The sequence below is a fragment of the Leucoraja erinacea genome, chromosome 10 (genome assembly GCF_028641065.1).
Source record: "Leucoraja erinacea ecotype New England chromosome 10, Leri_hhj_1, whole genome shotgun sequence".
NCBI classification, from domain to species: Eukaryota; Metazoa; Chordata; class Chondrichthyes; order Rajiformes; family Rajidae; genus Leucoraja; species Leucoraja erinaceus.
In genome coordinates, this window is record NC_073386.1 from 57,085,079 (window position 1) to 57,140,325 (window position 55,247).

The window sequence follows — 55,247 nt, forward strand, 5'->3', positions numbered from 1 at the left end:
CCATGACTATATGTTTTTGTTCTCTTAATATTTTCATGGCTACTTTTAGAATTTTGGTAAATAATCTGGGGGCTGAGGTTAGGCCATTGGGCAATGCTTTATACTGCCATAGTTGCCCCATCCAGATAAATTTCAGGTATCTATAATGATCCTTATGTATGGGTACTAAATAGTAAGCATCTTTGATATCAATGCTTGCCATGAAGTATCCTTTTGAGATCAGTTGTCTGGCAGTGACAAATGTCCCCATTTTAAAGTGGATATACTCAACAGATTTATTTAGTGATGTTAGATCAATGATGATGCGACATCCACCATCTTTTTTGGTTTTGGTAAATATGTTTGATACAAATTCCAATGGTTCATGTCTGGTCTTTTCAATGACTCCTTTTGACATGAGCCTTTCTAGTTCAGCTTGTCCTTCCCGTTTCTCTTTCTCAGAGGGGAGAAATACCCTTTGGGGTATATGCTGAACCGGCGGTATTATGCCTGTTTTAAATTCAATTTTGTATCCACTAACACTGTTGAGTATGTATTTGTTGTTTGTGACAGTACCCCAAGCTTTTTTGAACAAGTGTAGTCGCCCTCCTGTTAGTAGAGCACCCTTGTTCAGCGTATGTTGACAGGAACCAGACCCACCTACCTCCAAGTTCATTCTTATTTTTGGGGTTGTCTTCTTTTGTAGGCCCGGTTCTGTAGTACTGTTAACGGTGCTGTCGTAGGGCGGCGCATCTTCCCACGGCTCCGCTCTGGGCCCCTGTCTAAAAAAGACCTTTGGGGGTAATGTGAAGCGGTCGCCGGGCTTTCACCAGTCCTTGTTCGATATTTGCTGGTGGATGCCGAGGGGTGCTGCCAACTGGGTGTTTGAGTCCTGCTCGGTCCTAGGCCTGCCCTCATGAGGCCCACGGGTTTGGCTGCCTCTTCTAGTTCTTTTAGCCTTTTGGCTAGGTCGGCCCCAAACAGCAGTGCCTCGTTGTCTGGTGCAGGGGCTTTGCACAGCCCCGCATATTTGGGGTTGAGGGCAGGTCTGATGTTATCCCGCCTCAGGTTGCTTATCTCGTACTGAGTGTTGCACATAAGTGCTAGTACGTCCTGTTGGCAGGTGGTGAGGTCGGTGTTTTCTGTGGACCGAGCGAAGGCGGTGATAGCCGCTGTGTGGAGCTTTAAGATGCGCTGCATTTTCAGCTCTTGTCCACGGATATGTTGTCCCAGCTGGCTCCAAATTTGTCCGTTGACTGTTTTTACTCTCAGCGCCTCGCAGTTTTCAGGTGCTGTGTAGGTCTCTAGAGCCTCTAGGATTACCTTTTCCTGCAGGGCTTTGTTTGAGAGTTTGTTAATACTGGCTGCCATCCTCGGTTCCAGTATTCTGCCAGCTCGTGGAGGTGCCGCGTAGCGGCCAACAACACCCAGCAGCTCTTCGTGCTCCTGCTCCCCTGGCATGCTAGCGCAGTCGTCCGCCTGCCCATGGGTTAAGCCAGCCCAGCCCTGGCCTCCCTTGCTAACCTCGAATAAAGAGGGAGCAGAGGGGTGCGGTGACAGTTTAGAGGAGGCATAAGCCCGTCCTCCATAGGGATGCTTATCTTGCATCTCCTGATCGAGCATCTGCTCGAGGAGCTGTCTCATGCAGCTCAGGCGGCTGTCTCTCCGCTTCCTAGGGGGAGACTCATCCTGTTCCTCCGATGAGTCGGAGACCACCGGCCGGTCCGTTTTTCGAGTGGACTTCCTCCCTGTGCGCGGTATAGAAGTCGGCGGCACAGGGAGCGGCTCGGGTTCAGGTGTTGGGGAGCGCTTGAACAGCTGTCCCGCCGCCAGTGGCTGCCGCCCAGATATCGAACCCTCCTCGGGGGGAGTCGGGCAGGCAGTTCTTTTTGCTAGTCGTTTTCTGGAAGCCATACTCACGACTGCTTTCTCCTATTCAACGAAAAAACACTTACCTGAAGGTCTTGTTTTATCCTGCAGCTGGAGAGCCTGACTCCAGCTGCCGCCGCTGTTGCGCTGCTGGCGTAATGCCGCGCCTGCGCACTGGGTGGGTTCTTCACGTAGTCACTCACGTGACTCCGAAGTAAAATTGAATACCATGTCCGGCTTGAGAAGTCCTATTGGTGCTAAATCCAACTGCATTCCCAGGAAAAGCTGAAGCCTTCAGGGGAAGAGGAGGAGATTCCTTCCTCAGGGTGGTTAATTATCAGAGTGTTTCTGACTGAGACAGCGTGTGGTGGTGCAGTTGTGATTAGATTGTTGGAGGTGATGGATCTTTGCGAGTTTCACTTTTAACTGGCCATTTAAATCTGAAATTTGATACCTATACTGAAATGTTAAAAAGTGATGATGTAGTGTTGCATTATGTTTTGTTACAGAACTAAATCTATCTGATTAGTCAATGGACATGTTGGAGGAGTACTTTCACGTAAGGTCCTCCTCTGCCTTGTCCTGGCCTCTTCCCCTCCTCATCTGTGCTTTGAGCTTAGTTTCTCCCCTCTTCAGTTTCATGTGAAACCTGAAATGGAGAATTCAGTGACCCGGAGAACTGGTAATGATTACAAGGAGTTAGAGAAGCTTCTTCTCCTAAGTCTAGAAATGGAAATGGTTGGCTCAGTATCAAACTAATTGGTTCAAAAGCTTTGTTTACAGTGTTTTGCCTTGAATCCTTTAATGAAATGATAGATGTAAATTCTGTAGTGTGTTCTGTTCTCACCAACACAAAAGAACTACAGGTGCAAATGCATTCCACTCCCTTAACTTCCACTCCCTTTTAATTTGCGTAATTTCATTTTCTCTCTTGCTCGTTGCTGTTAATTAGGGCACCCTCTAATCAGTACTATTTATCACAGTGGTACTCATGTTTGGTAAAGCTGCTTTGCAGAATTGCTAAATGACTAATTAATGTCTGTTAATTAAGAAAATTGCTTGTGGTAACAAATGACATTGTTGCTGGCAGCAGCCTAGAGACTATAACACTTGTTGAAAGCACAAACATGGCAGGTCTGCAACAGCTGTGATACTTACTCTACAATTCCCCGAGCCTCCTGCAACTTGATGCACTGACGCTGTAACCCCCCTCCTCTGCTCTCTAACCTCTCGCAGGGACCCCCAGCTTCTCAACCCTCGCTACATACACAGCCGCCTCCTCACAATCCTAACAAAATGATGGGACCTCACAATCAGGTAAAGAGCGGATGCAGTCGCTTGGGTTCTTCAATTCAAAAAGGGGCAAGAATTTCTACATTTGACTAATTAATGATTTGACTTTGCTTGTTTTTCTTTTATGTACAAAACTCAAGTTGTCCCTGGCAGTGAAGCTTCCGTCTAGGCCTTTATTCAATTTTTAATAGATTTGGTTTTGGCTTCTGTTCAGTACACGATTACTTATTAAAATTATTTTTCTTTTCCTAGCGCTCTTCTGACCTCTCCCAAAGATGGGCTGTGGTCCGGCTGCCCTCTTGGGCCATGGCCATGGTGATCCTTGTCAGTGAATACAAGGAGACTTTCGGCACGCAAGCCATCACAGCCAAGCCCAGCCCAGTCTTGATCTGCCATTCACACAGACACATGTGCATTTGTCCATAGGAGTCGATGGATGGTGAACAGGAAGAGGAACCCAAGTTGATTGTTTCCTTGCCCCATTCCTTGAAACCACCGCCCATCCCACAGCATTTACCTTTCAAGTCCAGATCCACTGAAGTCAATAGCACCTTGGGCTTTGCCCTGACTTGGGACAATTTGGCATTGAACCGAAGCTGAACCTTGTACCTCCTGGTTCACATGGTTCAATTCCAACCCATATAGAGCATGCATCCACTTGGTGAGGTGAAAAACCCTTGTCTGAAACTCAATGTCATAAATTAATTTAATTGACATTCTATCATTTTTGGAATATGTGCAGCTTCAGATGGCAGGACTAATTAGTTTTTATTTGGAAACTTAGTAAGGTAGTTTGGTGGCTTGATATTCAAACGTACATGACCCATGGGGATTAAGACGGTTCACTCAAGGGATAACCAGATTAGCCTTTTCATAATATGTCTTTCCTTGATTGTAAATACTTCTAAACCTACTTGGCTTAGTGCATAGTTCAATGCCCTGATACTGGGTCTGTGAGCATTTTCATTTATTTCAGTGTGTGGTTCAAAATTGGACGTGCTGGTTATGTTTTTGGTAATTTTGTTTTGTCTGTACTGTATTTGTCTGTGTCACTCCATGTATTAAATGTACAGTACCCTGTTTGCATGATTATTATACCACGTTATCTGCAGTGTTGAGTCCCATTGAATGTTGCCATTGAGTTCTCAATCACTGAGATTCTTGGCAGTAACAAGATCACTGTCTACAAATGTTGCATTTTACTCGTGTTTTGAATTGTTTAAACACAAGTCAGATGAGAAACTATTTAAAAAACGATGATACCTCCAGCAACATGTATGTGATTCCAGTTTGTTTTGTTAAGGTTCCTATTTAATGTCTTATAAAGTGTACATACAATTTTATTCTAAAATAACAGCTTTACATATTAATAAATTTCCTCTCAACCCACATTGCATTGGGTTCGTGCTGCTCCATAAGGCATTCAGTGATACCCAAACAAAAGCAGAAGAATTATTTTAGATTGTCCTTCCCTTTCCACTTGTGCATTTAAAGAAAAAAAAAAAAAAAATTGGCAAATATTGTAAATCGTGATCCCACATAACCTTTACCTGTTATGTGGATGCCTCAAATGTTTCAATGAGTGCATGGAAGATGCTGTCATTATTTTTCAATTTCCAGCATCCACTGCATTTTTGCTTTAGTGTCATTTTTTTATGGCTTTGTTTGTTGGGAGGAAATCATTTGAGGAAATTTGTAAGATTGTTTAGTATTGACCAGTTTGTTTACAAAGTGAAAGGCGTTCTTGAAACTACGCAGAAATTGAGTTGCATTCCGTCAGTTTTTCTTTGCAACTTTTAGAGTCTCTTTCTTTCTTTACCTTAAAGTGCAGCTCCCACTGTGAAGAAACTTTAACTGTCAAAGTGCAGCACCACTGTGAAGAGAAACTTGGCAAGATCCAGAGGTTTTTTGTGAAGGCTTCAAATCTGGGATGCATGAAAATTGTACAAGTATTTCTCACTACACACTGTAAAGTGGAATATGTTGCTTAATTACTCCAGACAGGTTGTTTTGTGATGGGTTTCAACAAGGAAGTGACAGAGATAGGTTGAAAATTTCCGGTTCCATTTTAAATTTGTTCGGCATGGACTTATTCCGTGCTGTAATGTTTTGTTATATGGTTATATGGTTAAAATTATTCCATTTTAAAGCGATAAAGGCTGCTCAAGGAAGTTGAGTTGTCAAGGAAGTTGAGTTACAATAGATGGTGTTCAATTTTTGTTTAATTATATTTTTATATGCTGGTGTTCATTGGGATATTTGAAAATAAATTACCTTTTTTAAAAAGTGAGTTATGATTTTCATTGTCACCTCAAAGTCCTCCTTATTTTGACCCAGATCCAGTAATCAAGACATGGCCATGGCAAGTGATTTATTGCCATGCGTGAAAATACTTGGAATCTACCATTTTCAATTCCTCCTGGACCTTGCATGTAAAATAGCATGGATTATGAATTGTACTGTGCTCACTGGGTGCAGAAATTCTTCATAATTGTTAAGTTACTGCATTGCACATCACCAAATCACTTGCCTTGGCTACGGTAATTATTTTTTTTTAATGGCATGGAGTTACAGGTTTTCCACATGTATAAAAATGTTTTAATTGTGTGAAATAAAATTGTTATTTTAGCAGATTGTAGATTTAACTAATTCTATGCGATTGCAGCCTTTTATGTCACCGCGATACGCAGGAGGTCCAAGACCCCCAATCAGAATGGGAAGCCAGGTACTGTACCCATTGTGCTTCTATCACACTGCCACAATTAGCAGTCCCATCCTCCACCAATATGGCTGAGACTGAGATCATTTTAATTACGCCAGAATCACAGGAACAGATTATGATGTCCAGCCCCTCGACCTTGTTTTGATGATTGGTGGGGTTGTGGCTGACCTGAATTCCATCCCTCTCCACTCACTTGCTTCATATCTCCTTTATGACCTTGACTGGCTAAACATAATCTTTCTTGTATTCAAAGTTATTAATTGAGCTAGCCTCTTGGGAGACATTTTGTGTGAGACATTTCTGTTTCTGTCACACTCTGCAGACGTCTTTTGCAGGAAGGAATTTCGCTTGAATGGCCTGGCACATATTTTAAAATCTGTCTTTGTCTTAAACTTTCCCACTGGCATAAAAAAAAAGTGGTATATCTAACATACCTTCCCTTTGTATGATCCTAGGGACGTTCAAACAGCTCATCCCTTAACCCATCTTCAAGGGAAGACCAGCCTCATTTATGCTATCCCTCTTCTAACTCTAATCTTCAGTGTGCAAATAACATTCCTGTAAATCTTTCAACATTTTGTGAATTTAAAATATACCCACCTACATTTTGTTGTGAACAAAACTGACTGTCCTTATGGTTTATCACGTCCAATGTTAAGCCATCTTGTGAGTGATGTTGCACCACCTGTGGATTTTTAATCTCTTGTGTAAATATGCTCAGTTGGTTTGAATGTCAGGTCCGCGATGGTATTTGTATCCACTCATGCATGAGGTTTTCACCAGTAAACATAGAAACATAGAAAATAGGTGCAGGAGTAGGCCATTCGGCCCTTTGAGCCTGCACCGCCATTCAATATGATCATGGCTGATCATCCAACTCAGTATCCTGTACCTGCCTTCTCTCCATACCCCCTGATCCCTTTAACCACAAGGGCCACATCTAACTCCCTCTTAAATATAGCCAATGAACTGGCCTCAACTACCTTCTGCGGGAGAGAATTCCAGAGATTCACCACTCTCTGTGTGAAAAAAGTTTTCCTCATCTCAGTCCTAAAAGATTTCCCCTTTATCCTTAAACTGTGACCCCTTGTTCTGGACTTCCCCAACATCGGGAACAATCTTCCTGCATCTAGCCTGTCCAACCCCTTAAGAATTTTGTAAGTTTCTATAAGATCCCCCCTCAATCTTCTAAATTCTAGCGAGTACAAACCGAGTCTATCCAGTCTTTCTTCATATGAAAGTCCTGACATCCCAGGAATCAGTCTGGTGAACCTTCTCTGTACTCCCTCTATGGTAAGAATGTCTTTCCTCAGATTAGGAGACCAAAACTGTACGCAATACTCCAGGTGTGGTCTCACCAAGACCCTGTACAACTGCAGTAGAACCTCCCTGCTCCTATACTCAAATCCTTGTGCTATGAAGTTTAATGGCTTGACTGAGAAACTTAATGGCTATTACTGCTATTCATTGAAATGTCTGCAACACCTTGGCACGTGGGATGGTTTCAATGATGGTTCTTTGTTTTGGTCGTATAATGTATCCATCCTGTTGGGACATGGGACAGCTATTAGAACATACTTGCCTCAACAATTTATCTTGAAAGCACTATTTCATGGTAACCATCAAAATGATCATGGTCCTGAAACTGGACATGAAGCATCATTTTGGATTGCAAGTACACCTTCGATTGAAATGTGTGTGTTTGTTTCTTCTAGTTTTCAGTTTGTTGAATCTTTCCATTGTTTCCATTCCCTTCCAACTTCACATCCTTCCAATTCCAATGCATTAACCATCCTCTATCGTTCATGAGATGAACTGAGCTCAGGAGGTATGACTAGAACTGCCTCTAATCCTACTCTCTATTCCCACACTTTGAATGTGGCTGCATCAGTAGCAGGAAATTTCACTGCCCTCTTCCTCTCTCGCTCACCTACTCTTTATAGATGGTGGCATATTAAGAGCAGTTTTAATACTCATGTCACCACCAGTTCAACATTTGCCATCAGGACTTTAGCATGCCAGTCTGTTACAATTTGAACTGATTAATTTCCTCTTCCTGATCTCTCTTCCCCCTCCTGGCACCATTAGCAAATACTAATAAATAAATTCATTTCTTAGTAGGTACATTTTGCACCACATAAATTAGGTTAATCTTGACGCATTTGTTTTAATTGCTAGACTGAATCATTATCTTCTTAAAGAAAGATATACACAGTAATAGTGGGTTTTTTTCAACAAACGGAAGGATTTTTGTGTAAATATGAAGCTGCAGCTTATGCAGAGCTTCGGTACAGTCTTTACAAAGTATTCATGTTCCTAACACCCAATTGCATCATGATAAATGCTTCCATTCCCTTTTATGGGGCGCTGAACTTGCATGTTATTGTTAGAGTCGGCTCCAGACTCCAGTGCGGAGACGCCACATTCGAGGATGGATTAAATAACTTTTAGAACACACCCTTCCTTCCTAAAATGTATCTGATGTCATCGGAATTCCTGAACAGTACCCAAAGGCTACCAGGAAACTGAAGAGATTTCTGTCCATTCAGACTGAAACGGCAATCTTAAATCTCCAGCATTAATATCCTCATCAATATTTCTCCTGAGGATCGTTCTGAATTGTTGTAACTTGCAGTGTTATAGATTGGTGGAGTACAAGATAGAAATTCTGTGTTGTAATGATGAACCAAGATAGTAATTCAGTTAGACTGGAGTGGAGTTATTGTTCAGGTTCAGTTTAAAAGAAAACATTTCTCCTTTTGGAGAAGCTGCATCAATCCATGCAATTTTCTTTTGCTGGAATGCACGAAAATGGCTTTAATTTTCCATTGACTACTGTCCATAACCAGTCAGGCCATGAATAGGTGAGAAGATACTTTACAGACACAAGAAAGAAGATGAGGTGAGCCTTCAGTAAGCCCAGGCTGCTGAACCCATTCAGAGTCTTTGTGACTCTCTATTTTATTGAACTGGACTGACCCCAAGGCCAGTGTAATGTGGATCTTGTGCAATGAGCTAATTGGGTGGATCATTTTCATGAGATATAAAATGATAATGAGAAAGTCCCCCCCCCCCCCTTAAATTTAGGGGGAATCCTAATTGTAAGATTTCTGTCTTTTTGGTGGAGTACACTGGACCCGAATTATTGCTGTTTTTAAACCTTTGGTAAAGCGTTATTTGTGGCCAAAAATTGTTTAATTACATTTTTTAAATATTTGCTTCAGCTGTTTTGTTAAATTCTATTCACAAATTAGTTATTTTATTGAGCGTTCTCACACATTTCCTTTTTACAGCACAGATTAAAATGCGTCCTTTAACCCACTGTCTATGTAAACTTTTATGCCTCTCTATGTGAATACCATGCCTGTTCATTTTATATCCCTCTATAACGTACTTATTCATGTACCTGTTAAAAAGGGTCTTGAATGTTGTTGTTCCTGTCTCCAGCACCATCTTTGGCAGCTCATTCGAAATGTCATCTACCTCTCGTGAAAAATATACATCTATCTCTCTCTCTTTCATCCTCCAGTTTTAGACACAAACACTGGCTATCTACCCTATATATGCCTCTCATAATTTTATATACCGGTATTGTGTAACTCTCAGCCACCTCCACACCATGGGAAAGAAGACCTAGCCTTTACAAACTCTCCAGATAACTCCAGCCTCAATACTGGCAATATCCTTGTGAATCATAATCACCTCCCTCTGATAGTGTGAAACCAGGACTACACCCAATACCCTGAATGTGGCCTGACCAATCTTTTGTACAGCTTTAACATGATGTCCCAACTCTTATACTCAATGCGTTATCCAGGAGGTGCAGGATCATTTCATTCCAAAGGGGAAGAAAGATTCTAAGGGGGGTAAGAAGCAACCGTGGCTGACAAGGGACATTAGGAACGGTATAAAACTAAAAGAAAAGGTGTATAACATGGCAAAGAGTGGTGGGAAGCCAGAGGATTGGGAAACCTTCAAAGGACATACAAAGGTAACAAAAAGGCCAATACGGGGTGAAAAAATGAAGTTCAAAGGTAAGGTAGACAAAAATGCTGGATAAACTCAGCGGGTGAGGCAGCATCTAGGTAGCGAAGGAAATAGACAACGTTTCGGGTTGGAACCCTTCTTCAGACTGATGTGGGGGGGGGGGGGGGGGGAGAGCTGGGGAGGGGAAAGGAGAAAGCAGGGACTACCTGATATTGGAGAAGTCAATGTTCACACCACTGGGGTGCAAACTGCCCAAGCAAAATATGAGGTGCTGCTCCTCCAATTTACGTTGATCCTCACTCTGGCCATGGAGGAGGACCAGGACAGGAAGGTCGATTGGGAATGGGGGGGGGGAGTTGAAGTGCTGAGCCACCGGGAGATCAGGTTGGTTAATGCGAACCGAGCGGAGGTGTTGGGCGAAGCGATCGCCAAGCCTGCGCTTGGTCTCATCGATGTAAAGCAGCTGACACCTAGAGCAGCGGATGCAATAGATGAGGTTGGATGAGGTGCAGGTGAAACTCTGCCGCTCCTGGAAAGACTGGTTGGGTCCTTGAATGGAGACTTGGGGGGAGGTAAAGTGACAAGTGTAACATTTACAAAGTACAAGTACATAGGTAAGCTGGCCAAGAATATAAAGAAGGATAGCAAAAGCTTGTTTAGGTATGTTAAGAGATAAAGATTAGTAAAGCCAAACGTGGGTCCCTTGAAGGCAGAAGCAGGTGAAATTATAATGGGAACAAGGCAGAAGAGTTGAACGTACTTTGGTTTGTCTTCAGGAAGACACAAACAATCTTCCAGATGTATTAGAGGACAGAGGATCTAGGGAGACAGAGGAACTGAAATAAATTTGCGTTAGGCGAGAAATATTATTGGGTAGACTGATGGGACTGAAGGCTGATAAATCCCCAGGGCCTGATGGTCTGCATCCCAGGGTACTCAAGGAGGTGGCTGTAGAAATCATAGACGCATTAGTGATCATTTTCCAATGTTCTATAGTTTCATGATCAGTTTCTGTGGACTGGAGGATAGCTAATGTTATCCTACTTTTCAAGAAAGGAGCGAGAGAGAAAACAGGGAATTATAGACCAGTTAGCCTGACATCGGTGGTGGGGAAGATGCTGGAGTCAATTATTAAAGAGGTACTAACGGCACATTTGGATAGCAGTAAAAGGATTGGCCCAAGTCAGCATGGATTTATGAAGGGGAAAGTGCAATGGGACCCGGGTGTCTTTGTACACCAGTCACTGAAAGTAAACATGCAGGTACAGCAGGCAGTGAGGAAAGCTAATGGCATGTTGGCCTTCATAACAAGAGGATTTGAGTATAGGAGCAAAGAGGTCCTTCTGCAGTTGTACAGGGCCCTGGTGAGACCACACCTGGAGTATTGTGTGCAGTTTTGGTCTCCTAATTTGAGGATTGACAGCCTTGCAGTTGAGGGAGGCAGCATAGGTTCACGAGGTTAATGCCCGTGGTGGGGAGACTCACATAAGAGTAAAGATCGGAAAGTCTGGGCTTGTATTCACTGGAATTTAGAAGGATGAGAGGGCATCTTATTGAAACATATAAAATTATAAAAGGACTGGACAAGCTAGATGCAGGAAATAAATTGCCAAATGTTGGGGGAGTCCAGAACCAGGGGGCACCGTCTAAGAATAAACGGAAGGCCATTTAAAACTGAGATGAGAAAAAACTCGCATAAAGTTGTGAATTTGTGGAATTTCTATGCCACAGGAGGCAGTGGAGGCCAATTCACTGGATGAATTTAAAAGATACTCTTGTGGCTAGTGGAATCAAGGGGTATGGGGAGAAGGCAGGCACGGGGTACTGATTGTGGATGATCAGCCATGATCACAATGAATGGCGGTGCTGGCTCGAAGGGCCGAATGGCCTCCTCCTGCTATTTGTTTCCATTTGGCATGCATATATGCCTGAACCACTTCCCTGTCCACCTGTGTTTTAGTATTGAGGGAACTATTTGCTTGTACCTCTGGGTCTCTCTGTGCTACAGCACGTCTCAGGGTTATGCCTTTCATTGTGTGTGCCTGCCTGTTTCAACTTCCAAAAATGTATCACTTTGCATTTATCAGAGTTAAATTCCTTTTTTTTTTTTTTTTTTTTTTTATTTTTTTTTTTTTTATTATTGGAGATAGGTACATAATCTATTACATCATTAATGTCTTACATTTTTAAAATGATAATATTGTCAGTTATAATTACATTGTCTCCAATACTTTTTGCATTTTTCTTCGTTTTTTTTTTATAACTAGATAGAGCTAAAGGGATAGATGAAATAGAGAGAGGGAAGAAGGAAAAAGAAAGCTAAAATAAAAAAAAAAAAAAAAGAAAGAGGAGTGAAAGAGGTAATTAAAGAAGAATGGAAAAATTTGTTAGAGTTTAAAAACATCATTCGAGATATGTTCGTACATTTCGAAGTATAGCATTTCATCCAATCTTTAGTCCAGGTGCTAGTCAGGTTCCTGTGCTGAACTATTCTGACCCTTTAAGTAATCGATAAAAGGAGACCATGTTCCAACGAATAATTCCTGTTTGTCCAACAGGGAAAGTCTAATTCTTTCCACGTTTAAGGTCTCCGTCATTTCTATAATCCACATTTTGATTGTGGGGGCCGTAGGGCCTTTCCAAAATTTTAGGATTAATTTTTTTCCTGTTATTAAACTGTAATCGATAAAGTTTCTTTGTGTTATTCTAAGTGTTTGATTTAATTCTAATATTCCGAGTATTATTAATTTTGAGTTTGGTTCCAGTTGTGTTTTGGTTACTTTGGATATTATACTAAAAATATTTACCCAAAAATTTTTAATTTTTGTACAGTTCGTAAACATGTGCGATAACGTAGCTTCTAAATGTTGACATTTATCACATATAGATGAGATATGTTGAAAAATTTTATGTAATTTTGTTTTGGCGTAATGTAACCTGTGTATTACTTTAAATTGTATTAGAGAATGTCTTGCGTTTAGTGAACACTGATGTATGTGTTGTAAACTTTCTTCCCAAGTGTCTTTCGTTATTACCTGATTTAATTATTTTTCCCATGCTTGTCTGTGTAAGTCCGTCAAAGGAATGTCACTGTCTAATAAGATATTATATATATAAGATATTAATTTTTCTGTATTAGGATGCTTATTCCAACATTCATCAAGAATCTCTGGGTTTCTATTTCGAAAATTTTTAGAATTCGATTTAACATAATCTCTAAGTTGAAGATATCTGAAATAATCATTTCCTCGAAGTCCATAAATCTGTTGCAACTCCTGAAATGTCAAAAAAGAGCCTTCCTTGTAAAGGTGTCCCATATTTTTAATTCCATAATTCTTCCATTGTGTAAAACCCCCGTCTAAACATGAAGGCTTAAACAATGAATTATTCACAATTGGAAGAAAAAGAGATAAGTTATCTAGTTTTAATGTCTTTTTTAATTGTTTCCAAATTTTTATAGCACTAAATATTATAGGGTTTTCCCTGTAAATTTTCTTGTTTAATTTAGACGTAGCAAATAATATCGAACCAATATCATAAGGCATACAATCTTCCTTTTCCATTTTTAACCAGTCTGGTTGCTGGTCTATTTCTCCCAACCAGAAGTTCATATTTTTAATATTAACTGCCCAGAAATAAAACAAAAAGTTAGGTAAAACCAAGCCTCCATTATTTTTTGATTTACACAGGTGTCTTTTGCTTATCCTATGATTCTTATAATCCCAGATAAAATCATTAACAATAGAGTCCAATTTTTTAAAGAAGTTTTTTGCCAGGTATATCGGAATCGTCTGAAAAAGGTATAATATTTGCGGTAAAAAAATCATTTTTATGGCATTAATTTTGCCAACCATTGAAATAGGTAATGTTTTCCAGTATTGGATATTCTTATGTAATTTATTCAATAATGGAGGGAAATTTGCTTTAAATAATGAAGTATATATCTTAGTTACATAGATACCTAGATATTTAAATTTTTCATTTACTACTTTAAATGGGAATTGTTGTATTATCTGTTTGTTATGTTCCCTTATTGGCATAATTTCACTTTTCTTCCAATTTATTTTGTATCCTGAAAGTGCACCGAATTGGTTTATTAGTTTTAATAGGTTTGGGATACTAATTTCTGGTTTAGTGATGTAAATTAATACGTCATCTGCGTATAGAGAAATTTTATTCACTGTGTCTTTAGTGTTGTACCCATATATTTCCGGATGCCCCCTAATTCTTTCTGCAAGTGGCTCAATTGCAAGTGCAAATAGTAATGGAGATAACGGGCATCCTTGTCTACAACCTCTAGATAGACTGAATTTAGATGACAGTCTTTGGTTGGTAAGTATTCTAGCCGTAGGATTTGTGTATAGCAGTTTTATCCATGTGCAAAATTTCTCCCCTAGCTGCATCTTTTCCATCACCGAAAATAAATAAGGCCATTCGACCTGATCAAATGCTTTTTCAGCGTCAAGTGAGATTATTGCTAAATCTTCATTAATAATTCTCTTGGTATATATAATATTAAATAATCTTCTTAGATTATAATATGAATACCGTTTCTGAATAAAGCCTGTTTGGTCAGGGTGTATTAATTTATTCATCACTGTACTTAATCTACGTGCTAGTATTTTAGTTAGTATTTTCTGGTCTGTATTCAGAAGTGCAATTGCTCTGTATGATCCCGGATCTTCCGGATCTTTATCAGCTTTAGGAATAAGCGTTATTATAGATTCATTTAAGGTGTCTGGGAGTTTCTGTTGAGTGTAGATATAATCATATAGTCTTTGCAAGCGTGGGCACAGCAAATCATGACATTTTTTGTAAAATTCTGAACCTAGACCATCTGGCCCTACTGCCTTACCATTTTTTAGAGAGCCAATAGACTCCTCAATATCCTTTATCGTAATTTCCCTTTCTAATAATTCTCTATCATTTGAATCTAAACCTTTTAAATTACATTTTATTAAAAAATCTGCTATTCCTTCTGATTGTGCTACAGTTTTAGTTGAATAAAGGTTATGATAGTATTGTAGAAATCTATCATTTATATCCTTGGGCATTTTTAATAATTCTCCTGTCTCTGTTCTAATTTTATGAATTATTTTTTCCCCTTCCATTTTTCGCAACTGGCGTGCTAATAGTTTTTGTGGTTTGTCTCCAAATTCAAACTGTAATTGTTTAGTTTTTTGATAAAGTTTTATTACTTGTTCTGAGTACATTTTATTTAATTTATATTTCAGTACAGCAATTTTATTATGTTTTAACGTAGATGGCGTTCTCGCATTTTCTGTATCTAGTTGCTTAATTTCACTTTCCAGTGCTTGTTGTTTAATCCTGTTTTCTTTATTATAAAATGCTTGGGCAGAGATTAATGTACCTCGAACATACGCTTTAAACGTCTCCCACATAAGAGAAGCAGGTGTGTCAGGGTTGTCATTTACCTCAAAAAATATTTGGATTTGTTTAATAATATATTCCTGGCATGATCTTTCGTTCAAGATTTGTGGGTTAAGTCTCCAATATGTTTGTTTCTCGGACATTCCATTTAATTTAATCATGAATGTTACCGGTGCGTGATCTGAGATTATGATGTTATGATATTTTGAATTATAAGTAAATGGAATAAATGTAGAGTCAACTAAAAAGTAATCTATTCTTGAGTATGTTTTGTGTACTGGTGAATAAAATGAATATTACCGTCCGGTTGGGTTTTCTATTCTCCAGATATCCTTAATATTAGTGGTATTAATAAATGAATTTAAAAATACACTTGAATTGGATGTTGCTTTTTTTTGCCTTGATGATCTATCTAAGTATGGGTCTAAAGTACAATTGAAGTCTCCTCCAATTATTAATTTGTATTGTGCAAATTCAGGAATTTTATTAAATGTTTTGTTAAAAAAAGTGGGGTTATCGAAGTTAGGCCCATAAACATTTAGAAGGATCACTTTTTCTCCATTTAACTCTCCAACCACTATAATATATCTGCCATCCATATCCACTATTATTGAAGAGGTCGCAAAAGGTATTCCTTTACGAATTACTATTGCTACTCCTCTTGACTTGTGGGAAAAAGAGGAATGATATGATTCAGCGATCCACTTAGCTTTAAGTCTGTGTTGAGATTCCTTTTTAAGATGTGTCTCTTGAAGAAATATTATATCTGTTTTAATTAGATTTAGGTGTGCCAAAACTTTACTTCTCTTAATTGGTTCATTGATTCCCTTGACATTCCAACTACAAAATGTTATTCCCTGACCCCTTCTTGTCATGTTAGCATCTTGCATATTGCATCTGAGGTGGTCTATAACCGGGCAGAAGGAACAACACATAAAATCTGACCCTGCTCCCAAACCTCAGATAGATGAATTTAAATTCGAATACATCATTCTTTCGATCATATCTCCTTGCCTTGGTCTTGTTTTTCCATTCAAACCTTGAGTTAGAGAAATATTTGAAGAAAGAAAAGTGATAGGGTTGGTTAGTGTAGGGTGAGGAAAAAAGAACTACATCTACGATTAGTGTAGTTAGTGATAGCCACACTAACGTGGCTAGAATTCTAAGGACTTCCGTAGCCTTTGTAAAACGAAAAAATTCCCAGCTCCGTGCCCGAGGAAGAGGAAAAAAAAAAAAAAAAAGGAAATTATATTTAACATACAATAAACTTCTTTGGGAGTATCAAACTTATTTACCTAGTCATACTTATACCCACACAATATATTTGCCCCTACCTACGTACACGCATATATATATATATGTATACATACCCACATGCATACTAGTATCAACACGTAACCCTGCAGAAAGGTTCAAGCCAGCAAAATGATTTTAAATTGAAAGATAGAGCGAAAAAAAGAAAAGGAAACCCGTCTATCTTAGTTATGATATAGGTTAATTTACCTCTTACATATCTTTCTATATACTATATTATGTAATTCCTTTCTTCATTTATCAAAGACTATTAAGTATTGATCATTGTTATCCATCTTATACCGTATTAACTTTTTATAAGAATTTATAATGTTAATAATTTTAGTGGAAATAAGGATATTTAATAAGTATTAGTTGTTACCTATATAGTTAGATATGAATTTACATATAATAGTAATGATTAGTAACCGAAAAAGAGCCAAAACAAAAAAGAGAAAAAAGAGGGAAAAACCCTCGAAAAATCACAGTTTTTATCCAATGTCCTCCATCATTTTCGGGTTCCAAGTGTCTTTAAAGTTCTTGAACGAATTTTAAAGGTCCTTTTCGATCTGACGGTCATCGTAGTCCATGGCTCCTAAGGAGTGATGTAGATTCTTCAGTCTGTGGGCACGTTACCGACTTCCTTGGCGTATTCGAGTGCTTTTTCATGGTCTGTAAAAAATAACTCATTGGAATTGTAGGTGACTCTTAGTCTTGCGGGATAGAGCAGGCTGTATTTCAAATCCGGTACACTCTTCAATATTCTTTTGGTCTCATTGAACAGCATTCTTTTCTTGAAGACCTCTGTCGAGTAATCTCGGTAAATGCTAAATCTCACGCCTTCAAAAATAAGTTGACCGCTCCGAACACTTTTCTTCATTATCTCATCAAATTCATGATCCTGTAGGACTTTTACGATAATTTGTCTTGGATGGGCAACATCTTGTGTACGACGTCGCTGCGCTCTATGGGCTCGGCCGAGTAGAGGTTTGTGATCCAATTTTAAGACTTTATATAGAAGGTCTGCCACGAAATCCCGAGTGCCCATTTCCCTCTCGCTTCCTTCTTTCACCCCTACAATTCTTAGATTCTTACGTCTTTGACGCCCCTCCAGATCAATACATTTATCATTTAATTTGCTCACCATGTTTGTGAGGCGTTGGTTTTCAGTAAGGAGCTGACTGACTGTTTCCGCACTTGTCGCCGCCCATTTCTCAAGCTCGGTTATCGCTATTCTGTGTTGGTCAAGTTCGTGGCGAATGGGGTCCACCTCTGCTTGAACCTTTGTTTCCACCGAAACGAATCTAGCTTCCATCACTTCCATCTGGTCTTTGACCTCTTCCTCCCTCGTCGTCTTCCAGCTTTCAAACATTTGTTGGACTGTGGCGAGCATTTCTGCTCTAAAATCTACCTTGAAGGTGTCTAATGCCTTTTGAAATTTCTCTCCAAAAATCTTCATTTCAGCAGCCAGAAAGATTTTAAGATCTTCCATTTCCGATTTTCTCCCTTTAGTTTTCTTTGGAAGTTCTTCCTGGGCCATCGCTGTAACTGAGGCCGAGGCTTCTGTAGGGCCTTCTTCTTCCATCTGGGGTCTTCCTTTACCCGATTTTTTTCCACGGGGGGGGGGGGGGGTGTGTTGTAGCGACATACCTTAAGTCGCAGGCCTGATGACGTCACGCAGGCTGCCGTTTCAGATTACGATCGCTGCAGGTAGGTCCCGTTTTCTCCCGTTTTTTACTTTCCTCGGTACGGAGCTGGTTGGCGCTGGACTTAGGTCTCCATAGCGCCACCGGAAGTCTCCATCAGTCAAGTTAAATTCCATCAGCCACTTCCTTACCCACTTTACCATTTGATCTATATAGAAACATAGAAACATAGAAATTAGGTGCAGGAGTAGGCCATTCGGCCCTTCGAGCCTGCACCGCCATTCAATATGATCATGGCTGATCATCCAACTCGGTATCCCGTACCTGCCTTCTCTCCATACCCCCTGATCCCCTTAGCCACAAGGGCCACGTCTAACTCCCTCTTAAATATAGCCAATGAAGTGGCCTCAACTACCCTCTGTACCAGAGAGTTGCAGAGATTCACACCCCTCTAAGTTCTTCTCATCTCGGTTTTAAAGGATTTCAGATTCAGATTCAGATTCAGATTCAATTTTAATTGTCATTGTCAGTGTACAGTACAGAGACAACGAAATGCATTTAGCATCTCCCTTGAAGAGCGACATAGCAAACGATTTGAATAAAAAAAAAAATAATAAGTGTCCGGGGGGGGGGGGGGGTGATTGGCAGTCACCGAGGTACGTTGTTTAGTAGAGTGACAGCCGCCGGAAAGAAGCTGTTCCTCGACCTGCTGGTTTGGCAACGGAGAGACCTGTAGCGCCTCCCGGATGGTAGGAGGGTAAACAGTCCATGGTTGGGGTGAGAGCAGTCCTTGGCGATGCTGAGCGCCCTCCGCAGACAGCGCTTGCTTTGGACAGACTCAATGGAGGGGAGCGTGGAACCGGTGATGCGTTGGGCAATTTTCACCACCCTCTGCAGTGCCTTCCGGTCGGAGACAGAGCAGTTGCCATACCATACTGTGATGCAGTTGGTAAGGATGCTCTCGATGGTGCAGCGGTAGAAGTTCACCAGGATCTGAGGAGACAGATGGACCTTCTTCAGTCTCCTCAGGAAGAAGAGACGCTGATGAGCCTTCTTGATCAGAGTCGAGGTATTGTGGGTCCAAGAGAGGTCATCGGAGATGTTGACTCCCAGGAACCTGAAGCTAGAAACACGTTCCACCTCCGTCCCGTTAATGTGGATGGGGGTGTGCGTGCCACCTCTGGACTTCCTGAAGTCTACAATGAGCTCCTTGGTCTTCTTGGAGTTGAGGGCCAGGTTGTTGTCAGCGCACCATGCTGCTAAGTGCTGGACCTCCTCCCTGTAGGCCAGCTCATCGTTGTTGCTGATGAGGCCAATCACCGTTGTATCATCTGCATACTTGATGATGGTGTTAGTACCATGTACAGGTGTGCAGTCATAGGTGAAGAGGGAGTAGAGGAGGGGGCTCAGCACACAGCCCTGAGGAACGCCGGTGTTCAGGGTGAGGGTTGAAGAGGTGTGCTTGTCTAACCTCACAGACTGGGGTCTGTTGGTTAGAAAGTCCAGTATCCAGTTGCAGAGGGAGGGGTCGATGCCCAGGTTACCGAGTTTGGTGATCAGTTTTGATGGAATAATGGTGTTGAATGCTGAGCTGTAATCGATGAACAGCATTCTTACATAAGTGTCTCTGTTGTCAAGGTGGGAGAGGGCGGAGTGAAGTGCCGTTGAGATGGCATCGTCCGTACTCCTGTTCTTGCGGTAGGCAAACTGATAGGGATCCAGTGTGGGGGGGTAGGCAGCTTTTGAGGTGTGCCAGGACCAGCCTCTCGAAGCACTTGGTGATGATGGGGGTAAGTGCAACTGGGCGGAAGTCGTTGAGGCTTGCCGCAGTGGAGTGTTTTGGCACTGGCACGAAGGAGGTGGCTTTAAGGCAAGTGGGGACAACTGCTTGGGCAAGTGACAGGGTGAAGATGTCAGTCCAGACGGCTGTCAGCTGCGCAGCACAGGCACTGAGCACGCGCCCGGGGATGCCGTCAGGGCCAGCAGCCTTACGTGCATTAGTCCTACACAGTGCCACGTACACGTCGTAGGGGGTGAGTGTGAGGGGTTGGTGATCGGCAGGTAGCACAGCCTTGATGGCTGTCTCTAGATTGTCCCTGTCGAAGCGGCCATAGAAGTGGTTAAGCTCCTCAAGGAAGGAGGCGTCGCTGGATGTGGGGGTGATGTTGGAGGGTCTGTAGTCCGTGATGGCCTGGATGCCTTGCCACATGCGTCGGGGGTCGGAGTTGTTGTTGAAGTGCTCCTCAATCCTGAGCTTATGGCAGTGCTTGGCCTTCCTGATGCCCCTCTTCAGGTTAGCCCTGGATGAACTGTAGGCTCGAGCATCGCCTGACCTGAAAGCGGTGTCCCGTGCTTTCAGCAGTAGCCTGACCTCGCTGTTCATCCATGGCTTCTGATTCGGGTATATGGTCACCTGTTTGAGGGAGGTGACACTATTGATGGTGGAGTTTATAAAGTCCAGAACAGAGGATGTATAGGAATCAATGTCCGTGTGAGAGTCAAGGGTGGCCTGGGCTGCAAACGCCTTCCAGTCAGTGTTTCCAAAACACTGCTGAAGTGTGAAGTCCGCTTCCTCTGACCAGACTTTAACTGTCCTTACAGTTGGTTTAACCCGTCTGATGAGTGGGGAGTACTTAGGGAGCAGGAACAATGAGACGTGATCAGACTGACCAAGGTGGGGGAGGGGGATGGCTTTGTAAGCTTCAGCCATGTTGGTGTAGACTTTGTCCAGTGTCTTGTCTACTCTAGTGGGGAAGGATACATGTTGGTGGAATTAGGGGAGTACAGTCTTCAGGTTGGAGTGATTGAAGTCACCCGCAACAATGAAGGCTGCCTCGGGGTTGTGAGTCTGTTGTTTGCTAATGGCAGTATGCAGCTCTTTCATTGCAAGCTTGGCATTAGCATCAGGAGGGATGTAGGCTGCAGTCACAACAGTGGAGGTGAACTCTCTGGGCAGATAGAACGGTCTGCATCTAACCAAGAGGAATTCAAGGTTAGCTGAGCAGTGACTCTCGATGATGGTGGAGTCCGTGCACCATGCTTTGTTTACATAAATGCACAGACCCCCCCCTCCGGTCTTACCAGAGTCTGATGTCCTGTCCGCTCGGAGTAAATGACGCCCCGATAGCTGGATGGCGCTGTCAGGAACGTCAGTGTTGAGCCAAGTTTCAGTGAAGATCAAGATGTTGCAGTCCTTGATCCGGTTGTGGGAGGTGATCCTTAGCCGGAGTTCATCCATTTTGTTTGCCAGTGAGCGCACGTTGGTGAGGAAAAGGCTAGGAATCGCTGCCCTGTGAGGGGCTAGCTCTAACCTGGCCTTTAACCCACCTCTGCGTCCCTGGCGGTGTTTTCGTACCCGTCGCCGTCTGTTGGTGCTTCTGGTGGGCCGAGCTGGCTTGGTGCGCGCTGGTGTTCTGCCGCTCCGTTGCTCCGCGTCTGCGTTACTCCGCAGGCGGTCTTCAGCCCCGCGGCTCTGCTGATGGTCTCCAGCCCCGGGGCCTACCTGGCGTTCTCCAGCTCCATGGGTCGGGTGGTGGTCTCCAGCTCCACGGGTCGGGTGGTGGTCTCCAGCTCCACGGGTCGGGTGGCGTTCTCCAGCTCCACGGGTCGGGTGGTGGTCTCCAGCTCCACGGGTCGGGTGGCGTTCTCCAGCTCCATGGGTCGGGTGGTGGTCTCCAGCTCCCCGGGTCGGGTGGTGGTCTCCAGCTCCACGGGTCGGGTGGAGGTCTCCAGCTCCACGGGTCGGGTGGCGGTCTCCAGCTCCACGGGTCGGGTGGTGGTCTCCAGCTCCACGGGTCGTGGTGGTCTCCAGCTCCACGAGTCGGGTGGTGGTCTCCAGCTCCACGGGTCGGGTGGTGGTCTCCAGGTCGGGTCGGGTGGTGGTCTCCAGCTCCACGGGTCGGGTGGTGGTCTCCAGCTCCACGGGTCGGGTGGTGGTCTCCAGCTCCACGGGTCGGGTGGTGGTCTCCAGCTCCACGGGTCGGGTGGTGGTCTCCAGCTCCACGGGTCGGGTGGTGGTCTCCAGCTCCACGGCGTTCTCCAGCTCCGCGGCGTTCTCCAGCTCCACGGCGTTCTCCAGCTCCGGGACTCACCTGGCGTTCACCAGCTCCGCGGGACGGTTGGGCTCCGGGGATCGGGTGAGTACCGGGAGTCGGGCCAGGACCGGGGGTCGGGTCAGGGCCGGGGATCGGTGAGACCGGGAGTCGGGCGTGGGTCGGGGGGGGTCGGGGGGTCGGGGGTAGGGTCAGGGCCGGGGATAGGGCGGGGGCCGGGAGTCGGGCGAGGACGGGGGATGACCGGGAGTGAGGGCGGGCCAGGGCCAGGGATCCGGTGAGGACCGGGAGTCGGGTGAGGGCCGGGAGTCGGGCGAGGGCCGGGGGTCGGGTCAGGGCCGGGAGTCGGGGGAGGACCGGGGGTCGGGTGAGGGCCGGGGATCGGGCGTGGGCCGGGAGGGCCGGGGATCGGGTGAGGACCGGGGGTCGGGCGTGGGCCGGGAGTCGGGCGAGGACCGGGGATCCGGTGAGGACCGGGGATCCGGTGAGGGCCGGGCGTCGGGCGTGGGCCGGGAGTCGGGCGTGGGCCGGGAGTCGGGCGTCGGGCGAGGACCGGGGATCGGGCGAGGACCGGGGATCCGGTGAGGGCCGGGAGTCGGGCGAGGACCGGGGGTCGGGTCAGGGCCGGGGATCGGGCGAGAACCGGGAGTCGGGCGAGGGCCGAGGGTCGGTTGGGCTCCGCGGGTCGGATGGCGGTCTCCAACCCCGCGACTCACCTGGCGGTCTCCAGTCGGGTGCTCTGTTGCTCTGATGAGCTCAGACGGAAGAGGGAAATTGTCCAAAAAGTTGTTGCAGCCGCAGGAACCGAAGTCCAGAAGTTCCTGTCGGCTGTACGAGATGAGTACAAGACTGCTCCGAGTGAGCAGCCTTGAAGCAGGTAAGGGGATCGTTGCTATTTTTCCCATTCTAGGGAGACACAGGGCGTCGCGGTGCGCCCGCGCCGCCGCCATTTTGCCGCCCTTATCCTTATCCTTATCCTTTGCCATTTTCCCCCTTATCCTTAAGCTGTGACCCCTTGTCCTGGACTTCCCTAACATCGGGAACAATCTTCCTGCATCTAGCCTGTCCAACCCCTTAAGAATTTTGTAAGTTCCTATAAGATCCCCTCTCCTAAATTCTAGAGAGTATAAACCAAGTCTATCCAGTCTTTCTTCATAAGACAGTCCTGACATCCCAGGAATCAGTCTGGTGAACCGTCTCTGCACTCCCTCTATGGCAATAATGTCCTTCCTCAGATTTGGAGACCAAAACTGTACGCAATACTCCAGGTGTGGTCTCACCAAGACCCTGTACAACTGCAGTAGAACCTCCCTGCTCCTATACTCAAATCCATTTGCAATGAAAGCTAACATACCATTCGCTTTCTTTACTGCCTGCTGCACCTGCATGCCTACCTTGAATGACTGGTGTACCATGACACCCAGGTCTCGCTGCATCTCCCCCTTTCCCAATCGGCCACCATTTAGATAATAGTCTGCTTTCCCGTTTTTGCCACCAAAATGGATAACCTCACATTTATCCACATTATACTGCATCTGCCAAACATTTGCCCACTCACCCCGCCTATTCAAGTCACCTTGCAGTCTCCTAGCATCCTCCTCACAGTTAACACTGCCCCCCAGCTTAGTGTCATCCGCAAACTTGGAGATATTGCCTTCAATTCCCTCATCCAGATCATTAATATATATTGTAAATAGCTGGGGTCCCAGCACTGAGCCTTGCGGTACCCCACTAGTCACTGCCTGCCATTGTGAAAAGGACCCGTTTACTCCTACTCTTTGCTTCCTGTTTGCCAGCCAGTTCTCTATCCACATCAATACTGAACCCCCAATGCCGTGTGCTTTAAGTTTGTATACTAATCTCTTATGTGGGACCTTGTCGAAAGCCTTCTGGAAGTCCAGATACACCACATTCACTGGTTCTCCCCTATCCACGCTACTAGTTACATCCTCGAAAAATTCTATAAGATTCGTCAGACATGATTTACCTTTCGTAAATCCATGCTGACTTTGTCCAATGATTTCACCACTTTCCAAATGTGCTGCTATCCCATCTTTAATAACTGACTCTAGCAGTTTCCCCACTACCGATGTTAGACTAACTGGTCTGTAATTCCCCATTTGCTCTCTCCCTCCCTTCTTAAAAAGTGGGGTTACGTTTGCTACCCGCCAATCTTCAGGAACTACTCCAGAATCTAAAGAGTTTTGAAAGATTATCACTAATGCATCCAATATTTCTGGAGCTACTTCCTTAAGTACTCTGGGATGCAGCCTATCTGGCCCTGGGGATTTATCGGCCTTTAATCCATTCAATTTACCCAACACCACTTCCCGGCTAACCTGGATTTCACTCAATTGCTCCAACTCCTTTGACCCGCGGTCCCCTGCTATTTCCGGCAAATTATTTATGTCTTCCTTAGTGAAGACGGAACCAAAGTAGTTATTCAATTGGTCCGCCATATCCTTGTTCCCCATGATCAACTCACCTGTTTCTGACTGCAAGGGACCTACATTTGTTTTAACTAATCTCTTTCTTTTCACATATCAATAAAAACTTTTGCAGTCAGTTTTTATGTTTCCTGCCAGTTTTCTTTCATAATCTATTTTCCCTTTCCTAATTAAGCCCTTTGTCCTCCTCTGCTGGTCTTTGAATTTCTCCCAGTCCTCCGGTATGCTGCTTTTTCTGGCTAATTTGTACGCATCATCCTTCGCTTTGATACTATCCCTGATTTCCCTTGTTATCCATGGATGTACTACCTTCCCTGATTTATTCTTTTGCCAAACTGGTATGAACAATTTTTGTAGTTCATCCATGCAGTCTTTAAATGTCTTCCATTGCATATCCACCGTCAACCCTTTTAGAATTAATTGCCAGTCAATCTTGGCCAATTCACGTCTCATACCATCAAAGTTACCTTTCTTTAAGTTCAGAATCATAGTTTCTGAATTAACAATGTCACTCTCCATCCTAGTGAAGAACTCAACCATATTATGGTCACTCTTGCCCAAGGGGGCACGTACAACAAGATTGCTACCTAACCCTTCCTCATTACTCAATACCCAGTCTAAAATAGCCTGCTCTCTCGCTGGTTCCTCTACATGTTGATTTAGATAACTATCCCGCATACATTCCAAGAAATCCTCTTCCTCAGCACCCCTGCCAATTTGATTCACCCAATCTATATGTAGATTGAAGTCACCCATTATAACTTTGCCTTTGTCGCACGCATTTCTAATTTCCTGTTTGATACCATCTCCAACTTCACTACTACTGTTAGGTGGCCTGTACACAACACCCACCAGCGTTTTCTGCCCCTTAGTGTTTCGCAGCTCTACCCATACCGATTCCACATCCTCCAAACTAATGTCCTTCCTTTCCATTGCATTAATCCCCTCTCTAATCAGTAACGCTACCCCACCTCCTGTTCCTTTCTGTCTATCTCTCCTGAATATTGAATACCCTGGATGTTCAGCTCCCAGCCTTGGTCACCCTGGAGCCATGTCTCCGTGATCCCAACTATATCATAGTCATTAATAGCTATCTGCACATTCAACTCATCCACCTTATTACGAATGCTTCTTGCATTGAGACACAAAGCCTTCAGGCTTGTTTTTACAACACTCTTACCCCTTATACAATTATGTTGAAAGGTGGCCCTTTTTGATTTTTGCCCTGGTTTTGTCTGCCTGCCACTTTTACTTTTCAACTTGCTACCTATTTCTTCTACCCTCATTTATCCTGCTGTATCATCTTGTAGAGAATTTATTTCACTGTTCACTGTACCATTAATTCTGGAGTTAACTGCAAACTTACAAATCACATCATCGCCATTATCAACCTAATAATGTGTGCAACAAATGACAGAGGAGGCAGCACTGATCCCTACGGCATGCCATTGGTTTGCATATCTCCAATCTGGAAAAACAACTTCCGTTACGATGTTCTTCCTGCTGCCATCAATCCATTATTTTATACAATTAGCTAAAAGTCTAGATCCCATGGGTTCCAACCTTACGAACCAGCCTACTCTGCGGGACCTTGCCAAAGGCCTTGCTAAAGTCCACATCAATGAAGAAAAGTTGGAGTGTTAAGGGCCTGTCCCACATGGGTGTCATTTGCGCATCACGCGGATGGAACACGAAGATTTTGTACATCCCAAAATTGTAGGGCGCCGCGCGCGACCGCACGTCACTGCCTACGTCACCACGCGCAACGTGTCATGCGTTGTGACGCATAGATGATATTGCGTAAGTTACGCGCAAATGACGCCCAAGTGGGACAGGCCCTTTACTTGGAACATTTGAGAAGATTGTAGATGAAATAAAAAGATTTTTAATCAAAGAGAGCTTCGTAAGCATACTTTCATTAGATGTGTACTTTTTGAATGGATCTGCATTTTGCAATAAATAAATAAATAAACAAATACATGATTAAATAAATAAATATCCCATTCAGTAGCTGAAGGTACAGTTGATCCCTATGCAAGATTTATTTTTGTTTTTGCTTGATTATGGATCCCAGCTGGAATTTGGGTTAGTTTCCAAATTGCCTTGGGGAAACTCCACGAGGGAGGTACGATGTTCAGAAGTGTTTCTGCTTTTCATCGCTATCCAGTGGCCTCCCAGTGTAAAGATTGCTCTCAACACTTTGGATTTTTGATGCTGCCAGCAGTTGAAAACGCAACTTAACACTTGCTACTTTGTTCACACACAAGATGACCACTTGAGCGAAGCATCAGTGGATTCATAATTTTGAGGCGTGGGTAGGAGGAGAAAATCAACTAGGAGAGGAGGGGACACAAAGGAAGAACACAGGAGTTGTTTTGGTGCTTCAGTATATGTCATTTCATGAAACTTTGTTTTTATAATTTCTTCATGATACTTCAAGTGTGCAAGTTAAAATGCTATATTTAGTAAGTTGAATGCAGGAAATCTGCAATGATTCATCCTTTGTAGCCACTCCTACTGTGAACCTGCGCACTTTGCCTTGCCTCGACTCTCCTTCATTAACCATTTGGCACATGAATATCCCTTAAACGCGTTGAGTAGAGGGAGCGTTTGTGAACTTGGATGCAGTTGAGTAATTCTGCAATTGCTTTTAGCCTCCAGGTGGTGTTCCCGGTGCACAGCCATTGCTACCAAACGCATTGGATCCCACACGGCAGCAAGGTGAGATATATTCCCAACTCCATTTAGGAGTCGAAATAAAATTCTGTGGTGTTCACTTAATAATGTTTGTTCTCCCTATTACAGAACATCCTGGTATGGGTGGGCCAATGCAGAGAATGAACCCTCCTCCACGAGGGATGGGCCCAATGGGACAGCAGGTAAGCAGTACAGAAACATCTATCAACTTTTAGTCTTGCAGTACTCGAGGTCATAGGCTCAGAATTAAAGGACATTCTTTTAGGAAGGAGATAAGGAGAAATTAATTTGGTCAGAGGGCGGTGAATCTGTAGAATTCTTTGCCACAGAAGGCTGTGGAGGCCGTCGATGGATATTTTAAAGGCAGGGATAGATAGACTCTTGATTCGTACAGGTGCCAGACGTTATGGGGAGAAGGCAGGAGAATGTGGTTAGGAGAGAGGGATAGATCAGCCATGATTGAATGGCGGAGTAGGCATGATGGGCTGAATGGCCTAATTCTACTCCTATTACTTATGACCTTATGACCTAAGCCCTGGTATGGCTGATTAGCTTCTTCCTGCTTCTATGATGAGTGTTTTATTTTGTTAATTTAGGTTCATGCAGATCAGTTGAAAATGACCCCTTGTTTTCATTTAGTGAAAGTAGTATTTCCAATGGCCACTGAATACACAATGTGCCACTAAAGTCTCAGTTTAATCTTAGTTATCCGGTCTGGATTTGGTCATCTTGGTTGTTCACAGTAGCCTTGATCTCGGGAGATGAGGAACGTAGGCCAGTGAAAGTTCCTGTCTCAGCCCTGGTTCTTTGGATATTATTCTCACTTCTCAGTCAGAAGGTTGGGGGTTCAAATCCAATCCTAAAAAGTGAAGCACTTCTGTTGTATTTTCAGCATATCACACCATTTCCTACCTTCATCTTCTACAGTTCAGTAGGATTTTAAAAATTGCACCTCCAAATGGCAATACTGTTGAAGGTGCAACTTGTAATACACTAAACTGCGGAATTTGAAGGCATGACATGTGTTGTGCATAGGCATGTTCAGCCTCAATTTTGTACTCAATTGGATATTTTTTTCTCGGGTTACCCTTTAATTGCTGATTAGGTATTTTAAGGCAGTTGGGTTGTGGATGGGTATGGGGAGGAAAATCACAATTGATATTTGTGCTTTTATTACTTTACGAAGGGGCTGAATGTGTAGTGCTTATGACACCTGATTACATTTGGGTAGATGCCAGATGATCAAAGTAATTATCCTCTTGGGACTGTAAGATCCCTTTGGGTTTGAAATTACCAAGAAAATGACTGCAAATTGAGACTGAGAATCAGCTTGACATCAGTTGGCACTGTTTTCTTTTGGCACGTATTGGGAATGTGTGTAATAACATTAACTTTTTTTTTCTTCCCTTCCTTGCTCTTCACTGGTTTCCTTCTCGTTATGGTAGTCTGATCCTTGGTTATTGTTGCAGAGCTATGGCGGTTCAATGAGACCTCCACCCAATTCAATAGGTCCCGGCATGGCGGGAATGAACATGTAAGTTTCTTGCTTGTGTTCACATAAATTGTTAAAAAGTGGAGATAAGTAGGTATAAACTTCCAATATATTGTTGATTACAAGGTATTTCCTTTGCTTGCATGACTTCAAACTTGTGAGGGTAAAGACATGTTTATCATTTTTGGTCCTTTTTACTACTTGGATATTATTTTATACAATTTTGAAGCTTGCACCATGGATGGGTTTAGTTGATCTGAAGATTAAAGATAATTGAAGGTTTAATGGAGACTTATAAAGACTTAGTGACACAAAATTGAACCAAGAGTTAAAATAATGTATTTAAATTTCAGGGGTCCCGGGGCTGGACGACCATGGCCTAATCCTTCTAATGCTAACTCAGTGAGTAATACTGCTTTTACATGCTGTTACACATGTGTCACAGTATAGTAATAAGGCGTTTTTCCCAACAGATCCATCTCTGTGTTTGCATTCCACACAGTTTATTGTGTCCTCTACCTTTAATATAACATTCTATTCCTTTATTTATCATCCTTATAAATACCATTTGTCTTAGCCGCTCCGTATGGAAGAGCATAAGAAAATAGGACTTGCCTGCTCAGGCCTCAGCTCCTCATCTGTGGTGGTTCCCCATCATCCTGATCTTACAAAAATGTATTAACTCTTTACCAATGCCCTGTGACCTGGCCTCCGCAACCTGCGGGGTAGAAAGTTCGAGAGATTCACTGCCCTCTGAGAAATTGCAACACTCTCATGGTAATGAAGCACTCGTGAGTTCCTCTTGGATTTTGCAATGCTTTGATGCCTTCAAGTGGGAATAACTTCAAGTCTACACTTCTGCTGACATCAAGATCTCCATTAGATCATCTTGGAAACGTTTGGATTCTATTTGGTATCATCTCATACGGCACAACTCTTTTGCATCCATTTTCTTTGTTACGAATATCTAACAGCCAATGTAATAAAGAACCATATAAAATTGATAACATAGGAGGCCATTTGGCCCATCATGTTAGTGACGGCAGAAAGAGTAATCCCACCTTCCACCACTAGGACTTTTCGTCCATTAAGGATGACCCTCAAAATCTGCCAGATTTACTCGGTCAAGAGTGTACTGTAAGTGGGGGAAGTGAAGGGACTCTGTTAGACAAAAAAAAAGTCAGTCCATCAGTTACGTAAGGGTTCCGTGCCAGGGAAGTGTCCATAAGCCAATTCTCCAAGTCAGAAACACACATTTTCTATAGTAACGCACATCCTATCAGTTTGTGTAAACTTGCTGTAATTTAATTGAGTAGCCACCTTAATTATACCCATAATTAATCTAAAGAACATGTATTGTTTCCAGACACCAGAGAATATTGCTAGCATTAAAAATGATTTACAAATGTATGGAGAATTTGTAGAAAATCAGATTACTGAAAAACAGGTTAATTGTTACCCAGAGAGCCCCTGTACTGGTGCAGTTGGCAAACTTGAAAATTGATCATTCATAAGGATTGAATGGTTTACAGTTTTGAATGCGATGGTTTTGGAGATGGTGGTTGTGGACGCAAGCCAAACCATTATGCAAAGCAACGTAATGCTTTGGCTCCATTTCCACTTCACACTGCATCAGCAGGCCACCATCATAATCAAGGAGCAGTCTCACCCCAGTCACTCCTTCCTCTCCCCTCTCCCATCAGGCAAGAGATACTGAAGTTGGAAAACACATACCTCCAGATTCAGGGAGAGTTTTTTCCCAGCTGTTAAAAAGCACTGGAATAGTGCTCTCGTGCTATTCCAGGTCTTGGGCCTGATGATGGCAGCATAGTAATAATACTGTTCTAAATTGGGATACTCTGGCTTAGAGGGGGACACAGTTTAGAGCACAGAAGTCTCCACTGAGGCAGGGCTTGGATGATCCACAGAATAGAAGCACTTTCTGCTCTTCCAAGTAAATATTAAAGATTCCATAGCTCTACTTTGCTCATTCTGAGTGATGTATGTCTTTAAGAAAGCATGGGATTTTGCGGATAATTCCCGCAGTTATTTATCGAACTTTTGACAGGTGTCCACTGAGTTCAGAATTTTTTTTTTTATTGGGCAGAACCGTGGCAATAAGATGCTGCCTCTCAGCACCAGAGACCTGGGTAAGTCAAGTCAAGTCAAGTTTATTTGTCACATACACATACGAGATGTGCAGTGAAATGAAAGTGGCAATGCTCGCGGACTTTTGTGCAAAAGACAAACAACAAAACAACCAAACAAATTATAAACACAATCATAACACACATATTCTTTTACATAATAAATAATGGAAGGAAAAACGTTCTGTAGAGTTAGTCCCTGGTGAGATAGGCGTTTACAGTCCGAATTGCCTCTGGGAAGAAACTCCTCCTCAACCTCTCCGTTCTCACCGCATGGCAACGGAGGCGTTTGCCTGACCGTAGCAGCTGGAACAGTCCGTTGCAGGGGTGGAAGGGGTCTCCCATGATTTTGTTTGCTCTGGAGTTGCACCTCCTGTTGTATAGTTCCTGCAGGGGGGTGAGTGAAGTTCCCATAGTGCGTTCGGCCGAACGCACTACTCTCTGCAGAGCCTTCTTGTCCTTGGCAGAGCAATTCCCAAACCAGATGGTAATGTTCCCGGACAAGATGCTTTCTACCGCCGCTGCGTAGAAGCACTGGAGGATCCTCGGAGACACTCTGAATTTCCTCAATTGCCTGAGGTGGTAAAGGCGCTGCCTTGCCTTACTCACGAGTGCTGAGGCGTGTGATGCCCATGTCATATCCTCAGAGATGTGGACTCCCAGATATTTGAAACAGTTCACCCTATCCACAGGATCCCCATTTATCCTCAATGGAGTGTACGTCCTCGGATGATGTGCCCTCCTAAAGTCCATGATCAGCTCCTTCGTTTTTTTGATGTTCAAGAGGAGGCTGTTATCCTGGCACCAGAGTGCTAGATCAGCCACCTCCTCCCGGTAGGCCTTCTCATCGTTGTCTGAGATCAGGCCCACCACCACAGTGTCATCAGCAAACTTAATTATTGAATTGGAGCTGAACCTAGCCACACAGTCATGTGTGTACAGGGAGTACAATAGGGGGCTGAGGACGCAACCCTGGGGCGATCCTGTGCTCAGGGTGAGGGACTCCGATGTATTCCCTCCCATCTTGACTACCTGGGGCCTGGCGGTGAGAAAGTCCAGGACCCAGGCACACAGGGAGGTGTTGAGCCCCAATTCCATTAGCTTCCCGGCCAGTCTGGTGGGGACTATCGTGTTGAAGGCTGAACTGTAGTCTATGAACAGCATCCTCACGTAGCCCCCCTTCTGGCTGTCCAGATGGGAGAGAGCGGTGTGCAAGACCTGGGAGACCGCATCGTCCGTGGACCTGTTCGGACGGTATGCGAACTGCAACGGGTCCATGTTCCGAGGGAGGAAGGCGCAGATGTGATTCTTCACCAGCCTCTCAAAGCATTTCATGACTACCGAGGTAAGGGCCACCGGACGGTAGTCATTCAGACAGGCTGGGGAGGCATTTTTTGGTACCGGTACAATGATGGATTTTTTGAAGCAGGCAGGGACCACGGACTTGTCCAGGGAGAGGTTGAATAATGTAGTGAGCACTGGAGCTAGCTGCGTAGCACAGGACTTGAGTACTCGCCCCGAGATGCCATCGGGGCCTGCAGCTTTTCTCGTGTTCACCCGTGTCAGTGCCCTCCTCACGTCGTGCTCGGACAGCGAGAATGTGTGCACATTCCTCCCTTCAGCTTCGGTAGCCAGCCCGCTGGCGGTATTGTCGATAGTCGGCAGACCTGGAGTGGTGTTGCCCCTCTCGAAACGAGCGTAAAAGGAGTTCAGGTCGTCAGCTAGGGAGGTGCCGGCACTTGCGGATGAGGGAGGGGTGCTCCGGTAGTTGGTTACAATCCGTAACCCCTGCCACAGGCTTCTGGTGTCCTGCTGCTCCATCTGTAACTCCATCTTGTCCCTGTACCTTCTCTTTGCGTCCTTCACCGCCCTTCGCAGTCGGTAGGACTCTGCCTTGTAGACGTCCATGTTTCCTGATGCCAGGCCCGAGTTGTAGGCAGCGGTGCGAGCATTCAGGGCCACACGAACAGACCTGTCTACCCAGGGTTTTTGGTTCGGAAAGGTGCTTACCCTTACCGTGGGGACGATGTTGTCGGTTACTGTTGCGATGAAGTCCGTGACTGCTTCCGCGAACTCACTGACGTCACTGGAACTTGCTTCGAACATATTCCAGTCGACATCACTCAGTGCATCTTGCAGCATGGCCTCTGACTGGTCGGACCACCGCTTTACGTCCCTCGTCTCTACCGCTTCCCGAACTATCCTCTGTTTATACTCCGGCAACAGGAAAATAGCAGCGTGGTCAGATTTTCCTAGGGGAGGGAGTGAAACGGCCTTGTAGCCTTTCCTGAACGGTGTGTAGCAGTGGTCCAAAGTTCTCTCCCCCCTGGTGGCACACGTGATGTGTTGGTAGAAGTTCGGCATGACCTTCTTGAGATTTGATTTATTAAAATCTCCAGCCACCACCATAGCCGCATCCGGGTACTTGTTTTGACGTCGACATAGCACATCGTGTAGGGCCGAAAGTGCCACGTCGGTGTCCGCCTGCGGTGGAATGTAGACGGCTGTGACGATCACTGAGCCGAACTCCCGGGGAAGGTAGAATGGGCGGCATGAGATCGTCAGGTGCTCCAGGTCCGGCGAGCAGGAATGGGAAAGCATCTTGATATTTCCAGGGTTGCACCAGTTGTTATTGGTCATGAAGCAGACTCCTCCACCCTTGGATTTCCCAGATGCTTCTGTTCTGTCAGCACGGTGGACAGTGAAGGACTCGGTTGGGCAGATTACCTGATCTGGAATCAGTGAGGTCAGCCATGTTTCAGTCAGGCAGAGGATGTTGCAGTCCCTTATGTCCCGCTGGAATCTGATCCTCGCCCTGAGGTCATCCAGCTTGTTTTCCAGGGACTGGACATTCGCCAGAAGAATGCTGGGCAGAGGGGGACGAAAGGCTTGGGCTTTCAGCCTATTCCGAATCCCCCCCCTAATCATCCTGACTTGGGGCATTGTCCGAATGGAGATTCCACATTCTCCCTCTGATCACATGGGCTTATTCCAGATGCTCCAGTTTCACCCCCTCATCCCAAAGACGAGTTTGTAGGTTAATTGGCCTTTGTCAAGCCCCTAGCATGTCGAGAATGGATGAGAAAGTGGTCTAACATGGAACGAGTAGGAACGGGTGATCGATGGTCGGAATGGAGTTGGCGGGCTGAGGGGTTTGTTTCCACGTTGTATCTCTAGCTTAGACAAGCACGGGGCAAAGTTTCAATTCCCCAGCATGACATTTGGGAATAATGGATAGAAATATTGTCGCCATTTATTTAGTTCCTTCAGACGTTACTGAAAGGTCTGAATAAAAAAAGTAATTAATAATTAAATAGAACATGTTTTATGTATTATTTAAAAACACTGATGGTATTGTGCTTTTTGATAACTTCTTAAACTTAATCGTTGTAATTTTTCACTTTAAGCTGAACAGCCATCTTTTTTTCCTGATGGTGTTGTCAGACAGCTAAATAAGAAACATGGCTGAATCAAATGTCATTCTTGCGGAGGTTTAGTGGGCCCCACCTCTAGCATCTATCATGTGATATCTGCCTGAAGGCACAGAAGTCTTACCCAGGCAGGAAATTATAACATAATTTGGTTATTATTATATTGCTGTTTGAGATTTTTGTACATAAATTGGCTGTTGAGTTTTTATTACATTAATTGCGAGAGTACATAAAATTATTCATTACTTTTGGGGGTGTCATTTGCAAAAGCTGTTACAAAGACATGTCCCTTTGTTGATGCTGATAGGCAGGATTGGGATTATATTAGACAAAGAAAAATCACCTTCACATTAATTGTGCCAAGAGAATTCCAATAAGCAATGCCTGGCAGGATTGTGATAGACCCTAAAGCCATCCTGTAAATAGTTTGACCATGTTTTTGATTGGCTTGCCTGTGAACACAGGACATGTGGACTTCTGAGGATTTATAAAGAGAAGTGTGCCTATGAAGCAACAGGGAAAAAATAATCTCTCACACACACACACTTTATCAAGAGATTTTAAATTTCTGTTCATTGTTAAGCAAGTATGATCTGAAGTCTCTAAATAGTGTTTTTTTTTACTTTGCAGATTCCGTACTCCCCTTCATCTCCTGGTACATATGGGGTATGTATTTGCATTTTTGGGAATATCTTGCATGAGGCAAATAAGTGTAAATGAAGGAAAATGATTTGTCCAAAGCAATTGATGATAGGTAAAAGGTTCACTATTGACTGATCTAAATGAGAAAGTAGAAAGAAGGTAGCTTCTCTCCACACCCAAGGCCAAGTAAAGTATGTCTTGGTAAATTTTTAAAAATGAAGTAATTTGTCTTGGCATTTGGAATCCTACATGTGTTATGTTGGTGGAACTGCTGTCTCACAGCACCGGAGACCTGGGTTTGATCCTGACCTCGGTTGCTGTCTGTGTGGAGCTTGCACGATCTCTCTGTGACTATGTGGGTTTCCCCCGGGTGCTCAGGTTTCCTCCCACACCCCAAAGGATGTGTAGGTTTGAAGGTTAATTGGCCTCCATAAATTGCCCTTGGTGTGTTGGGAGATGATGCGAAAGAAAGTGGGATATCACACAACTAGTGTGAAATGCGAGGACTTGGTGGACGGGTAATTTCAACCAAAGAGGTGCAGGTTTGTACGTCAATTGGCCTCTGTAAATTTTCCCTAGTGTATGGGTGATTGCTGGTCGGCGTGGATTCGGTGGGACGAAGGGCCTGTTTCCACGCTGCATCTCTAACCTAAACCAGAGGGGCAATTCTATGTATTTGATATTTTACTGACTTGCTGGTGTAAAATGCTGAACTTGGTAACTATTTGTCATTGGGTGCAACAGAAAAGTTGTCAAAGCAAAGGGATTTGCCTCCAGTATAAGGTGCTCCAGGTATAACACGTTCAGTATTGCTCCCACTGAAGTTGGCTATGATAATAGAACAACTGGAAAAAAGGTGGGAGTTGCAGCTTTGTGTTAAGTATTGATTGAATTCCATCTGTGACTCGGGCAGAATTGCCCCCCTGGTTTAGGTTAGAGATGCAGGGTGGAAACAGGCCCTTCGTCCCACCGAATCCACGCCGACCAGCAATCACCCATACACTAGTTCTATCCTACTAACTATGGACAATTTACAGAGGCCAATTGACGTACAAACCTGCACCTCTTTGGTTGAAATTATCCCGCAGTTTTGTTTGTGGTCTTTGGAAAAAACCCATGTCTACTGCTTTCTAGTATTCTGTTGAGAGTGTTCAGTGACCCAACAATGCCTTAGCCCAGTTACTGACAGAAGCATAACCCAGACAATCAATGATTCAATCAAAGCTGATGTGCGTTTTGTTCATAGGGGCCCCCTGGTGGCGGAGGTCCTCCAGGAACACCGATAATGCCAAGTCCAGCAGGTACAGCCTCCCTATCTCATTACTCCAGTGTTATAATATTAAATACATGCTAATTTTAACTACTATCTGAGATTTATATTAAAATGTGTGCATTTTCCACATTTTAACCTAAATGCCCTGGCAGTATTTTTTTTCTCTAAGATTGGAACCCTGCCTGCTTTTGCTGCCTGTATTTGCCTGTAAGTGCTGATCACACAGTTTTATCACTGACTGGGAGAAAGCCAACACTATGAAATTAATAATTCTCTATTAATGGGTTGCCACATGTGTTGGCCAAAATAAGTACCCCAAGCTAATTCCCTAAATTGTGTCATCAGCACTCTCAGCATGATTTAATTACCGCCTTAATTGCACAGTGCAGATGCAGTGGCCTCCATAATGTTTGGGACAAAGAACTGTCATTTATTTATTTGCTTCTGTATTCCACAATTTGAGATTTGTAGTAAAAAAACAATCACATGTGGTTAAAGTACACATTGTCAGATTTTAATAAAGGCCATTTTTATACCTTTTGGTTTCACCATGTAGAAATTACAGCTGTGTTTATACATAGTCCCCCCACTTCAGGGCACCATAATGTTTGGGACACAGCAATGTCATGTCAATGAAAGTAGTCATGTTTAGTATTGTGTTGCATATCCTTTGCATGCAATGACTGCTTGAAGTCCGTGATTCATGGACATCACCAGTTGCTGGGCGTCTTCACTGGTGATACTCTGCCAGGCCTGGATTGCAGCCTTCTTTAGCTAATGCTTGTTTTGGGGAAAGTCCCCTTCAGTTTTTTTTCTTCAGCATATAAAACACATGCTATATTGGGTCAGATCGGGTGATTGACAGCCACTAAAGAATTGACCATTTTTTAGCTTTGAAAAACTCATTTGTTGCTTTAGCAGTATGTTTGGGATCATTGTCCTGCTGTAGAATGAACCCGCTGGCCAATACGTTTTGAGGTATTTGTTTGAACTTGAGCAGATAGGATGTGTCTATACACTTCAGAATTCATTAAGCTACTACCATCAGCAGTTGCATCAACAATGAAGATAAGTGAGCCAGTACTGTCAGCAGCCATACATGCCCAGGACATAACATCCCCACCACTGTGTTTCACAGATGAGGTGGTATGCTTTGGATCTTGGGCAGTTCCTCCTCTCCTTCATACTTTGCTCTTGCCATCACTCTGATACAAGTTAATCTTCGTCTCATCTATCCACATGACCTTTTTCCAGAACTATGGTTGCTCTTTTAGGTACTTCTTGGACAATTGTAACCTGCCCATCCTATTTTTGCAGCTAGCCAGTTGTTTGCATCTTGCAGTGTAGCCTTTGTGTTTCTGTTCGCCACCGTGCCCGTGGAGCTGGCGACCACCACCCGACCCGTGGAGCTGGAGACCACCACCCGACCCGTGGAGCTGGAGACCACCACCCGACCCGTGGAGCTGGAGAACGCCACCCGACCCGTGGAGCTGGAGACCACCACCCGACCCGTGGAGCTGGAGACCACCACCCGACCCGTGGAGCTGGAGACCACCACCCAACCCGTGGAGCTGGAGACCACCACCCGACCCGTGGAGCTGGAGAACGCCACCCGACCCGTGGAGCTGGAGACCACCAGCCGACCCGCGGGGCTGGAGACCACCACCCGACCCGTGGAGCTGGAGACCACCACCCGACCCGTGGAGCTGGAGACCACCACCCGACCCGTGGAGCTGGAGACCACCACCCGACCCGTGGAGCTGGAGACCACCACCCGACCCGTGGAGCTGGAGACCACCACCCGACCCGTGGAGCTGGAGACCACCACCCGACCCGTGGAGCTGGAGAACGCCACCCGACCCGTGGAGCTGGAGACCGCCACCCGACCCGTGGAGCTGGAGACCACCACCCGACCCGTGGAGCTGGAGAACGCCAGGTAAGCCCCATGACAATTAAATTGACTCTTGACTCTCTCTTGACTCTTGGCTGGAGACCATCAGCAGAGCCGCGGGGCTGAAGACCGCCTGCGGAGTAACGCAGACGCGGAGCAACGGAGCGGCAGAACACCAGCGCGCACCAAGCCAGCTCGGCCCACCAGAAGCACCAACAGACGGCGACGGGTACGAAAACACCGCCGGGGACGCAGAGGTGGGTTAAAGGCCAGGTTAGAGCTAGCCCCACACAGGGCAGCGATTCCTAGCCTTTTCCTCGCCAACGTGCGCTCACTGGCAAACAAAATGGATGAACTCCGGCTAAGGATCACCTCCCACAACCGGATCAAGGACTGCAACATCTTGATCTTCACTGAAACTTGGCTCAACACTGACGTTCCTGACAGCGCCATCCAGCTATCGGGGCGTCATTTACTCCGAGCGGACAGGACATCAGACTCTGGTAAGACCAGAGGGGGGGGGGGGGGGTCTGTGCATTTATGTAAACAAAGCATGGTGCACGGACTCCACCATCATCGAGAGTCACTGCTCAGCTAACCTTGAATTCCTCTTGGTTAGATGCAGACCGTTCTATCTGCCCAGAGAGTTCACCTCCACTGTTGTGACTGCAGCCTATATCCCTCCTGATGCTAATGCCAAGCTTGCAATGAAAGAGCTGCATACTGCCATTAGCAAACAACAGACGCACAACCCTGAGGCAGCCTTCATTGTTGCGGGTGACTTCGATCACTCCATCCTGAAGACTGTACTCCCCAAATTCCACCAACATGTATCCTTCCCCCCTAGAGTAGACAAGACACTGGACAAAGTCTACACCAATATGGCTGATGCTTACAAAGCCATCCCCCTCCCCCACCTTGGTCAGTCTGATCACGTCTCATTGTTCCTGCTCCCTAAGTACTCCCCACTCATCAGACTGGTTAAACCAACTGTAAGGACAGTTAAAGTCTGGTCAGAGGAAGCGGACTTCACACTTCAGCAGTGTTTTGGAAACACTGACTGGAAGGCGTTTGCAGCCCAGGCCACCCTTGACTCTCACACGGACATTGATTCCTATACATCCTCTGTTCTGGACTTTATAAACTCCACCATCAATAGTGTCACCTCCCTCAAACAGGTGACCATATACCCGAATCAGAAGCCGTGGATGAACAGCGAGGTCAGGCTACTGCTGAAAGCACGGGACACCGCTTTCAGGTCAGGCGATGCTCGAGCCTACAGTTCATCCAGGGCTAACCTGAAGAGGGGCATCGGGAAGGCCAAGCACTGCCATAAGCTCAGGATTGAGGAGCACTTCAACAACAACTCCGACCCCCGACGCATGTGGCAAGGCATCCAGGCCATCACGGACTACAGACCCTCCAACATCACCCCCACATCCAGCGACGCCTCCTTCCTTGAGGAGCTTAATCACTTCTATGGCCGCTTCGACAGGGACAATCTAGAGACAGCCATCAAGGCTGTGCTACCTGCCGATCACCAACCCCTCACACTCACCCCCTACGACGTGTACGTGGCACTGAGTAGGACTAATGCACGTAAGGCTGCTGGCCCTGACGGCATCCCCGGGCGCGTGCTCAGTGCCTGTGCTGCGCAGCTGACAGACGTCTGGACTGACATCTTCAACCTGTCACTTGCCCAAGCAGTTGTCCCCACTTGCCTTAAAGCCACCTCCATCGTGCCAGTGCCAAAACACTCCACTGCGGCAAGCCTCAACGACTTCCGCCCAGTTGCACTTACCCCCATCATCACCAAGTGCTTCGAGAGGCTGGTCCTGGCACACCTCAAAAGCTGCCTACCCCCCACACTGGATCCCTATCAGTTTGCCTCCCGCAAGAACAGGAGTACGGAGGATGCCATCTCAACGGCACTTCACTCCGCCCTCTCCCACCTTGACAACAGAGACACTTATGTAAGAATGCTGTTCATCGATTACAGCTCAGCATTCAACACCATTATTCCATCAAAACTGATCACCAAACTCGGTAACCTGGGCATCGACCCCTCCCTCTGCAACTGGATACTGGACTTTCTAACCAACAGACCCCAGTCTGTGAGGTTAGACAAGCACACCTCTTCAACCCTCACCCTGAACACCGGCGTTCCTCAGGGCTGTGTGCTGAGCCCCCTCCTCTACTCCCTCTTCACCTATGACTGCACACCTGTACATGGTACTAACACCATCATCAAGTATGCAGATGATACAACGGTGATTGGCCTCATCAGCAACAACGATGAGCTGGCCTACAGGGAGGAGGTCCAGCACTTAGCAGCATGGTGCACTGACAACAACCTGGCCCTTAACTCCAAGAAGACCAAGGAGCTCATTGTAGACTTCAGGAAGTCCAGAGGCGGCACGCACACCCCCATCCACATTAACGGGACGGAGGTGGAACGTGTTTCTAGCTTCAGGTTCCTGGGAGTCAACATCTCCGATGACCTCTCTTGGACCCACAATACCTCTACTCTGATCAAGAAGGCTCATCAGCGTCTCTTCTTCCTGAGGAGACTGAAGAAGGTCCATCTGTCTCCTCAGATCCTGGTGAACTTCTACCGCTGCACCACCGAGAGCATCCTTACCAACTGCATCACAGTATGGTATGGCAACTGCTCTGTCTCCGACCGGAAGGCATTGCAGAGGGTGGTGAAAATTGCCCAACGCATCACCGGTTCCACGCTCCCCTCCATTGAGTCTGTCCAAAGCAAGCGCTGTCTGCGGAGGGCGCTCAGCATCGCCAAGGACTGCTCTCACCCCAACCATGGACTGTTTACCCTCCTACCATCCGGGAGGCGCTACAGGTCTCTCCGTTGCCGAACCAGCAGGTCGAGGAACAGCTTCTTTCCGGCGGCTGTCACTCTACTAAACAACGTACCTCGGTGACTGCCAATCACCACCCCCCCCCCCGGACACTTATTATTTTTTTTATTCAAATCGTTTGCTATGTCGCTCTTCAAGGGAGATGCTAAATGCATTTCGTTGTCTCTGTACTGTACACTGACAATGACAATTAAAATTGAATCTGAATCTGAATCTGAATCTGTTCATGAAGTCTTCTGCGTACAGTGGTCATTGGCAAATCCACACCTGAAGAGTGTTTCTGATCTATCGGACAGGCGTTTGGGGGTTTTCGTTTATTATAGAGAGAATTCTTCTGTCTTCAGCTGTGGAGGTCTTCCTTGGCCTGCCAGTCCCTTTGTGATTAGTAAGCTCACCTGTGTTCTCTTTCTTCTTAATGATGGACAGTTGATTTTGGTAAGCCTAAGGTTTGGCTGATATCCTTGTTTCCTAGTCTCATAAAGGCTTCTTTGACTTTCATTGACACAACTTTTGTCCTCGTGTTGACATACAGCAATAAAAGTTTCCAAAGGTGATGGAAAAACTGGAGGTGCTGAGAGCTCTCATACCTGCATTAAGGAGGCAATTAAACAAACCTGAGCAATTACAAACACCTGTGAAGCCATGTGCCCCAAACATTATGGTGCCCTGAAATTGGGGGACTATGGATAAACACAACTGTAATTTCTACATGGTGAAACCAATGTGTAAAAATGTCCTTTATTAAAATCTGACAATGTGCATTTTAACCACATGTGATTTTTTTTTCTATTATCCCAAATTGTGGAGTACAGAGGCAAATAAGTAAATTATGGGTCTTGGTCCCAAACATTTTGGAGGGCACTGTAAATTAACCTTTTGATCATGCCATGTTTTCTTTAAAGCACAATGCAGTTCAGGAACAAGTTCAAGTGAGTTTATTGTCATGTGTCCCTATATAGGACAATGAAATTCTTGCTTTGCTTAAGCACACAGAAAATAGTAGGCATTTACTACAAAACAGATAAATGTGTCCATATACCCTGATCTAAATATATACACACATGAATAAATAACTGGTAAAGTGCAAATAACAGAAAGTGCTTGTTAATAATCAGAGTTTTGTCCGAGCCAAGTTTAATAACCTGATGGCTGAGGGGAAGTAGCTATTCCTGAACCTGGTTGTTGCAGTCTTTAGGCTCCTGTACCTTCTACCTGAAGGTAGCAGGGAGATGAGTGTGTGGCCAGGATGGTGTGGGTCTTTGATGATACTGCCAGCCTTTTTGAGGCAGCGACTGTGATAAATCCCCTCGATGGAAGGAAGGTCAGAGCCGATGATGGACTGGGCAGTGTTTACTACTTTTTGTAGTCTTTTCCTCTCCAGGGCGCTCAAATTGCCGAACCAAGCCACAATGCAACCGGTCAGCATGCTCTCGACTGTGCACCTGTAGAAGTTAGAGAGAGTCTTCCTTGACAATCCTACTCTCCGTAATCTTCTCAGAAAGTAGAGGCGCTGATGTGCTTTTTTGATAATTGCGTTCGTGTTCTCGGACCAGGAAAGATCTTCAGAGATGTGCACGCCCAGGAATTTGAAGTTCTTGACCATTTCAACCATCGACCCGTTGATATAAATGGGGCTGTGGGTCCCCCTCCTACTCCTTCCAAAGTCCACAATCAGTTCCTTGGTTTTGCTGGTGTTGAGGGCCAGGTTATTGCGCTGGCACCATATGGACAGTTGCTCGATCTCTCTTCTGTACTCTGACTCACCACCCATCAGTGATACGCCCCACATTAGTGGTGTCGTCAGCGAACTTGATGAACAAGCTGATATGATTTAATTTTCAAGTAGCGTGTTTAATTTTTGTACATTAATTGTTCCGGTTTGTTACTGAAAGAGCATTTAGATTTTTTTTTATTATAATAGGTGAGTTTTGCTCTAAATAATCAAAGGACATGTATGAATCATTTGAACCAAATTGAATACTGTAACATAGTTACTGACTTTATATGGGCTTTGTGTTTTTTCTGAGGTTAGTAAGTTGATGGAGATGGTTTAAAGTAATCACTCATTGATGCCTGCTTTCACTGGTTAGGTTCATCTCATTGAATTGGAGGTAAACAATTGTTCAGTTGAAGTGTTTCACTCATTTCAAGATGATGGATTTGAAAAGTGCGGAATTCATGTTGGATGTATGAAATGTTAATTGGAACACAGTTTGGACACTGAACAGATTGTTTCCTAAATTTAGAATAGCATGGGAAGAAGTGAAAATATCTCAAAATGTGATACCAGATTTGGGTGGGTATACCGTGGCAAAACTGAATAGTGTCTCTGTCCTGCAGAAAATAACACACAGTGATGGTCCCATTGATTCAGGATGAGGAAATCCTTTGACAGAGTAGACATGTTTCAATTTCAGGACAGGTGGACATAGGAGGGGAGTCTTGGAAGTGACCTTGGAGGGGGACAGATGAGAGATAAAGAATAGTGATTATAATTATGAGATGATCCCTGATAAATGCAGTGGCGACTTTGAAAGCCACATTTTATGCAGGATGGTCCAGGGCTGTGGAGTCAATACCCAAAACACCTGACTCCGACTCCTTGATGTCTTGTGTATCCGACTCTGATCCCGAGGCCTAGGTATATAATTCTAAATCTGCTTTGATGACATTACACAAAATGGCACAAGAACGACATGAATCATTGGAGATGTCCTCATTCGTTAAGGAATGGGGGTTCCCCTCTTCGACTATAGATGAGGCTCTCACCAGGGTCTCTTCTATACCATGTAACTCTGCTCTCACTCCCCATCCCTCCCACTCGTAACAAGGGCAAAGTCCCTCATCTCCTCACCTTCCACCCTACCAGCCGTCACATACAACAAATAATCCTCCAACATTCTTGCCACCTCCAACGGATCCCACCACTATCCACATCTTCCCATCTCCTCCCCTTTCGGCTTTCCGCAGAGACTGTTCCCTTCGTAACTCCCTGGTCAATTCGTCCCTTCCCAACCAAACCACCCCCTCTCCTGGCACTTTCCCTTGCAACCGCAGGAAATGCCACACTTGTCGCTTTACCTCCCCCCTTGACTCCATCCAAGGACCCAAGCAGACTATCCAGGTGTGGCAGAGGTTCACCTGCCCCTCCTTCAACCTCATCTATTGCATCTCCTGCTTCTAGGTGTCAGCTGCTCTACATCGGTGAGACCAAGCATAGACTTGGCGATCGCTTCGCCCAACACCTCCGCTCAGTTCGCAATATCTCCCGGTGGCTCAGCACTTCAACTCCCCCTTCCATTCTGAATCTGACCTTTCTGTCCTGGCCCTCCTCCATGGCCAGAGCACCTCGTATTTTGCTTGGGCAGTTTACACCCCAGCGGTATGAACATTGACTTCTCCAATTTCAGGTAGTCCCTGCTTTCTCCTTTCCCCTCCCCTTCCCAGCTCTCCCACAGCCCACTGTCTCCGCCTCTCACTTTCTTCTTACCGCCCCACTACCCCACATCAGTCTGAAGAAGGGTCTCGACCCGAAACGTCTGCTATTTCCTTTGCTCCATAAATGCTGCCTCATCCGCTGAGTTTCTCCAGCATTTTTGTCTACCTTCCAATTTCCAGCATCTGCTGTTCCTTATTAAACATGAATCATCAGGCTACCTTTTAAACCCGGTTTTGAGTCTAATGGTTGTAGCTATGCTATTGTGGCGTTTTTATTGTATACGCTTGAAAAAAAAAAAACATGATTCATTATGGTGAAAGAAAAATAAATCACATAAAGGACTATGACAAAATTAAAATTCCATTGAATTAGATAAAAAAATTATAAAAGCATTTCACCAAAATTTATTAAACTAAGGCCACAGGTATTTACTATATGGCTAAATTATGACAAACAAAAAATCTCAAGTGCAATAGAAATTAAAACTAAATGCATAGGTAGTTAAGTTTGCTACTAAGTACATACCTAAAATGTATTAATAACGTCCTAACGGGCCTGTCCCACTTCGGCAAGTGCAGGAGACTCTGCACTGGCCACATGATTGCCACATGTTCGCTGGTGGTCTCTGGTGAGTCTCCTTCATGGTCGCGAGGTGTTCCCGCATTCTGGGAATGAGTCGCGGCCTCAGTGTGATCGCCGCAAATTTTTCAACATGTTGAAAAATTTTCTGTGACCAAAAATTGGTCGCCATGGAGATAATCAATAATCCTGTAGTTGTGGGTGCAGTTGTAGTGTGGTCGCCATGTAGTTATAGGTAGTCGAGGTACTCGTAGGTAGTTTTAGTTCATCGCCTTTGCTGACCGGGTATTTTCATTGGCTCGTTGGGAGAAAAAAACGTCAGCAGTAGTTTTCAGAACCAAGGAGAACCGACCGGTAATGTTAAACGTCCGCCGAACTTCACAGTTGTGTACCTCTGGCTTATTAAAAGTTTTCTGGCTTATTAAATATTGTCTCCACTCCTTCTCCGCCCCCCCCCCCCCTTCTCTCCCCTCCCCCCCACCCCCCCCCTCTCTCCCCTCCCCCCCCCCCCCCCCACCCCTCTTTTAAAGGACTTACCGTACACTGTGCTAGCCGTCTTAATTACAGCGACAACCTTCCTGTTGTGCGTGTCTGTATCACCATGGCTTTGCACCGTGTGAATTTCAGACAGCTCTTCCCCCACTTACCCAGGCCCCCGCCTTTGTGATGTGTGTGTGTGTGTGTGCGTGTTCCACTCTGACAGTCGCCGTTCCAGTTCCCGGTTTTTCAGGCGACAGCCGGCAACTTGACATTCGTCGGCAATCCGCTGAAAAATCACCTAAGTGGGACAACCCATTAGGAACAGAATTGCTTCAGCCAGATTCTCTTTCATTGATGCCCTTAAATCTGATTAAATTATTTTCAATACAGAGAACAGTCTCTCCACGTTGACCTGAGTAGGTGGTTTGGTTGTTACTATCACAGCCGCAAATTTACTATTTCTGGATAAGCAGGGATGACTTCTTGTGCTGCAAGTTCAGATGAGCAATCATATTTCTCTACTTCTTTTAAACCACCAAGAAAATCTTGCTTAAATTCCATTAGTTTAACATTTTGCCTTTGCACATTTTAACGGGAACACTTTGCTCTCAACAGTTCAATTTTATCTAAATATTTTGCAAAGCAGCTAACAAGATCTGATGGTCAAGTAGCAGACCCTCTCATTTCTTCATTGACAATACAATTCCTTCAGCAATTAATCCTCCAGCTTTGGATAGGTGACACATTAAATGTTTCAATTCCTGTAGGAATGTACCAGGATCCTCTGCTTGCAGCTTTTTGGTGACTGCATGAGGGTGAGCAAGCAGAGCTTCTAATTGTGATACCAACATCCATTGACTTTTAGTCAGTAAGACACTGGGATTATCAATGTCTTCTAGAATGAGTTTTAGGTCAAGCAAATGCTTAACCATCATATGTGCTGCCCCAGCGAGTTGCTTGGTCAAAAATAGCTCCCTTCCCTGCACGTCTCCGGAGGATAGCATCAATTTTAGAGGTCCTGGCTGCTGTAGCTACTTACCTCCCCTTGCCTATCAGAGTAGCTGCATGGCGTTCTTTCAATCCTTATTGCTAGTTGCAATGTATGTACAGCACAATGCATATGTTGGATTTGACAGCTGACATGTTGTCCGCAATAATATCATCTAAAGTTTCATCATTCTGTTCTATTTCTGCTGTTCCGGTTTCAGAATCTGCATCCGAGATCTCCCTTTCAGTAGTAACTTTCATCTTAAACTTTATTAATTTTTTCTATTATGCTTGGCATATTTGAAGCATAATCAGTGACGACGCGTAGAATCTGGTCTTATTTAATTTCAAAATCTTTCAAACTTTCTTCCACTAATTTCTGGAGATAAATGCTCACGATGTGCCTTGGTGTCCTGTACTCCCAATGTCTGTGTTACTATTTTATTGTTTTCATCAACAAATCTAGCATTGATGGCAAAATAGTTAACTCTGTGACGAGTGGCGGCATCCATAATTAATGAGCATGAACTGCCCCTTAAGAGTTTTTTGAAGCTTTTCCTTTTCATTCTTGGCTTCTACAAGTATAGAAAACATAGACATTGAAAATAGGTGGAGGAGTAGGCCATTCGGCCCCACGCAATACTCCAGGTGTAGTCTCACCAAGACCCTGTACAACTGCAGTAGAACCTCCTACATCGCATACATCTTATTACATTCTGTTGTACCACTTCATTTTTTGAGCTTTAAAAAAGATAGAAATAAAAGAAGTAAGGAAAGTAAGCAAGAATCGTGAAGGTGCAGGAAAGTGTTGGGAAAAGAGAACCCCTTAGGGAAGGAATTAGAGAAGGAAGCAAAGAAAAGAAATAAGACCCTAGAAAGAAAAGAAAAAAAAAAGAAGAAAGAAAAATCAATCGCTCTATTGTAACACAAAACTCCGCAAAAAAGGATATACCAACCGTGTTTTTATTAAAAATGTATTTTATACCCCCCGTTTCCAGGTCTTGGTAGCCTTTATGTTATAACTTATTATTGCACCTTATGCTTGTAATAGTTCCATAAATGCAGACCACGTCTTTTGGAAGTGATCTGCTTTGCCTGCTAGGAGGAGTCTCATCTCTTCCAAGTGTAATGTTTCGAACATGTTTGAAATCCACATTTTTGTTGTAGGTATTGGAGCATTTTTCCAAAATTTAAGTATAAGCTTTTTTTCCGATTATTAGCCCACAATTAAGTAAATTCTTTTGAAACATATTTAATTCTGGGTTACCTTCCGATATTCCAAAAATGATCCATTCTACTTTGGGTAGTAGTTTTGTTTTAAATAATTTTGGGAAGATTTCAAATATTCCGTTCCAGAATTTTTGGATTTTTATACAGAAAACAAAAGAGTGCGCTATGTTAGCTTCTTGTAACTGACATTTATCACAAATGGGTGAGACATTGGGGAAAAGTTTATTTATTTTAGTTTTTGAATAATATAGTCCATGTAATGTTTTATATTGGATTAGAGTATGTCGTACGTTGATCGAGCATTTATGCACATATAATAAGTGTTTATCCCAGCTCCCTTTTGAAATTTTTATAGCTAATTCTTGTTCCCAGTCTCTTCTAATATTATCTGTTGTAGGTATTTCTATATTCAATATAATATTATATAAATATGATATTAGATTTGCTGATTCAGCCTTTATCTTCATGGCTTCATCTAATAAGTCTGGGGGCATATTATAATAGTCCTTTGTATATTTTTTCAGATAATCACGGATTTGAAGATATTTAAAATATTGATTATTTTTCAAGTTATATTTCAGTTGTAATTGTTGAAATGGTAATAATTTCCCTAATTCATACAGGTCTCCGAGCGTTTTGATTCCCGTTCTTTCACATTGTGTAAATGATTTATCTATAATTGAGGGTTTAAACGAAGGGTTATTGGCTATTGGCATTAGCAGAGATAGATTTCTTAATTTTAAGTTCTGTTTTATTTGTTTCCAAGTTCTAATTGTACTATGTATCATTGGATTTTTATTATAATATTTGTTATTCAAATTCGTTGGTGAGAGGAGAGTCGCTCCTGTATTACCAGGAGCGCAGTCCTCTCTCTCCATTATAATCCAGTCCACCTGCTGGGCAGAGTTGTCCAGCAGGTGAATCATATTTTTAATATTTACCGCCCAATTATAGTACATGAAGTTAGGGAGCGCTAGACCACCCATCTCTTTTGGTTTACTGAGGTGTGCTCTTTGTATTCTGTGGGATTTATAATCCCATATAAAGTTTGTGATGTCTGAGTCTAATTTTTTGAAAAAAAATTTTGGAAGATATATTGGAATTGATTGAAATAAATAAAGGATTTGTGGTAAAAAGATCATTTTTATAGCATTGATTCGACCTATTAAAGACATCGGCAGCGTTTTCCAGAATTTAATTAGATTGTTTAATTTCTTAAGTAAGGGGCTATAATTAGCATTCAACATACCGTGATAATTTCTAGTGATTTCAATTCCTAAGTATTTAAATTTTTCTGTAGCTATTTTAAAGGGGAATTTCAAAAGATGTGTTGAGTCTTTCGGTTTTATTGTCATAATTTCACTTTTGTTCCAGTTTATTCTGTATCCTGAGAAAGATCCGAAATCCTCGATTAGGTTTAATATGTTTGGTATACTGATTAAGGGTTTTGTGATATATAGTAATACATCGTCTGCGTATAAGGATATTTTGTTATTTGAATATTTTGTATTATACCCATAGATGTCAGGATGTGTTCTAATTTTATCAGCTAAAGGTTCAATTACCAGAGCGAATAATAGCGGTGATAATGAACACCCTTGCCTATTACCCCTTGTTAATTGGAATTTCGTAGATAATATGTTATTAGTTAATATTCTAGCCGTGGGTTTGTTATATAATAATTTTATCCATGCGATGAAGCTCTCTCCCATTTGAAATTTTTGCAATACTTTAAACATATAATCCCATTCTACTGGATCTGCGTCCAACGCTTGTTCTGCGTCCAATGAAATGATAGATAACTCTTGTTCTTGAGATTTGTGAGAGTGCATTATGTTAAGCAGACGTCTCAGGTTATTAAATTAGTGTCTCTTAGGTATAAATCCCGTCTGATCCTTATTTATTAATTTACTGACATATTGACTTAGTCTTCTAGCTAGTATTTTCGCTAATATTTTTTGATCAGTATTTAACAATGCAATAGCTCTGTATGATCCTGGTTCTTCTATATCTTTATCTTTTTTAAGTATTAGTGTGATCGTTGATTCTGCTAGTGTTTCAGGTAAGGTTTGTTCTTTAAAAGCAAATGTATACATTTTCTGTAGACGTGGGGTCACTGTATCGTAAAAACATTTATAAAATTCATTACTGAATCCGTCTGATCCTGGTGTTTTTCCGTTCTTAAGTGCGTTTATTGTGTCTTCTATTTCCTTAGCTGTAATTTGTGCTCCCAGTTCCTCTTGTTCTTTCAATTCTAATTTTGGGAGGTTACAATCGTTCAAAAATTCTAAAGCTTTGTTATTGTTTATTAGCGTTTTCGATGTGTATAAGTTCTTATAATATTGAGCAAATCTTTTATTGATATCCTTAGGTAGTGTTAATAATTCCCCTCTGTCTGATTTAATCTTTAAAATTGCATGATCTTTTTCCCGTTTTTTCAGATTGCGGGCCAACAGTTTATGGGGTTTATCCCCAAATTCAAAACATTCTTGTTTGGTAATTTGGAATAATCTTATAATCTTCTCTGATAGTAATTTATTTAGCTTAAATTTCAGAATTAAAATTTTATTATGTTTATCCATAGTTGGATCTTTAGCGTTATCTATATCTAATTGTCTGATTTGTTCTTCTAATTGTCTTTGTTCATTTTTATTCTTTTTGTTTTGAAAAGCTTGATACGAGATAATGACTCCTCTAATAAATGCTTTGAAGGATTCCCATAATAAAGTAGGCGAAATATCTGGTGTATCATTTATCTCAAAAAATAGATCCATTTGTTTTTTTAGATATATACTCCCTTGTGGGTCTTTCAAAATTTGCGAGTTAAACCTCCAGAACGATTTGTTCGTAGAGATTCCTTCCAGTTTTAAAACAAAAGATAGCGGGCAATGATCTGAAATCGTATTGATGTGGTATTTAGGGTTAAGAGTATAAGGGATTAGTTTTGAATCCACTAGGAAATAGTCTATACGTGAGTATGTTTTATGCACCATTGAATAAAATGAGTATTCCCTTCCAGTCGGGTTCGCGATCCTCCAAACGTCTGCTATATTTGTATTTTTTATATATGTATTTAAGAGTTCACTAGTTTTAGATTTCATATTACCTCTTTGTTTTTGCGTCGATTTATCTAAATACGGATCTAAAGCACAGTTGAAGTCTCCTCCAATTATAACATTTTGATAGTTAGCTTCTGCGATTTTATTCAGAATTTTATTAAAAAATTGAGGATTGTCAAAATTGGGCGCATATATGTTTACCAAGGTGATTGGCGTAGCATAAATCTCTCCTGTGACTATAAGGTGTCTCCCTTCCTTATCTGATATAGTATTCTTTGATTTGAATGGTATTCCTTTGCGAATAATAATTGTGGTGCCTCTGGATTTCGATGTGTATGAGGAGTGAAATGTTTGGCCTATCCATTTCGCCCTCAATCTCATCTGGTCTTGATGTTTAAGGTGGGTTTCTTGTAGAAAAGAAATGTCCGCGTTATATGATTTCAACTGAGCTAGTATTTTGCCCCTTTTAATTGGTTCATTAATACCCCTTATATTCCAGCTACATAATGTGATTCCTCCCATTTTCTTTTGTTTATCATCTTGCATTTTCTCTGATTTTAGTACCTTTATTTATTACGGTGCATCCGTAGCTCAGGACTCTGGATAGTTGGGGGGCGTTTATATTATTAACTTCCTTGGTATATCCCTTTTGCGATTTTCCTTGGAAAAAAAAAACAGATAATAGTGACATATTGTGAAAAAAAAAAAAATTGACAGATAAAATTACAGTGTCTGGAGTGTTCGACACTGTAATGCGTGTCCCACACGTCTGTGGGGTCCGACATTTATTCGACTTCCGAAATTGATGATGTACTGTTAGCTCCGCTCTTTTTATTATTCTATCCCTAAGAAGGCGGTGCCGTTTCAAATTCAGCTAAATTTAACCCATTACCTTATCTATATCTGTATATTTATATATATTTCATTAGCCAGTATCCGATCTATGTTCAGCTACTGTGAAATTTATTTATCTAACGCTTTCATCTACTATTTATTTATAGTTAGTTATATCTTTGATAAAAGTAAGCTGTTAGCTGTAAGGGTTAACCAGAAACAGGCTCCTGGAATTATGCCAGGTGCCTCCCTTCTTCACACGAACTACATATCCCTTATCATTTCAATGTTATCTACTTTAATTCTAAAATTAGTCATCTCTATATATGGACTAGTCTGTCTTATAAGCAGATTTTTACATTTTACCCATTATATAGTTCAGGTTAGTTTCCATTTATATTTTTATATTAGTATTTGTCAGTTATTGTTGATTCTCTATATTTTGTAAAAGTGTTTAAAAATCTTGATTCGCCATTCGACCTTGGGGTGTTTTCCACATTCGGCTCTGATGTTCATCTTTGGTTAGCTCATCAGTCTTTCCTTCGTTCTGAACAAAGGATGTCCTTGAGTTAAATTCCAGAGCGTCCAAAGGCGATAAGATGTCTAGACAAACGCACGTGGAAAAGGTTCAATTTTAAACTTTTAGAGAGTGTTGTTTCTTCCCTTGTCTTCGGGTGTTCTCTGTGAGATAATACAAGGCAAGAAAATGTCCATATCCTCCCGCTGGTGTGGTTAATCTTCTGTTTCTGCCTTTGCGACAATCTCTTCGGCATATTTATAAGATGCATCCGAGTTAGTGAAGGTTTTCTCTTTTCCCTTGTAAGTAATGCGCATTCTGGCCGGATAAAAAACGCCACACAAACATCTTTGACTCCATAGAGAATCTGTCTTGTCTGTTCAAATTTTCTTCTCTTTTGAACAATCTCAAAGGGATAGTCCCGCAGGAGTTTGATAGTGTCTTGTCCGAAGGTCATCTTCACTCCATATTTGATTTTTTTCATCAGGTCCTCAAGTGCTGAAATGTCCCGAAGTTTGACAATGATCTGTCGTGGGTGGGCTGGATCTGCTTGTGCTCTTGGCTTAAATCTCGGTATTCGATGTGCCACTTCAATTTCCGGTTCCACAGGTAGATTGAGTACCTGTTTAATTAGGTTGGCAGTGAACCCACGAGCGTTGTCCCCTTCTGCCCCTTCTGTTACTCCCAGTATTCGTAGATTTTGGCGTCGTGAGCGAGCTTCAAGATCAAGGCATTTATCTGAAACTTTCGCCAGTTGACTCTTGAGGCTGTCCACTTCTAGCTTCATTCCCTGCATATCTTCAGCCATTTGTTCAACCGCTGTTTCCATGTCTTTTATTTCGGTTCCATGTGAAGAAACAATTACATTCACAGCCTCAAACTTCTTCTCAGTTTCTTCTTCGCCTTTCTTAATTCTCACCACTAGCTCTTGATGCACATCCTCAATTCGTTTTTGTATAATACCAATGCAGTCAATTATTTTTTGATTACCAGCATTAATGTTTGCCATATTTTCCATTGATTTAACATTCATATTTTCCATACTTTCCAACATTTTTGAGTTTCCAGCCTCAATATCCTTTCTCAAATCTCTTACCGAGCTCTTTATGTCCTCCATTTCATTTTTCTCCTTAGTAGCCATCTCAGTCATGGATCTTGTAGCCATTCCAGAATCCACTTCAGAGGTCTGTTCTTCAGTTTTCTGTATTTTCAGCAGTTTTGTGATGTTTCTCTGAGGGCTCTGAGCTGGAGACGTTTTTTTTCATTTAAACTGCTTTTCCCTCCGTTTTAAATTGCAGCGCTTACTGATGACGTCATCAGCGCGACATCCCGGGGCTCCGGTGAGTTTTTGAATCGGTCCCGACTTCCAAACACAATTTTAGCGCAAAAAATCGCGTTTCCACAGGAGCGGAGCTAAACGTTGCGACTGCTAGCGTAGCATGGCGCAACCGGAAGTCCTGCATGCCTACTTTTAATGACTGGTGTACCATGACACCCAGGTCTCGTTGCATCTCCCCCTTTCCTAATCGGCCACCATTCAGATAATAATCTACTTTCCTGTTTTTGCCACCAAAGTGGATAACCTCACATTTATCCACATTATACTGCATCTGCCATGCATTTGCCCACTCACCCAGCCTATCCAAGTCACCTTGCAGCCTCCTAGCATCCTCCACCCAGCTAACACTGCCCCCCAGCTTCGTGTCATCCGAAAACCTGGAGATGTTGCATTCAATTCCCTCGTCCAAATCATTAATATATATCGTAAATAGCTGGGGTCCCAGCACTGAGCCTTGCGGTACCCCACTAGTCACTGCCTGTCATTGTGAAAAGGACCCGTTTACTCCTACTCTTTGCTTCCTGTCTGCCAGCCAGTTCTCTATCCACATCAATACTGAAGCCCCAATACCGTGTGCTTTACGTTTGTACACTAATCTCTTATGTGGAACCTTGTCGAAAGCCTTCTGAAAGTCCAGATATAACACATCCACTGGTTCTCCCTTATCCACTCTACTAGTTACATCCTCGAAAAATTCTATAAGATTTGTCAGCCATGATTTACCTTTCATAAATCCATGCTGACTTTGTCCAATGATTTCACCACTTTCCAAATGTGCTGCTATCCCATCTTTAATAGCAGTTTCCCCACTACTGACGTTAGACTAACTGGTCTGTAATTCCCTGTTTTCTCTCTCCCACCCTTTTTAAAAAGTGGGGTTACATTAGCTACCTTCCAATCCTCAGGAACTACTCCAGAATCTAAAGAGTTTTGAAAAATTATCACTAATGCATCCACTATTTCTGGGGCTACTTCCTTAAGTACTCTGGGATGCAGCCTATCTGGCCCTGGGGATTTATCGACCTTTAATCCATTCAATTTACCTCACACCACTTCCAGGCTAACCTGGATTTCACTCAGTTCCTCAATCTCATTTGACCCCTGGTCCCCTGCTATTTCAGGCAGATTATTTATGTCTTCCTTAGTGAAGACAGAACCAAAGTAGTTATTCAATTGGTCTGCCATGTCCTTGTTCCCCATGATCAATTCACCTGTTTCTGACTGCAAGGGACCTGTATTTGTTTTAACTAAGTATATGTTTTCTGATACTCTCCCTTGCCAGAGAAACTCCTAGTTTCTTAGCCATTTCCTCATTTCTCTCGGGTGCAAATAAAGTGTGCGGTATGTTTAAAAAGTGGGATATTTTTTCAATTTACGTAGTCTCTGAAATTTATGTTGAGGTCAAAGTCGGGACTTTTTTTACCGACTCCGACTCCAGCACCACCAAATTTGCACCGACTCGACGACTCCGACTCCACAGTCCTGGGATGGTCAGCACATGGATCCTGCTGCCATGTGGGATAACTGAGATGAACAACATCACTGCATTTATAGGAAAGCTGGATTAACATGAGGAAAACCTAAATTTAAAAAACTGCAGATGCTGAAAATCTGAAACGTAAAATGCTGGAAACATTCTGTGGATCGGACAG

General features: G+C 43.5%; 1 protein-coding gene across 1 annotated transcript; it reads left to right on the forward strand.

Annotated features, from left to right (window-relative positions):
- Positions 1-2,380: 2,380 nt before the first annotated feature.
- On the forward strand, positions 2,381-37,540 carry LOC129700666 (single-stranded DNA-binding protein 3-like). The gene is made up of 10 exons (XM_055641247.1): positions 2,381-2,407; positions 3,085-3,165; positions 4,968-5,090; positions 5,807-5,866; positions 27,334-27,400; positions 27,485-27,558; positions 28,822-28,910; positions 29,222-29,270; positions 35,077-35,112; positions 36,335-37,540. The coding sequence occupies exons 1-10, from the start codon at positions 2,381-2,383 to the stop codon at positions 36,440-36,442; spliced, it is 714 nt and encodes a 237-aa protein (XP_055497222.1). The 3' UTR covers positions 36,443-37,540.
- The last annotated feature ends 17,707 nt before the right edge of the window (positions 37,541-55,247 follow it).

Coding starts and splice junctions, on each gene's coding strand:
- LOC129700666 (XM_055641247.1), top strand. CDS start 2,381: ATGGACATGTTGGAGGAGTACTTTCAC. Junction 5,091..5,806: donor GATGCATGAAAATTGTACAA/GTATTTCTCACT, acceptor ATGCGATTGCAG/CCTTTTATGTCACCGCGATA. Junction 27,559..28,821: donor TGGGCCCAATGGGACAGCAG/GTAAGCAGTACA, acceptor TCGTTATGGTAG/TCTGATCCTTGGTTATTGTT.